Raw genomic sequence first — 72,089 nt, 5'->3', positions numbered from 1 at the left:
GTTTTTGTTTTTGTTTTTGTTTTTTGTTTTTTTGCCAAATAAGTCCATGGAGAGGCAGCAGAAGGAGAGCTTGAAGGGACAGGGTGTATGTGTGTGTGTGTGTGTGTGTGTGTGTGTGTGTGTGTGTGTGCGTGCGTATGCACTAGGAGGTGTCTACTGTAGCATTTGGACTGAACATGATGCTTGGTGGTGGCCGGGGGTCTGTTAGGGATGGTGATAGTTCCCAGGAATTGTATCTGATAGCCAGAAGGACGTTGGGTCAGATAGAGAGGTTGGCAGTAAATGGCTTTTGAAAATTACAAAGCATAACTCAAGATAACTCCGGCTCTTGATCTGCCACATTTCATCTCTCTGTAATCACCGGGCTTAGGTCAGCCATGGTTGAGCAGTTGGCAGGCCCTCCGCTGTAGCCACAGCGTCTTCCGAATGCCTTAGGTCATATCGTAACCAGCACGTGTGCCTTTCATCTTCTGAAACCAGGGTCTGCCCTTGTCTTGGTTGCTGTTAAGCAAGAGAAAGCTTGCTCGCAGAGACCCCTGCTTCCCCTGAGTGGAAGGATGCTTTCTCTCACAGAATTTGGCATTTTTTAAGGTACACCATCAAATCCCACTTACTTCAACTCACCAACGTCTTCCTCTCTCTCACAGTCAAGCTGCCAGGGAGAATAGAATATCCATTTGCAGAGGCAGTCTCCTTCTTCCAGGCCTATGCATGTGCGGACAGGAAGGAAAACACTGTTGAACTGTTCTGCAGTTTCCCTGCTGTGTTTCAGTAAGGCTTGAGACTTGTAGCAATGGCAGGAAGGGGAGGTAATTGTCAACCTTGCGACCACTTGTCTGGTAGGAGTCTGGCTTGTGCTTTGAGCCAGCCAGATGGTAACTGTTAGTCCAAAGGGAACTCCAGTTCCCCACACTCCAAAGGCACCTGGAATATCCAGAACTGAGTTCAACCTAGACTATAGGAGGATTCTGGTGGTTAGATTAAAAACCAGCATTCCTCAGGCACTTGTAAAAACCAGTTCTGGTCTGCCAAAAGGAGTCATTTCCCTTACCTCTGGCAGGAGGGACATGGCTACCAGCGATGCCTGTCAGCACATCGAAGTACACCCCGATCTCCAGGCTCCAGCACCTGTCAGTCATTTCAAAGCCCATGCTGGTGTCGCCTCTCATTTTCTCAATCCAGATGCTCTTCTCCCTCTGTTGCAGACGGCCCTAGCCATGTCCAGTCTGCTGGCCATATTTCTTATGTGGTACATGAAGAGAAAAACTCCCAAGAGGCCTGAATAAGTCAAATGGAGTCTTTATTGACTGAGGATGGGACGGTACCCAGCAGATTAGTGGGAAGCAGCCCTGACCTCCAGTTAGTTTGAGTTTTTAAAAACAAAACCACAATCTTGCTGTATACAGAAAGCAAGTGTTGTTTGTAGAAGTGGAGAGAGCGGTTATGTAGCCAGGCAGTTAACCTTTAGCCCAGGGTCTCACTATACACGAATTCCGGGCTGGTCCAGCGAGCAGCGTTACCCATGAGAGCTTTAGCTCTTAGAGTAGCCTTAGGAATGCGTTCAGGCTACTTCTTTCTCTTTCTGCTCAGGACTCTTCCAGACCTCCTGGCTGTTCTCCTTCTCACATTTACAATGAAACCTTAACTCACTATGGAGTGGTCAGGCTAGCAGTTTCTTTATGGCAGCCCCTTGCATGCAGTGACGCTGAGATTTAGGGTGGAACTTTGGTGTACAGGGCGTCAGCACAGTCTCCCCGTGGGCTGAACACTGATCATGGCTATGACAAAATATCCCATGAAATAAACATAACAGAAGAAAGGTTTGTTTCAGCTCAGGTTAAGTGGTTTAATGGTTGGTTGCCTCCACTGTCTGGGCCTGTGGGGAAGAAAAAGAATATCATTGGCAGAAGAGTGTGATAGATCAAAGCTGCAGAGAGAGGGAGAATGGAAGAGAGGGGGGAAGGGAGGGGGAGGGGGAGAGGAGTGAATGAGAGGGAGTGGGAGGGGAGAGAGAATGTGAGAGGGGGAGGGGGAGGGGAGTGAATGAGAAGGAGGGGGAGGGAGAATGTGAGAGGGGGAGCGGGAGGGGAGAGAGAATGTGAGGGGGGAAAGGGAGGGGGAGGAGAGGGAGAATGTGAGAGGGGAAGGGGGAGGGGAGTGAATGAGAGGAAGTGGGAGGGGAGAGAGAATGTGAGAGGGGGAGAGGGAGGGGCAGGGGGAGGGGAGTGAATGAGAGGGAGGGGGAGGGAGAATGTGAGAGGGGGAGAGGGAGGGGAGCAGGAGAGTGAATGAGAGGGAGGGAGAGGGAGGGAAGGGAGAATGAGAGGGATAGGGAGGGAGGGGAGGGAGAATCTGAGGGGGAGAGGGAGGGGGAGGGGAGGGGGAGGGGAGGGAGAATGAGAGGGATGGGGAGGGGAGGAGAATGTAAGAGGGTGGGAGAGGGAGGGAGGCAGGGGAGTGAATGAGAGGGAGGGAGGCGGATGGGAGAAGAGCATGAAATTGGGAGCAGGGTCCAGGCAAAGGCCATTCCTTTTATAGTATACTTCCAGTCACCTCCTTTCTCCAACTAGACCCCACTTCCTGATGGCATATCACATTCAGCTATGAAATCATCATCGGGCCAATTGATTTTTGATGATGTTTAGACCCTCCATGATAGTGCCACTAATTTCAGACCAAGCCTTCAACACATGGATTTTGGGGGGCACAATCCAGACCCAGATCCTGATAGGTAGTTAACCAGGCTTACATGGCAGGATGCCAATGCTGACTCTAGACACCAAAGCCAGAGAGGGCTTCCTTGGCTGGCAGCATTCTGAGTTTTCCTTCCTCTTTGGGAGGAAGCTGATGCCTTCACCCACCGCCTGGAAACAAGAAGCTCCATGTTTGGTTCCTCTCCTGGCCTCTGCTCGGTGTGACCTTCCCCAGGGCGGATTTTCATCTGTGCTCCTCCTTAATGAGCTGTCACCATGAGCAGCACAGCTCTGAGTGCCGTGAATCTCTCTAATGAGTTGAAGTGAGAGTGGTTCGGGGCTCTTAATGCTAATCATTGGTGTCAGAACTGAAGGCCAATTTATAGATGATTGCCCAGCTGCATCACCGAATGGCCTTTTGAAGTTCTTGGTGGCTGTCTGCTTACCCACACCATGGAGCTGTGATCAGTTATCAGAGTGTAAAGTCACCATGAGCCTTTGAAATTGTGGAGATTAGGCGTGGGAGTTTAGATGTGGCAGAAATGAAGATCTTCTAAAGATACACACGCTGACTATCAGACTACTGGAACAATGGACTCCAGCAATCACGTGCTGGGTGGCACCCGCCAGAGGGGAAACTTGAGATTTCACATGACCCACGCAACCTGGCTGACCATTTTATAGGCTGAGACTGAAGCCCATGGGTCAGTGATCTGAGAGACCACATCTGGACATGGATTGCTTAGCTGTGCACACCCTTGGGCATCCACTTAAACTCTGATCTCCTTTCAGAACCCTGGACATGGGAGCGGGTGGGCAGGGTGGCGTTCACTGGGTCTTTTTGTCTCTCTTCCAAATGTGGCCACAATGAATAAATATCCCTTTTCTGCTTTGCGTTTTTCCTTTTTTACTAAAAATAGAATTTTTCTCATAATATATCTTGATTAAGGTCTCCCTCTCTTCTCTGTTCCTTCTTCTCTCCCATCCGGATCCTTTCTGTCTCTCATTAGGAAACCAAACAAGTAGGGCTGGAGAGATGGCTCAGTGGTCAAGAGCACTGTGTTTGCTCTTCCAGAGGTCCTGAGTTCAATTCCCAGCAACTGCATGGAGGCTCACAACCGTCTGTAATGGGATCTGATGCCCTCTTCCGGCATGCAGGTGTACGCACAGATAGAGCACTCATGTACATAAAATTTTATTAAAAAAAAAAGAAAACAAACAGGCTTCTAAGAGATACTTAGAAGTATCTTAAACTTAAAGTATAGTAAGATTTTTAGAAAAAAGATCACAATGTGTTGGAGAGAGAAAAGAAGTGAAAGAGCCCAGAGAAGGCACGAGAGTCAGAGGGGCTTCCACTGTTAACGTGGCCCTTTAAACTTGTGTACTGAAGGGTGGCTGTCCCTGACTTGGGACACAAGTTGTGATTCCTCCAAGTTTTTTTTTTTTTTTTTAGATTTTTTTTTTTATTAACTTGAGTATTTCTTATATACATTTCAAGTGTTATTCCCTTTCCCGGTTTCTGGGCAAACATCCCCCTCCCCCCTCCCCTTCCTTATGGGTGTTCCCCTCCCAACCCTCCCCCCATTGCCGCCCTCCCCCCATAGTCTAGTTCACTGGGGGTTCAGTCTTAGCAGGACCCAGGGCTTCCCCTTCCACTGGTGCTCTTACTAGGATATTCATTGCTACCTATGGGGTCAGAGTCCAGGGTCAGTCCATGTATAGTATTTAGGTAGTGGCTTAGTCCCTGGAAGCTCTGGTTGCTTGGCATTGTTGTACTTTTGGGGTCTCGAGCCCCTTCAAGCTCTTCCAGTTCTTTCTCTGATTCCTTCAACGGGGGTCCTATTCTCAGTTCAGTGGTTTGATGCTGGCATTCGCCTCTGTATTTGCTGTATTCTGGCTGTGTCTCTCAGGAGCGATCTACATCCAGCTCCTGTCGGTCTGCACTTCTTTGCTTCATCCATCTTGTCTAATTGGGTGGCTGTATATGTATGGGCCACATGTGGGGCAGGCTCTGAATGGGTGTTCCTTCAGTCTCTGTTTTAATCTTTGCCTCTCCCTTCCCTGCCAAGGGTATTCTTTTTCCTCATTTAAAGAAGGAGTGAAGCATTCACATTTTGATCATCCGTCTTGAGTTTCGTTTGTTCTAGGGATCTAGGGTAATTCAAGCATTTGGGCTAATAGCCACTTATCAATGAGTGCATACCATGTATGTCTTTCTGTGATTGGGTTAGCTCACTCAGGATGATATTTTCCAGTTCCAACCATTTGCCTACGAATTTCATAAACTCGTTGTTTTTGATAGCTGAGTAATATTCCATTGTGTAGATGTACCACATTTTCTGTATCCATTCCTCTGTTAAAGGGCATCTGGGTTCTTTCCATTTTCTGGCTATTATAAATAAGGCTGCGATGAACATAGTGGAGCACGTGTCTCTTTTATATGTTGAGGCATCTTTTGGGTATATGCCCAAGAGAGGTATAGCTGGATCCTCAGGCAGTTCAATGTCCAATTTTCTGAGGAACCTCCAGACTGATTTCCAGAATGGTTTTACCAGTCTGCAATCCCACCAACAATGGAGGAGTGTTCCTCTTTCTCCACATCCTCGCCAGCATCTGCTGTCACCTGAGTTTTTGATCTTAGCCATTCTCACTGGTGTGAGGTGAAATCTCAGGGTTGTTTTGATTTGCATTTCCCTTATGACTAAAGATGTTGAACATTTCTTTAGGTGTTTCTCAGCCATTCGGCATTCCTCAGCTGTGAATTCTTTGTTTAGCTCTGAACCCCATTTTTTAATAGGGTTATTTGTTTCCCTGCGGTCTAACTTCTTGAGTTCTTTGTATATTTTGGATATAAGGCCTCTATCTGTTGTAGGATTGGTAAAGATCTTTTCCCAATCTGTTGGTTGCCGTTTTGTCCTAACCACAGTGTCCTTTGCCTTACAGAAGCTTTGCAGTTTTATGAGATCCCATTTGTCGATTCTTGATCTTAGAGCATAAGCCATTGGTGTTTTGTTCAGGAAATTTTTTCCAGTGCCCATGTGTTCCAGATGCTTCCCTAGTTTTTCTTCTATTAGTTTGAGTGTGTCTGGTTTGATGTGGAGGTCCTTGATCCACTTGGACTTAAGCTTTGTACAGGGTGATAAGGATGGATCGATCTGCATTCTTCTACATGTTGCCCTCCAGTTGAACCAGCACCATTTGCTGAAAATGCTATCTTTTTTCCATTGGATGGTTTTGGCTCCTTTGTCAAAAATCAAGTGACCATAGGTGTGTGGGTTCATTTCTGGGTCTTCAATTCTATTCCATTGGTCTATCTGTCTGTCTCTGTACCAATACCATGCAGTTTTTATCACTATTGCTCTGTAATACTGCTTGAGTTCAGGGATAGTGATTCCCCATGAAGTCCTTTTATTGTTGAGGATAGCTTTAGCTATCCTGGGTTTTTTGTTATTCCAGATGAATTTGCAAATTGTTCTGTCTAACTCTTTGAAGAAATGGATTGGTATTTTGATGGGGATTGCATTGAATCTGTAGATTGCTTTTGGTAAAATGGCCATTTTTACTATATTAATCCTGCCAATCCATGAGCATGGGAGATCTTTCCATCTTCTGAGGTCTTCTTCAATTTCTTTCCTCAGTGTCTTGAAGTTCTTATTGTACAGATCTTTTACTTGCTTGGTTAAAGTCACACCGAGGTACTTTATATTATTTGGGTCTATTATGAAGGGTGTCGTTTCCCTAATTTCTCTCTCGGCTTGTTTCTCTTTTGTATAGAGGAAGGCAACTGATTTATTTGAGTTAATTTTATACCCAGCCACTTTGCTGAAGTTGTTTATCAGCTTTAGTAGTTCACTGGTGGAACTTTTGGGATCACTTAAATATACTATCATGTCAGCTGCAAATAGTGATATTTTGACCTCTTCTTTTCCGATCTGTATCCCCTTGATCTCCTTTTGTTGTCTGATTGCTCTGGCTAGAACTTCAAGAACTATATTGAATAAGTAGGGAGAGAGTGGGCAGCCTTGTCTAGTCCCGGATTTTAGTGGGATTGCTTCAAGTTTCTCTCCATTTAGTTTAATGTTAGCAACTGGTTTGCTGTATATGGCTTTTACTATGTTTAGGTATGGGCCTTGAATTCCTATTCTTTCCAGGACTTTTATCATGAAGGGGTGTTGAATTTTGTCAAATGCTTTCTCAGCATCTAATGAAATAATCATGTGGTTCTGTTCTTTCAGTTTGTTTATATAATGGATCACATTGATGGTTTTCCGTATATTAAACCATCCCTGCATGCCTGGGATGAAGCCTACTTGATCATGGTGGATGATTGTTTTGATGTGCTCTTGAATTCGGTTTGCCAGAATTTTATTGAGTATTTTTGCGTCGATATTCATAAGGGAAATTGGTCTGAAGTTCTCTTTCTTTGTTGTGTCTTTGTGTGGTTTAGGTATAAGAGTAATTGTGGCTTCGTAGAAGGAATTCGGTAGTGCTCCATCTGTTTCAATTTTGTGGAATAGTTTGGATAATATTGGTATGAGGTCTTCTATGAAGGTTTGATAGAATTCTGCACTAAACCTGTCTGGACCTGGGCTCTTTTTGGTTGGGAGACCTTTAATGACTGCTTCTATTTCCTTAGGAGTTATGGGGTTGTTTAACTGGTTTATCTGTTCCTGATTTAACTTCGATACCTGGTATCTGTCTAGGAAATTGTCCATTTCCTGAAGATTTTCAAGTTTTGTTGAATATAGGTTTTTATAGTAAGATCTGATGATTTTTTGAATTTCCTCTGCATCTGTAGTTATGTCTCCCTTTTCATTTCTGACTTTGTTAATTTGGACGCACTCTCTGTGTCCTCTCGTTAGTCTGGCTAAGGGTTTATCTATCTTGTTGATTTTCTCAAAGAACCAACTTTTGGTTCTGTTGATTCTTTCTATGGTCCTTTTTGTTTCTACTTGGTTGATTTCAGCTCTGAGTTTGATTATTTCCTGCCTTCTACTCCTCCTGGGTGTATTTGCTTCTTTTTGTTCTAGAGCTTTTAGGTGTGCTGTCAAGCTGCTGACATATGCTCTTTCCTGTTTCTTTCTGCAGGCACTCAGCGCTATGAGTTTTCCTCTTAGCACAGCTTTCATTGTGTCCCATAAGTTTGGGTATGTTGTATCTTCATTTTCATTAAATTCTAAAAAGTTTTTAATTTCTTTCTTTATTTCTTCCTTGACCAGGTTATCACTGAGTAGAGCATTGTTCAATTTCCACGTATATGTGGGCATTCTTCCCTTATTGTTATTGAAGACCAGTTTTAGGCCGTGGTGGTCCGATAGCACGCATGGGATTATTTCTATCTTTCTGTACCTGTTGAGGCCCGTTTTTTGACCAATTATATGGTCAATTTTGGAGAAAGTACCATGAGGAGCTGAGAAGAAGGTATATCCTTTTGCTTTAGGATAGAATGTTCTATAAATATCCGTTAAGTCCATTTGGCTCATGACTTCTCTTAGTCTGTCGACATCACTGTTTAATTTCTGTTTCCATGATCTGTCCATTGATGAGAGTGGGGTGTTGAAATCTCCCACTATTATTGTGTGAGGTGCAATGTGTGTTTTGAGCTTTAGTAAGGTTTCTTTTACGTATGTAGGTGCCCTTGTATTTGGGGCATAGATATTTAGGATTGAGAGTTCATCTTGGTGGATTTTTCCTTTGATGAATATGAAGTGTCCTTCCTTATCTTTTTTGATGACTTTTAGTTGGAAATTGATTTTATTTGATATTAGAATGGCTACTCCAGCTTGCTTCTTCTGACCATTTGCTTGGAAAGTTGTTTTCCAGCCTTTCACTCTGAGGTAGTGTCTGTCTTTGTGTCTGAGGTGTGTTTCCTGTAGGCAGCAGAATGCAGGGTCCTCATTGCATATCCAGTTTGTTAATCTATGTCTTTTTATTGGGGAGTTGAGGCCATTGATATTGAGAGATATTAAGGAATAGTGATTATTGCTTCCCGTTATATTCATATTTGGATGTGAGGTTATGTTTGTGTGCTTTCATTCTCTTTGTTTTGTTGCTAAGACGATTAGTTTCTTGCTTCTTCTAGGGTATAGCTTGCCTCCTTATGTTGGGCTTTACCATTTATTATCCTTTGTAGTGCTGGATTTGTAGAAAGATATTGTGTAAATTTGGTTTTGTCATGGAATATCTTGGTTTCTCCATCAATGTTAACTGAGAGTTTTGCTGGATACAGTAACCTGGGCTGGCATTTGTGTTCTCTTAGGGTCTGTATGACATCAGTCCAGGATCTTCTGGCCTTCATAGTTTCTGGTGAGAAGTCTGGTGTGATTCTGATAGGTCTCCCTTTATATGTTACTTGACCTTTTTCCCTTACTGCTTTTAATATTCTTTCTTTATTTTGTGCGTTTGGTGTTTTGACAATTATGTGACGGGAGGTGTTTCTTTTCTGGTCCAATCTATTTGGAGTTCTGTAGGCTTCTTGTATGTCTATGGGTATCTCTTTTTTTAGGTTAGGGAAGTTTTCTTCTATGATTTTGTTGAAGATATTTACTGGTCCTTTGAGCTGGGAGTCTTCACTCTCTTCTATACCTATTATCCTTAGGTTTGATCTTCTCATTGAGTCCTGGATTTCCTGTATGTTTTGGACCAGTAGCTTTTTCCGCTTTACATTATCTTTGACAGTTGAGTCAATGATTTCTATGGAATCTTCTGCTCCTGAGATTCTCTCTTCCATCTCTTGTATTCTGTTGGTGAAGCTTGTATCTACAGCTCCTTGTCTCTTCTTTTGGTTTTCTATATCCAGGGTTGTTTCCATGTGTTCTTTCTTGATTGCTTCTATTTCCATTTTTAATTCCTTCAACTGTTTGATTGTGTTTTCCTGGAATTCTTTCAGGGATTTTTGTGTCTCCTCTCTATGGGCTTCTACTTGTTTATTTATGTTTTCCTGGAATTCTTTCAGGGATTTTTGCGATTCTTTCAGGCATTTTTGCGATTCCTCTCTGTAGGCTTCTACTTGTTCTCTAAGGGAGTTCTTCACGTCTTTCTTGAAGTCCTCCAGCATCATGATCAAAAATGATTTTGAAACTAGATCTTGCTTTTCCGGTGTGTTTGGATATTCCATGTTTGTTTTGATGGGAGAATTGGGCTCCGATGGTGCCATGTAGTCTTGGTTTCTGTTGCTTGGGTTCCTGCGCTTGCCTCTCGCCATCAGATTATCTCTAGTGTTACTTTGTTCTGCTATTTCTGACAGTGGCTAGACTGTCCTATAAGCCTGTGTGTCAGGAGTGCTGTAGACCTGTTTTCCTCTCTTTCAGTCAGTTATGGGGACAGAGTGTTCTGCTTTCGGGCGTGTAGTTTTTCCTCTCTACAGGTCTTCAGCTGTTCCTGTGGGCCTGTGTCTTGAGTTCACCAGGCAGCTTTCTTGCAGCAGAAAAGTTGGTCTTACCTGTGGTCCCGAGGCTCAAGTTCGCTCGTGGGGTGCTGCCCACGGGCTCTCTGCAGCGGCAGCAACCAGGAAGACCTGTGCCGCCGTTTCCGGGAGCTTCAGTGCACCAGGGTTCCAGATGGTCTTTGGCTTTTTCCTCTGGCGTCCGAGATGTGTGTGCAGAGAGCAGTCTCTTCTGGTTTCCCAGGCTTGTCTGCCTCTCTGAAGGTTCAGCTCTCCCTCCCACGGGATTTGGGTGCAGAGAACTGTTTATCCGGTCTGTTTCCCTCAGGTTCCGGCGGTGTCTCCCAAGTTTTAAAAACAAAAGGAAGCTGTGAGGTGGACCCTGATGTCAGGTCACATTCAGATTTTAGCTAACCCATCTGTGGCCGTTAGCCTTGCTACCATCGTAAGAGAAACGTGCCTGAACAGCACATAGCATGTCTAGCCTTTCCTTGGCCACCAGAAAGTATGAGCCAAGACTGGAGCTCAGTCCTTTCGTGCTTGTGTGGCACACACAAAACCAGAACTTCCTTTTTTTTTTCTTTTTTCTTTTTTTTTTTTTTCGGAGCTGGGGACCAATGCCCAGGGGTGGCTTGCTAGGCAAGCACTCTACCACTGAGCTAAATCCCCAATCCCAAAACCAGAACTTCTTAAACTTGCATGATTCTCTATGCCTATAACCTTGGGAGCTGGGGTCTAGAGGATTGGAAGTCCAGGTTACTTTTTTACTACACAGTGAATTTGAGGCCCTGGGATTCCATTACATCTTGTCAAAACCAAACCAGACAGAACAAAGGAATCCTAGAAAACACTGAGACCATCGGCACTGGGGGAAAGGCTTGCCTTAGTTTGTGGGCTACTGTCAGGGACTTGGCTGGAGTGACTGAGGCACTGTTACAGGGCAACCTGGAGGCGTGTCTTAGCTTACCTTCTGTTACTGTCATACAGCATGGACCAAAAGCAACCTGGGGAGGCAAGAGTTTATTTCAGCTTCTAGGGTACATTCAGTCCAGGGAGGCTGCCCAAGAAAATGAAGGAGGATCTGGAAGAATGCGACTTGCTAGCTTCCCTCCCTGTTCATAATAACCCAGGACCAACTGTGTAGGGGTGGCATTGCTCACACCGGCCGGGCCTTCCACATCAATCACCAGTCATGGCAATGCCCCACAGACAAGTCCAGAGGCCAGTCTGATGGTGGCAGCACCTCAGGTGAGGTTTCCTTTGCCTAGCTGTCTTTAGTTTGTGTAATGTTGGCAAAAAGTAATCAGAACAAAGCGTATGTTTGGATTGATCTAGGAATCACAGCTCATTAGTCAGCAACTGTAGTTAGATATCAGTGTCCAGATATAAAGAAGGTTGTCGTTTTTCAGGGACAATTAACTTAGAATATGGAAGCAGTTTATGCCAAGAAGGGAGGTTGTTGTCTTTTAATAAATGTTGCTACGGTTTGTGCTTTATTCCACAATGGGTTATATACAGGAAGCTTAGTCCTCTCAGTGATAGGCTGAGGGGGTGGGACCTTTAGGAAGTAGCACTTAATGAAGGCAATAAGGTCATGAAGCCTCTATTTCCATAGGTGGAAAACTGCTCTCTTGGAAGGGTGTTAGGTCTCTTGGGACTAGATTAGGTCCCTCAGAAGTGGGTTGTTTTAAAATGGATTTACCTTTCTCCTCTCTCTCTCTCTCTCTCTCTCTCTCTCTCTCTCTCTCTCTCTCTTCAGTTTCCTACACATGTACCTTCTAGCATGCGGTAGTGTCCTTTCTATTTCCTGTCCTGCAGTGACATAGCCAAGGAGGTTTCCACTACCAGGTTCCATTTTACTGGTCCTTTTCTGTCATCTCAAGCCCGATTTCTTCATAAAATACCCATCTTCAGGTCACCCAAAATGAGCTGAGACAAATGACCTCCATAGACATAGGTGGATGATCAGGACACTTTCCATGGATTATGCTCCTCACCCCATCATGGTAAATATGGAGATTAAGGATGGCGCTCTTCATGATGCAGCAAAGTTGAACTCTAGTAGGGGAAGCCCTGTCAGAGGTATTATTTGAGCTCGCCCAGATGATCTTACAAGGGATGTGAAGAAAATGACCGTGATTCAAAGATGAGCAACAATGGGAAAAATCAAGGTGTGTGTCCTGGTGAAGTAGAGATCTTTAAATGGTTGTTGCTAAGTGGATGGATAAAGCTGTCATTGAAACAAAAGATTAGTGTAACAAAGTAAGAAGTTGGGTTGACCAATGAGAAGCCCCAATACTAAAATTGTTTAACCAATTCTATTTCTTCTTATCTAGAGAGATTTAGAAGCATGGAGAGCAAGGATGACGAGTCATCTACCCAATGACTTGAGTCCTCTGACAAATATGTCTTCGCCCCCAAGGTGTTTGTGCCCACAATAGCAGGGTGGAGAAGTATATGTAGCTGGTATTTGCTACTTTGTGGGTTCTTCATTTTCCCATCCTTTATTCCCTTGGGTTTAGCTCCTATCATTAGAGAGAAAGAAGGATCGAGGAGAGGGAGAGGGAGGAGGGGGAGGGGAAGGGAAGGAGGGGGAGGGGAAGGGAAGGAGGGGGAGGGGAAAGGAAGGAGGGGGAGGGAGATCCCTGCATCTATTTCCTTTCTTCTTGTTTCTTCTTTGAGCCTGATTACTACCAACCTCCCTGAGTGACCAACAACCACCAAACCTTCACCTAGCAGGGCCCTAGCATTTATACACCCTCTGAAAAGTTCCCAGAATTCCAAAGGTCACACAATCGAAGAAACTACCTACAGCTGGCAAAGCCATGCCTCTGCTAGAGCACAGGCTAAATCACAGTCAGCTGCTGTGGACAATCTGAAGCAGCCCCATATCCCCACACCTGGGATTAAAATGAAAGCACATTCTTATAATATTTCTGAGTTTTTAAAGAAACCAAAATTCCAAAATTGTCACTACACGTGTAAGTAAATGTATCTATAACAATGCCTTTGTTGCACCTCACCCCAAACACTCTAAGAAAATCACTTGGGCTTTTGAGCCAGGAAAATAAAATTTAAAGTATCTATTCCCCAGGAGCCATAGAGGAACAGATTGATAAATTTGACTGTGTAAAAATTTAAAACTTCTGTTTGGCAAAAGACAAGACAGGCTGTGAAAGTGTAACTGCAGAACATATGATAGAGTGGCTAATTGCCTTGATTTGCAAAATAACCCATGCAAACGAAGGAGGAAATAAAACTCAGAGAAAACAGGCATGCTGTCAGAACACACAGTTCACAGGCATAGTACAAAAGGCCTGCAAAGTGGTGGAAATCTACCCAGTCTCACTCTTACTTTAAAACATCAGCGAGACACAATCCTTCAACTGTATATTGCCTGTTAAGAAAGAAGTAAGACAGCTTTCCCCCAAAAGCATGGGCCACATGCACTTTGAGAGGTTCTTGGAAAGGTGACTTGACAATATCTATCACATATTTAAATGTGTGAGAAATATATTCTGACACTCTTGACTTAGACATTTTACTACTGAGGCTTTGTGAATAATGCTAATATTTCCCAAAGGTTCATGTGCAAGAATACTGACAGACATATTGTTGAGTGGCAAACTATGTAAGGAATCGTTTTATTTTTATTTATGTATGTGGACGTACATGCAGGTGCCCACAAAGACCAGAGCATTGCACTGGCTGGAGTTAAAGTCGGTTGTGAGCATCTTAATGGGGTGTTGGGAACCGTACTCTCTGGAAGACCACGTGCTTTTAACCACTGAGCCCTTTCCCAGCCCCAGTAGTAGTCGCAAACGATTTAAAACACACACTGCTTGCTAGCAAAGGCCTTGAGAAGCAAACGAAGATTTATTGGTAACAAAACTTAAATAGAGTAAATAAAAACACAGTATCTGCGTAAAGGAGAGGTAGATTTGTAGAAAGGGAGATGCCCAAAGTGTATTAGGAATCATATATAAAAACAACATGACAAAAATAAATATTACATGTTCACACACACAGATCATTATTTTTTAGGGAATGTGCAACACAATTAACAGAGCAGTTGCTGTAGAAAGAGAACCTGTGGGAGAAGGGTGATTCGATACTCATTTTAAACTTCGTTCTTTTAACATTTTATTCTTCTTCTGGATGTAGAGGATCAAGTTTACGGCCTCCCTCCTCACTGACATAGTGAATGGCCTCAACTCCACTCTCCATTTACTTAAACTTTTTGTGTTATTTCTTTGAGAATTTCATAAGCACTGTGATCATACCCATCCAACTCTTTCCACATCTACCACCTCCTATACCCACTCAACTTCGTATTCCTTAAAAACAAACAAACAAACAAACAAACAAACAAACAAACGCCCACAAGAGTCAACTGGTGCTGCACACATACTCTTGGATGTGTGGCCTGTCTTCAGCAATACACTCATATCTAATATGTCAGGAAAGATATTAAACCACAGTACTTACCACTACCTTATTATTTTTACCTTGAGTCTTTCCTTTCTAGAGCTTTCTTTGTATACTCTGGTAGACAGAGATCCAATTTACTTTTTCTCTCTAGTGAAACAGTTCCCTAAAACTATTCCTAACCAATGCACTCTTCTGTTATTAAATTAGGCTGTATTATTTATTATACATTAAACAATATACGAGCATGGACGGTTTCTACGTTTTTTATTCTATAATATTTATAGTATAATTTAAAATTTTTATGCCACCATCACATACTATTTAATTTTTTATCATGAGACACAACACAGAGAGATGCATAAATCATAGAGACCACTTGAGGATTTCCACAGGGGGGAGGGAAGGACAGGGGAGGGAAAGGGATGTGGTTGGGGGAGAGGGGATCGTGATCTGGTATTGGGTGGGGAAAAGGGACTGAAGCCTGAGGGCCAGCAGAAAGAATGGAAATAGGTGAGCTTGGCAGGAAAGAGGTTGGGAAGACCCTCTAGAATGTTCCAGAGACCTGGGAAGTGAGAGACTCTCAGGACTCAAAGTGGGGGGACCCTAGATGAAAGGCCCTACAGTGGGGAGAGGGAGCTTATTGAACCCACCTCCAGCAGAAAGACGGGGCATCAAGTGAGGGATGGGGTTGCTATCCCACAGTCAAAACTCTGACCTGTAGTTCTTCCTGTCTGGAAGGAATGCAGGGATGGAAACGGAGAAGAGCCTGAGGAAAAGAAGGTCCGGCGACAGCCCAAAGTGGGATCCAGCTCAAGGGGAGGCCCCAAGACCTGACACCATTACTGAGGCTATGGGGCATTCACAATAAGGGATGTATCATGACTGCCCCCCAAAAGACCCAACACCCAGCTGAAAGAGTCAGATGCAGATGTGTGCAGTCAACCAATGAACAGAAGTTGCTGAGCCCTCAGGTTGAATTAGGGAAAAGCTGGAGGAAGTTGAGGAGGAGGGCAGCCCTATAGGAGGACCAGCAGTCTCAATTAACCTGGACCTCTGAGATCTCTCAGACACTGGATCACCAACCAGGCAGCATACAGCAGCTGAGATGAAGCTTCCAACACATGTACAGCAGAGGACTCCCGGGTCTGGGTTCAGTCAGAGAAGATGCACCTAACCCTCAAGAGACTGGAGGACCCAGGAAGTTTAGAGGTCTGGTGGGGTGGGTAGGGTGTGTAGGGTGGGTGGGGTGGGGACATCCTTGTGGAGACAGGGGGGAGGAGAAGGTATGAGATGTGGAACTGTTGGGGAGGATGGACTGGGAGGGGAATAAAATCTGGAGTGTAAAAATAAACAAACAAATAAAAGTAAAAAAAAAATAAAGTGGCCATTCTGGAAGCTGACGATGTCTCAGAAGTTAAGGACATTTACTGATTTTGCAGAGAATCTGGGTCTGATTCTCAGGACCCGCATCAGTGCTTCACGACCACCTGCAACTGTAGTTTCAGGGAATCCTATATCCTGAATCCTTCTGTTCTCCCATAGGTACCTGTACACACATGATGCACATAAATTCATTCAGGCACACATACACATAAAGAAATGAAACCTTAAAGAAATACACAATGATCATTCCATCACTACTGGCCAGGCTAAGAAATTATACACAACACAGCCAATTACCCAGAACCCCATGCTTTCTGGGTTTATAAGTCTAAAATCATTAGAGTTTTTTTTTTTTTTTACTGTATTTAAAGTAACCACCTTTGCAAAATAGTTGCATTTTGCCAATTTTGGACAGTTATTGCCTACTTAAAATACTCTATTAAATACACATCAGTAAGTCCCATATTTTGGCTTGGCCCATCTTTCACTTTCTTTAGAAAGATTGTATAGCGGGCATCCCTTATTGTCTTACTCATTTTATTCAACATTATTTTGTCATTGCTTTTTCACTCTTAGAATAGTTTTCTGTGGTAAAGATCAATCTCTGACAAATTAGCATTTTGCGGCGTGACCTTAATCTCTTCCCGTCAGGAGAAGCGCTGTTTCCTGTTCCGGAATCTGAGTTGGCCCTGTGGCTTGTGTTAGTAGAATGTAGCAAAGGAGACCATGTATCAATTGTGAGCTTAGGCTGCTGGTAGCTTTGTGTGCACTAAATATTAGGATCTTGACTCTGTCGTGTGGACAAGCCTGGGCTACACTGGTAGATAGCAACATTTATGGATCTGAGCTGAATGTATGACATTTGGCCTCGATGTCTGAGCCAAGGCCTCAAAGATGTCAGGATGTGCAAACCATTATCATGGATGTGTGAGGCAACTGTGGTTCAGTGGCGACCAGAGCACCCCAGCTGAGCTCAGTCTGAATTGCTGGTCCATAGACTTCTATCTCTTTAAAGTCACTAAGTTTGGGGTGATGTATCATGTAGAAATGTAAATCAACACATACCACAATACTTTTCATTGTGTTGTTGATAGATTTTGAGTTGGTGCCCATGAATTGTTCTGCTGTAAATGTTCTCCTGACCCTTAGTTCACAGGGGCTGGAGTTCTGCTGGGCTGGAATTTCTAGCTCATTGAATGCTAACATCGTTGGCTTTAATATTGGTGAGTGTTTTGAAGAGTTGTACTACAAGAGTATGAGAGTTCACACTGCTTTAGATTCTGTGTCAACATATGAAACTGGTGAAATGTGAAAAGGTTGGCCTTGGAGATCAGAAACAAGATAAAGATACCATAATGTTCATCTTTTCAACACTGAACTGGGGGACTGATCTGATGTTGTAAGGCAAGGGAATGATACAAGCAAGAAGAAATGCTATGGTTTGTGAATTATCTGATGATTGTATACATATGAAAATCAAATATCTATAGGCAAATCATTGACTCTAATGAGGTTGCCAAAACAACTGAACATGTAAAAATCGTTTTCAGGATAGAATATTATCATCAAGGAGGCAGGAGAAGTACTATTAACCATTCCGCAGCCCCAAACAAAATAAACCAAAATATATATGAGTCCATTGTGGCTACTTAAAATTGTTAAGAGATAACTCAGAGATATATCATATCTCTGGTCAGAGAATCAATTTTATACATTCTAAAATTGGTTTTGGACACAATGAGACCTCGACCTATGCATCTGTGAAATGGTTTCAAATGAGAAGTGCACTATAATTGTGTCTAAACCTATGCATGTAATGTTTATTTTAGCCTTGACTGCTTTCTGGATTGCATTTTTGTTTTTGATTAATAGAAGCTTGATTTTCATACATACAGAGATTCCGATGTAGCCTGAAGACCAGCAACTCCCTAGGAATTCCCTGGAACCCCAGCACCAGATTGGGACAGCTGAGACATCCAGTCTTGTGTACTGAACAACTACTGATTCTTGGCCTTTCTGTCAGGATATAGTCATTGTCCGACTACTCACAGTACAACTTGTAAGTCACTCTAACACACACACACACACACACACACACACACACACACACACACACACACCTTCACGCACACGCGCGTTATAAATATATAAAGTTCATCTTTTCAACATTGAACTGGAGGTCTGATCTGATGTTGTAAGGCAAGGGAATGAACAGAAGGTATAAATATATGTATGTATATGAATATATTCATTCTATATTCTCTCTCTCTCTCTCCCATAGCCACACTCATCCCATCAGTTCTGCTCCTTAGAGAAGCATAACTAATTCACTTTGAAAAATGATTCCTGCCTCCTTCAAATTTGCTTGTTTCCCCTAGTAATTTCTAGGCCTATACCTAGGTCATATCTAAGCATGATCCAATTGGGAGGACACTGGTCATTGAATAGAATCATTCTTTCAGTGCTTGGTTAATAATATAGAACAATGGTAGGAATTGTGAGTATTAAACAGCTAAACTATTGGGATACAAGGCTGAATTTAACAACTGCACATGAACACTTGAAGACAAATGACCCCGGAAGCCTAGAATAAAAAATAGTGGATAATAAGTAAAATGGAGATGCTAGAACATCTTGGCAGAGTGTGAACATGTGGTGAGAAGAATTACAGAGCTGGGCATGGGAGTGCTTACCTGTAAACCCAGCAGTTAGGATGTGGAGGCAGGGAGATTGTGAGTTCTGGTCCAGCTTGGGCTACATAGAAATAATAGCAAGCAGTGAGGACTGTGCTAGTGATAGAAGCCCTGGCATCACAGAGAAGACATCTGGGGTGCCATTCTTCAAGAAAAGGAGTTTCTTTGTGGTAATAGCTTCTTCTATGGAGTTGTAAGCTCAGGCATTGTAGGCCAAGCTTTATGGTTAGACTGATCGGAAAGTTATCTTCTAGCATTAATATGAATGATAATATTTCAGAGCAATGATGATGCTTAATTAGGAGAGGAAAAAGCAGAGTAGTCATAATTACCAAAAAGTGAAGCGAGAGTGCTAACCAGGCACCTAACTTAGAAGTATCTACATATGTTCAGTTTGCGGAAGCAAATCCTTGTTTATAGAAGTGAAATATGCTTTGAGTTAATTCCCTTGATGTTGTCACAGTGTAGTCTGAAATAAACTTGATTGTCTTGACATTTCACAAAAAGATCTTACCAGTCTATTATATTGCTGATGCTATGCTTTTTGGACCTGGTAGATTAGAAAGTGTTAAATACAACATATGTGTATGTGCCAGAAGGCAGGAAGTAAACACTACAGATAAGGGCACTGTGAAATTGAAGATAGCTTCAGACCTTCAGTAGTCTGAGGTGTGCCCAGATATCCCTTTTGGGGGAAAGGCAAGGACTGGTACTGTTGACCTCTGACCACTAAGAAAGGAAAAGAGCACTTGGTAGGTAGTTCTCTTAAGAGTTTGGAGAGAATGCAAATCCTGTTCAGGGGGATGAGGTGAGAGTCTGCCTGAGTCCATTTTCTGTTGTTGGAACAGTCTTTGAGTAATTCAGAAAGGAAAGTGATTTATTTTGGCTCATGCTTCTGGAGGCTGGAAGTCCAAGAGCACAGCACGCTCCTTTCACATGTGGTGGAAAGGAGAATTGCAGAGTCTTACTGAACATGCAAACAGACTTTACAACAACCTGCTCTCAGAAGGCAGCCAGTCATTTTCCTGAGCCATTGATCGCTCTGTGTGATATAATATGTACTGGTCCTATCACAGCATTGGCAAGTTGATTACACCAAAGTACACAGCATCACCTCGATCAAACCTCAACATGCATGTCAGATGGTGTGTTAGTTGCTTTTCTGTGGCTGTGATTGTATTGGTTGATCTTGGTTGTCAATGTGGCTACAACTGTAATTAACTAAAACCGAAGCAGCTGGGCACACCTGTCAGAGATTTTTCCTGATTTAATCATTTGAGGTGGAAAGATGCATTCTGCATTTAAATCTAGACCTGCCCTAAATCTGGGCCATACCTTCTGGTGACAGTCCACATAAAGGACACAAGAGGAGGAAGCTTTTGTTTTAGGTGACTTGTTCTCGCTTTCCTTGGCAGGTTCATTTATCTTGTTGCTTGGGCGTCATTCCTTTGGTGTTATGAGAACCTACTGCTTCAGGACTCCAACACAGACCAAAGATCAGTTGAGATATCTAAGGCTTGTGGACTGATCAACTACTGCATTCCTAATCTCACTTTAATTTCAAAAAGGGATGAGTTCATTGAAGCAAGGAGGCATGGCATCAAGCAGCAGGCATCGTGGCCAAAGGAGGAAGCCAACAGCTCAATTTTAACTACAAGCTCCAAACAGAGGGGAAGGTGAAAGTTGGCAAGACTTTTACCCTCAAAGCCCCTACCTACTGTCATATCTTCTTCAGCAAATCTGCACCTCTCCAAACATCAACATCAGCTGGGACCAAGTATTCAAATGCCTTAGCGTATAGGGGATAGTCCCATTCAAACCAGTATAGAATGGACTGACCATACTTAGAGCAAAGCTCTAATGCCAGTAGGTCTAAGATGAGTGACCCTAGTTCTGTTGTCTCTTCAGAACACACATTCTGGTGTTCTATCTATCATGAGACTGACATAGCTGTTATTCTATCAAATGACTGACTTTTTGTAGTAGACATCAGCATGAACTCTTAAGATGATATTAACATAGCATTGGCAAGCTAATTATACCAAAGTGCCTCTTAAAAAGGAGGCTCACTAGGATTAATGAACATTTCAGGTGTTAACTTGTCTACTTTGTCTTCAGTAGTTGACTAACACCACTATGTTAGACACAGTGTGGTGGTTTGAATAGGTTTGCCCCATAGATTCATGTGTTTGAATGCTTGGCCATAGGGGTTGGCACTATTAGGAGGTGTGATCTTATTAGAGGAGGTATGGCCTTGTTAGAGAAAGTGTGTAGGAGCTGGCCCTGACGTTCTGATCAGGAATGAATGCTGAAGGTCCTGTTCCCCAATTGGCTCTTGATCAATCAATAACAATGCTAACGGCCAATGGCTGGCAGAAGAGGCAGGACTTCCAATTTCCCTGCAGGCAGGCTAGCAGACACAGGAGGGAAAAAGAGATTCACCGTGCTGTGGAGGGAGAAAGAGCCTCCAGTTTTGTGAGATACCAGGTGGAATGTCCATTGGCTGCTTCCCTGATTGGCCCTGGGGTAGCAGCTGGGAGATTTGAAACACAACTAAGCTGAGGGCAGATTTAGGGTGTTGAGCTAGAACTAAAGGTAACTGAACAACTGAACTGAGGGCAGAAGTAGAGGTGTTAAGCTGGGGGTGGAGAGAGGGGAAGGCAAGATGTGAGAGGCTTAGAAGAGGTCATTAAGCTAAAGCATACTAAAAATAAGCTAGTGTGTGTGTGTGTGTGTGTGTGTGTGTGTATGAGAGAGAGAGAGAGAAGAGAGAGAGAGAGAAGAGAGAGAGAGAGAGAGAGAGAGAGAGAGAGAGATCCATGGATCTGAAGGAACCTGGCTGGGGCTGGTAGCAGGGTCTGCCTGAAGCTTAAAGTGGGGTTAGTAGAAACTACACACTATAAAGGTGTGTCACTGTATGGGTGGGCTTTGAGATCTACGCTCAGGCTCTGTCCAGTGAGGAAGATAGTCTCCTCCTGGCTGCTACGGGGAGAGGTGGAGTCATTCCACTCCTGCTACCGTAGATCAAGATGTAGAACTCTCAGCTCCTTCTCCAGCACCATGTCTGCCTACATGCTGCCATGCTTCCTGCCATGATGACAATGGACTAAACCTCTGAAACTATAAGTCATCCCTAATTAAATGTTTTCCTTAATAAGAGTTGCCTTGGTCATGGTGTCTTTTCACAGCAATAAAACCCAAACTAAGACACATGGGTCAGTAAAGCACATGTGAACAGAAGGACAGTGGGGAACACTGAGAGTTAAAGGATTAGCCAAGGATGGGCCAGGGGATGAGGGAGCATGGTACATAGTGGATAATTTAGCTGAAACTAAGGATGAATGAAACAGCCTCATAGAGACCACCGTTTAATAAAATAATTTGAAAGTAAAACTGAGGGGGTGGGTGGGTGAGCCTGAATGAAAGCACTCTGTGTGGGTGAATAATGTCACTCTCAGAAGACATAGGTTATTGAACGAAAGTTTGAGTACAAGGCATAGGATACCTCCCTATGAGTTCTTGGTTAGGGAGGCCTCAGTGGTCTTCAAAACATCAAAGGCCACTGCCATTTCTCTTGTTTACCATTACTACATAATAAGACCCTACTGCTAAACACATATATGTTGGCTGCACACAGAGAAATCAGTCTCAAAAAGACTGGGAACCTCTAGACTGATTTCCAGAGTGGTCGTACCAGCTTGCAATCCCAATAACAAGGAGGAGTGTTGCTCTTTCTCCACATCCTTGCCAGCATCTGTTGTCACCTGAGTTTTTGATCTTAGTTATTCTGAGTGGTGTGAGGTGGAATCTCAGAGTTGTTTTGATTTGCATTTCCCTGATGACTAAGGATGTTGAACATTTCTTTAGGTGCTTCTCAGACATTCAATATTCCTCAGTTGAGAATTCTTCGTTTAGCTCTGTACCCCATTTTTAAAAGGGTTATTTGATTCTCTGGAGTCTAACTTCTTTTTTTTTTTTTCTTTTTTTCGGAGCTGGGGACCGAACCCAGGGCCTTGCGCTCTCTAGGCAAGCGCTCTACCGCTGAGCTAAATCCCCAACCCCGGAGTCTAACTTCTTGAGTTCTTTGTATATATTAGATATTAGCTCTCTGTCAGATATAGGGTTGATGAAGATCTTTTCCCAATCTGTTGGTTGCTGGTTTGTCCTATTGACAATGTCCTTTGCCTTACAGAAGCTTTGTAATTTTTTGAGGTCCCATTTGTCCATTCTTAATCTAGATCATAAGCCATTGGTGTTGTATTCAGGAAATTTTCTCCTGTGCCCATGTGTTCAAGGCTCTTCCCCACTTTCTCTTCTATTAGTTTCAGTGTATCTGCTTTTATGTGGTGGTCCTTGATCCACTTGGACTTGAATAGTACTACCTGAGGACCCAGGTATACCACTCCTGGGCATATAACCAAAAGATGTTCCAATATATAACAAGGACACATGTTCCACTATGTTCGTAGCAGCCTTATTTATAATAGCCAGAAGCTGGAAAGAACCCAGATGTGCTTCAACAGAGGAATGGATACAGAAAATGTGGTACATTTACACAATGGAGTACTACTTAGCTATTAAAAATAATGACTTCGTGAAATTCATAGGCAAATGGATGGAACTAGAAAATATCATCCTGAGTGAGGTAACCCAATCACAAAAGAAAACACATGGTTTGTATTCACTGATAAATGACTATTAGCCCAAAATCTTGGAATATCCAAGATACAATTCACAAACCACATGAAGCTCAAAAAGAAGGAAGACCAAAATGTGGATGCTTCAGACCTTCTTAGAAGGGTGAACAAAAATATTCACAGGAGGAAATATGGAGACAAAGTGTGGAGAAGAGACTGAAGGAAAGGCAATCCAGAGATTACCCCACTTGGCGGATCCATCCCATATACAGACACCAAACCCAGACAATATTGCAGATGCTAAGAAGTGCACACTGACAGGAGCCTGATATAGCTGTCTCCTGAGAGGCTCTGCCAGAGCCTAACAAATATAGAGGCGGATGCTCACAGCCAACCATTGAGCTGAGAATGGGGTTCCCAATGGAGAAATTAGAGAAAGGATTGTAGTAGCCAAAGGACACTTTGGGTTCTTATGTAGTAACCCCATAAGAACAACAACAATATCAACCAACCAGACCCCTCAGAACTCCTAGGGATTAAACCATCATCCTAAGAGTACACAGGAATGGACCTATGGCTCCAGCCACATATGTAGCAGAGGATGGCCTTGTTGGGAGGAGAGCACCTTTGTCCTGTCAAGGCTCCATGTCCCAGTATAGGGGAATGTCAGGGCAGGGAGGTGGGAGGGAGTGGTTGTGTGAGTGATGGGACACTCTCATAGAACCAGGGGGAGAGGGGATGGGATAGTGGGTGTCTAGAGGGGAAACTGAGAAAGGAGATAGCATTTAAAATGTAAATAAAAATATCCAATAAAAGAAAAAAAAAGACTTGGAAATGTTCTCTCTGCTGGATAGCTTTCATGGTATCAGAATGAGCTATGCAGGATGCTTGGGGAGAAGACACGTGAATGGTCTGACACAATGCTGAACACTGCATGCTAGGTGAGATGTGTCTAGGGATGCAGTAGTGGCCCAGATGTTATGGGCTAACTAACCACTTCTTAATAGAATTTGAGGCCTGCTCCATAGGTGGGATTTTCATGTCTGGTTCTGTAATCCTGGTCCAAAGTCCATCATAGTGAAAGTCTAGGCTCAAGGACAGAACCTTCTACTTTTACTTTGCTAAATGGCCATGCTGTAAACCTGCCTTTTAAATATTTATGCTTATCCTTTTAGACCCCGACTGCTCTAAACCTTGGCCAGAAAAGATTTTTTTCTTTTTGCAATGTGCAGCAGTCTAATGGAGAGATATACTGCTAGTCGAAGTCCTGAGAACAGGAGACAGAGTGCTCAGCTCTAAATAGGGTATTTGTATACACGCTGTCTTAGTTAGGGTTTTACTGCTGTGAACAGACACCGTGACCAAGGCAGCTCTTGAAAAGAACATTCAATTGGGACTGGCGTATAGGTTCAGAGGTTCAGTCCATAATTATCGAGGCAGGAACATGGCGGCATCCAGGCAGGCATGGTGCAGCTGACAGTTCTACATCTTCATCTGAAGGCTGCTAGTGGAAGACTGGCTTCCAGGCAGCTAGGATGAGGGAGGGGTCTTAAGGCCAGGCTCACAATGACATACCTACTCCAACAAGGCCACACCTCCTAATAGTGCCACTACCCGGACCAAGCATATACAAACCATCACACCCCTCTACCAGCCGGGCCACCTCATCAGCCTGACTTCAAAGTTCTATGATAAATTGCTGTAGACCATAGTTATCCCGGGTGCTGTACAACACTGAAACCACCTCTCCCACCAAACTACACCTGTTGTTAGCCATCTCTTTCCTCCACTACTTTCCCAAGGCTCTAGTAATGATTGTTCTGCCTTTTACCCCCTCACCCCCCCATGGGATCAATGTTTTAGCTTCTACATGGGCGAGAACATGCACTTTCCTCTTTCTGTGTCGGGCTTATTTTGCTCGATATGATGCTTCAGTTCTGTGTATGCTTCTGAGCACTATTTTGTTATTTCTAATGGCCAAACTGTCTGATCGCGCACTCATAACCCATTCTTTTTTTTTTTTTTTCAAAGATTTATTTATTTATTTTATGCATATAAGTACACTGTAGCTGTCTTCAGACACCAGAAGAGGGCATCAGATCTCATTTACAGATGGTTGTGAGCCACCATGTGGTTGCTGGGATTTGAACTCAGGACCTCTGGAAGAGCAGTCCGTGCTCTTAACCACTGAGCCATCTCTCCAGCCTATAACCCATTCTTTATGCATTTATTCATCGATGGACACCTCAGTTGATTCCTTATCTTGGCTACTCGTCACCTATCTCATCTAAGGGTTATTTAATGTGGATCAAGTTTCTCTTGTTCTCTTGTCCTGCAGCTTGGTTCACAGAAAGTGACATCTTTGTGCTTTACTCTTTCTATTTCTAGACTTCAGAAGATATACTTCCGTTGGCGGTTTTTATTGCAACGTGAGCCTTGCCTATTTTAAAAGAATTTCCTTACGTACTGAAATTTCTTCCGCTTGTGGATGAGTCTTAGTTTGGCTGCCTCTTGGTGATAGAGTGAGCCTATAATGTCCCAGGAAGGCATCTTCAAGCCCAACTGTAGACATGGGTAGCACTGGGTTGGATTCCACTGGAGAGCGAATTCCTTGTGAGGCGTGTGAACTCATGCCAACTTCAGCCACCCAAGTTCTGTTGCTCTGATTTGACTGCATTTTCTTCATGTAAAGATAAGGCTTCTGTGATGACAAGTCTTAGTGGTCAACTTGACTGCATCTGGAATTAGAACTAAAACCCATGCTACTGGGCACTCCTAGAGGGCATTTTCTTGATCAGATTCGCTAAAGCAGGAAACTCCATCCTGAATCTGAGTGCCTGCTTGCCCTCACCCTCTCACTCTTGCTGGCAAGTTTGTCCATCCTGTTGCCTTTGCATTTCTTTCCTGTTAGAAGCCCCTCTGGGATTCTAGTGTAGACGGAAGACCAGAAGCTCTCCCCACATCCTCCCAGCTTTCTGTGTTAGCCTGCGACTGCTGAGACATCCAGGCTTGTGGTCTCTGTCTCTCCACTGTGAGATGTCCATGGTTGGACTACCTGGACTGTCTCAGGTAAATTAATATAATAAATATCTCCATAAAAAGTTGAAAAATATATTTTATATGTTATATTTTGATTACAGTTTTTTCCCGCCAATTCCTCTTCCTCCTCTCAGATTCAGCCCACCTCCTATCAATCTAGTCCCACACTTTCTCTCAAAAGAATACAAACAGGTATCTGAAATGATGATGATGATGATGATAGAAAAACAAACCAATTGATAAAATCTCTCTCTCTTTCTCTCTCTCTCTCTCTCTCTCTCTCTCTCTCTCTCTCTCTCTCTCTGTCACACACACACACACACACACACACACACACACACACACACACACACACCCCACATCTAGAAAATAAATAACAATGGCCAGCTGGGGTCAGTTAGTAAATCGAGGATACACCAGAGAAATGAGGGGCTGGAGGACAAGGCTGGTGGGTATCCCTAAGAAATCACTTCAACTGAACTCTGGCTTTTCTCATGCAGGCTCACTGAGGGCTATATTTTCAATATCATGTAAAATGTTATACATAATATAAAGATACAATTTTAGTATGAAAATTGTCTGAACTGTCAGAAACCTCAAATCTTCCTTTTGTCCTCATCTTTCCCTCTATCAATATTGGTCTTCTGGTCTGAATATGCACTCTTCAGTCCAGGAGGGATTTTCTATATCTTTATATGTTGTCTTGGTTACTGTTCTATTACCGTGAAGAGACATCATGACCAAGGCAAATTATAATGGAAAGCATTTAACTGGGGGGCTTGCTTACAGTTTCAGAGGGTTGGTCCATAATCATCACGATGGGAAGCCTGGCAGTGGGCAGGCTGGCACTGGAGTAGCAACCGGGATTCTACATTTTATGGACAAAGAAGTAAGACAGCATGAGATTGAACCTGGTGTGAGCTTTTGACACTTCAAAGGCCACCTCTAGTGATGCACCTCCTCCAATAAAGCCACACCTCTTCCAATAAAGTCACACATCCTAATTCTTCCCAAACATTCCACCAACTGGGGACCAAGTATTCAAACATGTAAGCCAATGGGGGACCATTCTCATTCAAACCACCACTTATGTATTAACATATGTTTATTCCTATGTCCATTCATGAACATGTATTTATCCTTGATACTTGGTAGGGTCAAACCCTTTATATTATTCTCAAAGTAATTTTTATTATCTTATAGTTTTGTACAAGATAGTAGGTCTTATTATGACATTTTAATACATGTGTTTAGTTCCCAGGGCTCATATTAACCCTCATTATGTATCATTCTTCTTTTGTTGTTTATTTGGTGTTTTGAGACAGGGTTTCTCTGTGTAGCAGGCCTGGCTGTCCTGGAATTCACTTTGTGCCCTCTTCCTCCTTAAAAAAATTTTTTTTGGAGCTTTCTGTTAGTCAGGATTAGTCAGGGTTCTCTAGGCAAACAGAACTGATAGAATGACCATATATAAAGGGGATTTATTAGAGTGTCTTACATACTATGGTACTGATACAGTGGCTGTCTGCCAGTGAAAATGGGAAGTTCAAGAATCCAGTAGTTATTCAGCCTAGCAGACTGGATGTCTCAGTTTGTCATCAGTATTTGCCAGAATCCTGAAGACATAGGTTGTAGTCGGTGAAGGAATAGAGACTTGGCAGCCCAGAGTGAGGGCAAGCAGGCAAAAGGAGACAGCTTCCTTCTTAAGAACCAGTGTCCTTTGTATAGGCTTTTGTCACCAGAAGGGCACCAGAAGGTGTGGCCCAGATTAAAGGTGGATCCTCCCACTTAAAATGATTTAACTAAGAATAAAAAATATTTCACATACGTGTACCTCACCTCTTAGGTTCTAGTAATTCCAGATGTAGTCAAGTTGACAACCAAGAATGGGCAATCACAAGTCCACCTCTTGGGGTTGGGGATTTAGCTCAGTGGTAGAGCACTTGCCTAGCAAGCTCAAGGCCCTGGGTTTGGTCCCCAGCTCCGAAAAAAAAAAAAAAAAGAAAAAAAACCAAACAAACAAGTCCACCTCTTGTCAACTTGACACATAATTATATCTCCTTATGTTATGCTTAACCTCCAAGTAAAAAAAACAGCCAGTTCATGATTACACCCGACATGATATAATTAACCCACACACAACCACAAACACTATATATTTAACAAGGTCATAAAATTATGCTTAATATGATATAGCTCTCCCCTTGGAACCACAAACACATTATACAATTTAGAATATGTGTCAATTATAAGTTAGAATAAGTGTCAATGTCTGTTGAGGAACTTTAGTTATCTTAAAACTTAAATATAACAATCATTGGAATTCTTTTTTTTCTTGTTTTCAGGTTTATTGAAAATATGGCAAAACAGATTAAACAGCTCCACATAGTGTTTTGAAATTCATCCCAACCACAGGCTGAGTGTCCTGGAAGTTGGAGAGACGGCCAAAGCCTGGAAGGTTCAGCATTTTCTTGGTGTCAGGATCTACCTCAATGATCTCCTGATCTAGGGCTGAGCCCTCAGGAACATAATTATCTCTCCTCTCCCTCTCTTCTTCCTGCAACTTGATGGAGATGCCTCTCACAGGACCTCTCTGAATCCGCTTCATCAGATGCGTGACATAGCTGGTTATCTTGTTCCGAAGGTTTTCGCTGGGGATGATGGCGATCTCCTCGCACACATGCTTGTTGGTGTGGAAGTCATTACCCAGGCGTGTGTAGTACTTCTCGATGATGTAGTACTTCTCGGGCCGCCTTCTACATGGTTGGTGCGAACGTGGCCCATGTTGACCGGTCTCGGTAAAAAAGGAATCACTGGAATTCTTAATTGGTGCTACATTACATGATAAAGAAATCAAGGATAGAAAACACAAATATCTGTACAAACACATTGACAGAAACCCCCATGCCAATTATAATCCTCATTTCTGCAAGTGGTCATGTGATCTTAGCCTGTATTTATAACTACTTTCTTCTACTACCCATCCTGTATTTCCTCCACTCTCAGAAAGCACCTTAGTGGTCTTGGCTCTTTTCCTGGAGGAGGGATCCATACCTTCATTCCTCAAGGGTTTGTGATATCCTGCCTGGATTAGGCTGTTGTAGTTTTCCATTGACTTTAGTCACAGGACATGGCAGCATCAAGAGACATCCTAAAAGATCTCCTACTTTCCAAGGCATAATCCTTATTGCCTTCATTGTGGAGAAACTTTCCATTGGTAGTCTGGATCAATCACCTCTCTTAACAGTTAATCCTTTCTTAGCCTGTTGATTTAAAGGCAACAGAAGCCTAAAGTGTCCAGGGGGAAGTCTGAGCTTCTGGATCAATGGGATGTTTGTTGTGGCTCCTGGCAGGAATGCTCCTCCTTCTGGAACCAAAACTTCTAGGCCAAGAGAACTTAAGGTGGCAGAACAGGAAGCAAATATTTTCCTAGTGGGTTACAAGGGAAGATAGTGAGTGAAACCACTCCCTTTTCCACCCCTTGATTCCTGGATCCAGGAATCCTGGCTATGGGAGAAACTATACAATATATCGGACATTGATTTGAAGTATATTCTTTCTGCCTCCTGGAGAACCTTGTCCCAGCCTTCCATGCTGCTGCCACCTAATTGGTGCTGTAACTGTTTCTTCCAAAAGGTGTTCCATGTTTCTATCAGGTCAATCGCTTTAGGGCGATGAGGAGCATGGGATGCTGTAGCTGTCCATTTCTGGGTGGTGCCTTCATAATGTGCAGAACCATCAGCAAACCATTCCCGGGACTCCTTTTACTCAGTCAACTGATTATGGGGCACACCCTGTGAGGTGCCTGAGTGGAGCAGGTGATATTGTAGAAACTGAAGGCATGTGGGCAACTTCTTCATGTAACCTGCTTTTGCCTTCAGGACTTGCTCAGGCCTGATCATGTACCTACCACCTCTATTTGACAATAAATTGCTGTGCACATTGTACATCATGACTTGACAGGCCAGATAACGCTCGGTTCACGACGGGCAGCTCAGGTTGCACGGTAACCTGATGTCCCAATGCGAAATGTTTCGTTTCTGCGACTCAAGAGCAGGCCAAGAGATGATTGGTTGATTGATTGATTGATTATTGGATATTTTATTTATTTACATTTCAAATGTCATCCACTTTCCTGGTTTCCCAGAAACCCCCTACCCCATCCTTAAAAGGACAATAGTTATCTGCAGATGATGTTAGAGTCTTGCTCCAAATCCCAAAGATCTCTTATGTGATAGACCAGTCTGGACCTGTTGGAGAGCCTTCTCCTGTCCCTGGCCCCATGCAGAGCAAGCAGCTTCGAAAGTCACTTGGTGTATGGGCTGGAGTAACACATCCAAGTGAGGAATGTGTTGTCTCTAAAATCCAAGTAGACCCAATAAACATTGTGTTTTCTTGGTGGTGGGAGGGGCCGATGATTTATCCTTTACCTTAGAAGGGACATCTCAGCATTTTCCACATCACTGGACTTCCAAAAATCTCCCTGATGCAAACAGTTCTTGAATTTTGGTTGGTGGCTGCTCCCTCCTGCTCACTTGGTCGAATCAGCATAATGTCATCAATATGGTTGACGGAAGTAATCTTCTGTGGAAGAGACAGACGGTAAAGGTGCCTTTAAACTAAGTTGTGACACAGGACCAGAGAGACAGTAAATCCTTAAGGTAAAACTGTAAAGGTTGAAATTGCTGGCCTCGCCAACTGAAATTACTTCTGGTGGTCCTTATGGACAGAAACCAAGAAAAGGGCATGTGCTAGACCAATATCTGCATACCATGTACCAGGAGACATGCTGATCTGCTTAAGTAAGGACACCACATCTGGTACAACAGCTGCAAGTCGAGACATTAATTGATTGAGTTTTCATTCTCCATGACCCATCTTGTCTCCGGCACTGGTCAGATAGGAAAGTTAAAAGGACATGTGATGGTAACCACCATTCCCATCTTTGAAGTCCTTGATGGTGACACTAACTTCTGTGATTCCTCCAGGACTGTTTGTTGAAACACAGTCCAAGAATGGAGTCGTGCGAGGAGAATTCTGAGTGCTTGTGAGAAAACTCCAAGAAAACAAAGAGTCTTGTGAGCTCATGTTTCTTAAAAAAGAAATGCATGGATTTGTCCTTGGGTTATGCTTTCGTGCCCCTCCCAGGTGCAGCAGGTAGGAGTGAGTTTACTTCAGATTATTCATTACAACTGGCCATTGTTAGTTGTTTATGTGCCTCTATGGGGAGACATGTTTCTGCACAGAGCGGTTTGCCTACCACATACAGCTTGCCCTTGTGCATTTCACTCATGTGACTCCTCTTAACCTTCAGAGTATACATTGTGTGATGCTCAGAGTAAAGTCGGCTATTGTGTGGGAGTCTACCAGCTCCGTTCTCCCAGGTTCCATCATCTCTAGAGCAGTAAACACTTCCCGATTTACTCTTTTCCCTTGTAATGGTAACTCTACACTTCCATCTGGCCTTTCCAAACATAAGAGTCCTCATGCTACAGGGCAGGGAATCCTACAGGTGAGAGTTCTGCCAATGTCTAGGTATATCTATCCCAATCGTACATTCCAGGACTGGGGATACAATCACAGAATAAATTTGAGGACTCAGTGGACACACCGAGAGTTGGACTTTAGTCAAAACTCCATTACTCACCTGACCTCTATAAGCCCCTACTTTAACTGGAGGGTCATGTTCTTTGAGGGCTCCTGGATTCAGGTCTATTCAGAACCAGTATTCAGTAGACCCCGGAAAGTCTGATTGTTTCCTTTCCCTCAGTCACCCTTATAAAATGTCGAAGGTTTCTCTGGGGAAGGACTGGAGAGAGGCTAACAGTAAAATTTTTAGGTATTTTATAAAGGTCTTTCCTCAATGGAATCTGGTTGTCCTTTCATTCAAGGGGATTTGGGTCTCCAAACTGGTTCAAGTCTGGAAATCAGTTCATGGGCTAAGATTCCCCTTTGCCTTTCTTTCATTTATTTGTATTTTTGTTCTTATAGAGAGCAGACAAAAATTCAGTAGACCTATTATCTACTGTACATAGACACGTAACGATTAGAAATCCACTTAATTACAATTTATCTTTAAAACACTAATAGAGCCTCTGAAGAGTAGGGGACGGGCAGTTCTAGTCCATTTAGTGCAAACGAGACCCCTCACAGTCACACCACATTAAAGCTGACAAACCTTTCCAGTTCAGCTGCCATTCCCAACATGGCCCAGTGTGTTTGAGAGGTGATTTCCCTTTGATGGCTCCTCTCTCCTCAGATCCTTGGACCCTGTCCTATCGCCTCTGTCTTCTTTACATACAGAGGTTGGCATGGGCTTGAGGAGTGCTGGGCACTACACTGCACTATCTCTCAGGCCCGGGGACTTGGGAGCATTCTGAGTCGGTCTGACTATGCAATTTGGTGTGGTCTCCAAACACTCATGTTTTAGATCTAGCTCTCTTCAGACCTTTCTCTCACTCACTCCATTCCGTATTATCTGAGAATGTTTGGACTCTGGAGGGCCCTGGAATTGAGTTTTCAGAACGAAAATGTTGACCGTCCTTCTGTGTGTGTTAGCTAGCTTTCCACAACTGTGAGAATCTACTGAGGTAATAAGTATACAAAGGGAAAAGACTTATCCCACTAACACCCTGAGGTGGCTGTGTGCAGGGATGCAGCAGACCAGCTCAGGGCTTTCAAGGTAGGAATCTGAAGGGAGACTAGGAACCCTCCGGGATGCTGTTCCCTCAGGCATGAGCGCCATGCTGTTCCCTCTCCGTTGTAGAAACAAAGTAGGGTTCAGCTCCCACTCAGGACCACATGAGTCTTCTCAGAACATCGACTTTAAGTCTCAATGAGTGTCCTTAGCTGCAGAAGTAGATAGGAAGAGGCCAGCTCACAGAAATGTTTAGGAAATACTCCACATGCTCGGAAAGCCAATCTTTGCTTCTAGCACTTCCCCTGTTCAACTCTGTCTGAGGCACTCAAGCCCCACATTCTGTTTTCTGGCAACTGACATTGTTTTTTGTTCCTTTTAACGATAGTTCTGTATTGCTATTTTTCTAATGAGGTCTTATTCACCTGTTAAAAGCTTTGAACAGAACAGTACACATTTAGAACACAGGCTTATTTTTAAAAATACTGCAGCCTATGCTCTAGGGTCACACGGAGCTCCTATGTGGAGAGGTGAGCCTGAGCTCTGGCCTTAGATGTGGGGGGACCAGTCAGCTACAGTGATGGTCTCGCCATTGATATAGCTGGCCTCTGGGGAGCTCAAGAAAGACATGAATCCTGCACTATCCTCAGGCTGACCCAGTCTGCATGGAGAGAGGAGAAACGCTAAGGCAGGGGCCCCTACCACACCAGCCACAAGCGTTTGTGTAAGACTGTAGAATCAAGAGCCTGGGAGGATGAACAAAGGACCCTGACTGAAGACTTGTGAGCTCTGAAAGGAACTACAGAGGCTTTGGGGGTCTTCAGATCCTAGAAAGGGGAATGGCCAGTGACCTGTGGAACACTAGGCTATGATGTTTCCTCTTTCATGTAGGTTCTGAGGTCATTTTAATTCAGATCTACAAGGGAATCTGCTTCACTCTAACCCATCTCTGCATTCCACAGAAAGACTTCAAATGTTCCTCAAGGGCTGAGTCTTCAGTGGGCTAAAGGCAAGGTCAAAAGTTAAAGGACTGTTCATGCCAGATATGGTCACGGGGTCTACGTGATGTGTGCTGTGTTAGTGAAAGGGCTTCAGTGGGACACTCTGGGATGGCCCTGATGTTGATTCTAATGTGGACCCCAAGAGCTGTGGACCAGAGTATCTGAGCAAAAGGAGGTCTAAGCCTAAGAGTGCTGATCCCACCAGGAGAACATGGCCCACAGAGTCAGCTAAGCAGGGCCCATAGGGGCTCACAGAGACTGAAGCAGGAGATGGAAGTCTGGGAGCCCTCATGGGTCTGTGCCAAGGCCTCTGTACATATGTTATGGTCGTTAGCTTGGTGTTTTCGTGGGACTCTTAACTGGGATTAGGGCTGTCTCTGACTCGTTCGCCTGCCCCTGGGACACTTTTCTTTCTACTGGGGTAGCCTCGTCCTATATAATATGGGGGGATGCACCTAGCTAGTCTTATTGTGTCTTGTTATGCTGTGTTCAGTTGTTATCCCTGGGAGCCCTGTTCTTTTCTGAAGAGAAATGGAGGAGGAGTGGGTTTGGGAGGGAGGTGTATGTGGGGGAACTGGGAGGAGTGGAGGGAGAATCAGAAACAAAAAGAGGGCAGGCTCCTGTGGGGCATAGCTGGGAAGTGGCAGGCACCCTATACTTAGTGGGTAGAAGGGCTTCCGGCCCTTGGTCCTCACCACTTGCCCGAAGTCTATGTTGATGACTCCTGGTGCTAGGCTGTTCACAAGGAACTTATTTCTCCTACCTCCACTGCCAGAATCTTTGTTAGTCCCTGCAGGGCTGTTTCACTGACACTGTAGACCCCCAGCCTCTGAGGACAGAAAGAGAAGCAGATGGAGAGTCTGGGATTGGAGATGAGACCCTTGGGTTTCCTGCCTTCTGCTCAGGGAATTGAGCCAAGTAACATCCTGATCATCAGGTTTAGGGGACAATGCCCAGAAGACATGGCACTATGTTAAGTGCCTGTATATATGATGAAATATATCTTTGCATGTGAGTAGTTCTGAGGAAGCCATTGTTAAATGTCATTTCCTTACCCAATTTTCTGGATGAAAAGGGGGAATTTTCTCTTGCCTGACTGGAGCTTACAGGAAGTGGTACATAGGCTGCATCTGTGGACATCAGGACTACAGAACCTTGTCCGGCAAGATAAAGAGGGACAGAATGTGTTGTGTTGGAACGGTGGCTCATCCAGACAGATCATGCCAAGCCAGCACAGTTCCCCAGATGGGAGGTTTAATGGGGGAGGGGAAAAAGGGGGCAAAGAAGAAGAGGAAGGAGAGAGAGTGGAGATCAGGGGGGCTCTGCTTCTTATTTGGGCTGTGATATAACTGCACACACCTGTAAAGGCGGGCAGGTGGACCAGGTGGATGCTGGGAGTGTATAGTGATTGCCATGGCAACAGATGCACGGGAGAACAGCTGCCGACTGGTAGGAGGATTCATCTTCATTTTCCTTAGGTCCTTAACAATGCTTATCAGATTATATTAACAGAGAGGCCTTCTGTGTGTGAATTTTGCTTTTAGAAAAAAAAATCCGTGACTGTAGATTAATATTGTTATGCTAAGTGGACATAGTATAAAAACAACTCTTTTGTTTTAATTTTTGAGACAGGGTCTTCCTATTATGTAGCCCTCACTGTCCTGGAACTTGCTTTATAGACCAAGCTGGTCTTGAACTCCTAGATATCTGCCCTTCCCTTCCTTCTGAGTGTTGAGATTTAAGACCTATGCCACCATGCCAAGCGACCTTACTCTCAATAAATTATCTTTATTCCCATAGCTCTCTCAACCTTTGGCAGACAAGATTCTTTTTGTAGTAGATGGGGCTTGACGCAGAGACCCACATTGATCAGGGTGAAGAGAATATGAGATTTGAGAAGGCTTTGTCCCAACATGGGACATCTATAGTATACCTCCACCTCCCAGGGCCCAGGGATCACTCCAGAAGAGGATGCTGAAAGTGTTTAAGAACCAGAGTTTTGGATGAGTACCATGATACTGTGTTTTCCAGACATAGCAGGAGAGTTGTACACGTGAACAGTTGTGACAGCAAGCATAAGACCTGCACAAGCACAAGCCAGACCAAATCCCCACACCAGGGGGGAGGTGGCCATGAAGAGGCACCTGAGTTGAGGAGGTATTGGCAGTTGATGGCTGCTGGGAGAGGAAGTGTTAGTTCCTTCCAAGAGTGTAGCCTTCAGGAGGTCAACCATGCTCCCGCGGAAGGTCAAACATCCAAGTGTGTATGAGAACGCCAATTGGACATGAAAGATTTTAAAAAAAGGCAGGAACTTGGCTGTGCGGAAGGGAGGATCTGGGAGGAGTTGGGGGAAGGGTAACTGTGATCAAAAAACATTATATGAAATTCTCAAACGCTAATAAAAGACTAGACACATTTCCTATGTACTCTTGGATTGATTTTGGTAGGGTATTACAATTTTTTTTTTCGGAGCTGGGGACCGAACCCAGGGCCTTGCGCTTGCTAGGCAAGCACTCTACCACTGAGCTAAATCCCCAACCCAGGGTATTATAATTTTAAAAATTGTGTTTCAATACAATTTCAGCATGTCTGGTTGGCTTGATCACTTGCTTAGTATCTTTTTATTGTCTTCAATTTCTCTGGGGCTGCTTCTGTCTTTATTCCTGGTATTACTTGTTTCTCATTGATTTTACTAGAAATTCATCAAAAGCATTTATTTTTGTTTTGTTTTTAATAAATTCTTGGTTTTATTTATTTACATATTGTATTACTCCTCTTTTTCTTCTTTCTCACCTCCTCCCCTCTTTTCTTCCCTTTCTTCCTTCAAAGTGCCAGGGATCAAGCCCAGGGCCTTACACAGGCTAAGCAAGCGTTATCCCTCTGGGTCATGTCCTGGCCTCTTCTCCAGTGATGCCCGCCTTGTTACTTCCTTCTGCTTGTGTGGTGTCCCTGCACCTTCCAGCTTTATTTAACGTAAGTACCATGTTAGCACTGTTGTCAGACAAGGAAAGATGATGCCTGCGTCTGAGAAAAGAGATTTTAAAATGGGAACTCTAAGTTCATTGGCTGAGCTGTCTTTGTGTTCTGTGTCATACTTTGCTTGCCCTACTTTGAATAATTCTGATCCTTATCTTTCCCCAGAGCTCTGACTGCCCTGGAATGATTCCTTCTTAGCTTAAAGGCCAATCCACAGCAGTAAAACATGCTCTTGGGCTGAATTAAAATTAATTAATAAATCCCATTGGCAGTTTTGCTACCTGCCCCAATGGTTTATGTTCCCAATGAAAGACACACACACACACACACACACACACACACACACACACACACCCTTTATATTTTAATATGCCTTATACAGCACAATAGTTGGGTCACTGCCTAACCTCCACTACCTCCCGCTGATAATTTCGAGTTACTTCTTACTAAATTCCATGTTCTAACTTGGCCGCTCTAGTCCCAGTTGGGCAGCCCTCTGGGCCGTGCTCTTCCGGCTCCTTCACATGGCGGATATGGGCGGATATGTCTTTCTGTCTTCCACTCTTAGGCGTGGCATCTCTCCTCTCCTCCACACTTTCCTGACGTGGCAGATCTCCTCCTTCTTCCCCTCCTTCCGGTCCCAAGCCCAGGAATCCTAAAATCCCACCTCTGTCTGTCCTCCCCAGCTATTGGTTGTTGGCATCTTTATTTACCAATCAGGGGGCTGGTTCCCTGAAGCTACGTGCAGAAACTCTGCCTTAAGCAGTTTGTTTATTTATTTATTTATTTTTGGTGGGGTGGGGGGGACATAATTAGCATTTGTAGTAGAGCAGCTACACTCTTGTCGCACAGATTAAAGCTAATTAGGAGGTAAGGACAGGAGATGAGAAACAGCAGGTGGCCTTTGCCTTTCTGGGTCTGCGTTACTTCATTCAATACAGTCTTCCAGTTCCACACTTTTACCTGTAGATTTCATGATTTTGGTTTTCTTTGTAGCCGAATCGTGTTCCATTGTGGGTATGCACCATTACTGTCCATTCGTCTGCTGAAGGACGTTTAGCTTGTTTCCATCTCCTGACTGTTGTGAATAGGCTGTGACCATAGATGAACAAGTGTCTATGGAACAGGATGGCGAGTATGGGATTGTGCCAAGGAGTGGCATAGCTAGGTCATATGGTAGCTCTCGTTTTAGCTCTTTGAGGATTCTCCACACGCATTTCCCAAGTTAGCCGCATGAGTTTGCATTCCCACCCATAGTGAATGTTCTGTCTTCCCCACAAATTTAGCAGCATGTGCTGTTGTTTGGTTTGTTGGTCTCAGCCACTCTGGCTGGGGTGAAATAAAGTCTTGAAGTTGTTTTAATTTACATTGCCGTATTTAAGGATGATGAACACTCTTGAGGTATTACTAGCTCTAAACCCTTAGACGCACCATCTGAAGTAAACACAGAAGCCGCGGCACCAATCGTGGGGGAGGGGCTTGAGAAGCAATACAGGAGAGAATACAGGATACAGGGGAGAGGAGGGGGGGGGGATGGAAGAATGGAGAGGGAGCTCCAACTGGGGAGGAGGGAGGGACCGCAACACAAAAGGAGAAGGAGGGACGGACACATGTAGCTTGTTTCATAAACCTTAAGGTTTCATAAAACCTTAAGGAATCATATTATTTTATTTTTACCTAAAATTATACACACTGTATGTTTAAGATAGATATCTTAAATATATATTTAAGTGTATTTGTATTTATCAATAATAATAAAAGAAAAAAGATTATCAATTTAAAAGTGGAGAGCCATGGGAAGGGTTAGAGAGAGAGGGTGTCTGGAAGGGGCTGGACAGAGGAAAGGGAAGAGGGAGAGTGATGCAATTCTATTTAATTACAAAGTACAAAACCCCAATTTGACTAAAGGTTTTAGACTAATGGTTTTTCTTTTTTCCTTCTGTGTGTGTGTGTGTGTGTGTGTTCAGGTGTTCATGCATCTGTGTGTGTAGACGTCAGGGGACAAGCTTGGGTATCATTCCTCAGATGTGCACTGTCTCTGAGAAGGGATATCTCACAGGTCTGGGCTTTTCCTCCCAGGTCAGGCTGGGCAGCGAGGGCCTTCAGCCCCTCAGAGGTGAAACGTCTGGCTTTCTTGTGTGGGCCCGGTGGAGCAAGCTCAAGTTCTCATCCATTTAAAAGTGTATCTTGTCCTCTCTGGACACTGTTGGAGCTGTTAGCCCAGAAAGTAAAATGGAGCTGTGTAGCTAACTGAGATCTAAGATTCTTGCCCTCTCTAAACAGCACAAGAATCCCAACGACAGAATTCCATTTCTCTCTTTCTGATGTGGAAATTATTTTGGTACGTTTTTATTTCTTTGAAACTTCCAAGACATCTTTGTTTTGGGTCGTAGATGGCTTGCTTCGTTCATGTTGTGATTTCCCTGCCTTCCCTCCCTTTTTTTGCCTCAGGTTTTACAGACTGGCTGCCTCAGCGGCGTGAAGCATATGGATTAGAACCTACTTTAGTGACTGAGTCCTGTCAGCCTCAGAGTGCTGGAACGCCACCCTCGTTCCTGAAAGGTGTATTTGTCACGTATAGAATTTCATGCTGAGAGTACCTTTGCTCCAGCGTACAGGAAGCTCCATTTAAACTGGGTCATGAAGGATAATTAGGATTTTAGCAAGAGATAAGAATGAATGGAAACAGCTTAAATGGATTTCATAAAAACCTGCCTTCTTTAAAAGAGCGAGGCAATTTTGCTTGCTTAGATCCCAGAATAATAGCAATAAAATTAATATTTTTGTAAATGATAAACCGAGTTTAATTATTAAATTGTATTTGTACTACCTATGTGATAGACTAGACTGCAGGTTATTTTATTTTCAAACGATACTTATTATCATACTAAATATATAGAGATGAATTTTTTTTAACTCCTGGTAGTCGACATGTTTTATCAAGTCAGTAAGGCTCACAGGCTGCTAATCAGCGGAGTTCTTGCTGGACAGGTAAAGGGAGAGCTGGAGAATGCAAAGGGCAGGAGTGCCCAGCAGTGCTGAGCTGGTATCTAAAGGAAGGCCTCCGACTCCAGAGGCCATGCTGTCTTCTCGTTAGCCCTTTACTGCCGGCTTCTCGAAGCTAGGGTCTACAGGTCAGGTACCAGGAAACAGAAAAACCCACATTTCAGCCTGGGCATCGTCTGCTTTTGTCTGTTTGTTTTGGGCTCCCCCAAAGGGCACCGTCTGATAGAAGGGATCATGCTGCTAAAACCAAAACCAAACTAAAACAAAACTAAAACCATCATGGCCTTGAGTTGCACCCTATGATACTATTTGGTCATTTTTAATCTCTAAAAGTGGCATTTTTGAAAATATGGTTTAATCTAATCCCACAACTTTGCCTGTGTTGGAACTGAAGGGAATGTCGCAGTCATAATTACTTAGAAGCGCTGGTTGTATTTCACAGGTGAGCACTTTAGTCTAGAGAAGAAACAGCCCTGGCCGGGGTGCTCGGCCTGCCTGTGCCTGCTGGACTCACATGGGTGTTGGGGGAGCCGGGGAAACAGTCCAGTCAGAAGGATTTGCTGTCCGTTCTCCCTGGGGACTTTATGCGAGCTGAGAATGCACTCTGCCACCGACTGACATGAGCAGCCCTGGAACAGGACTTTTAAAGCAATATCTGCAAAGCACTCGGCCCAGAAACCACCTCTGCTGGCCAGGCTGAGTTGTAGAGGGAGACTGGCTCTATAGACTGTGCTGGCCGGGAAGACTGCTGATGCTGGTCTTGAAAGGAGGAGCTGTTAGGCAAGGGAAGAGACCCCCCCCCCACAGATTTTATAAAATCTCAGGAGGATGAGGCTGGACCAGGTTAGCAGACTGGAATGGGATTGGATTGTAGCTGGCTAAAACACCATAGGGGAGGGGAGCCTGAGATTCTAGACTAGCTGGCATAGGAAAGCTGATTTTGTGGTGTGTGTGTGTGTGTGTGTGTGTGTGTGTGTGTGTGTGTGTGTGTACACATATATGTCATGGAAGGAAAGAAAATGTATATTATATAATTAATATGCAATATAAACAATTATGGGAGGGGAAAGAAGAGGAGGAGGAGGAAGAAGAAGAGGAGGAAGAGAAGGAGGAGGAGGAGGAGGAGAGAGAGAGAGAGAGAGAGAGAGAGAGAGAGAGAGAGAGAGAGAGAGAGAGAGAGAGAGAGTTGGGAGGAAGGAGTTGAGATAGGATCTAAAGCAAACCTCATTAAGTAGCCGAGGTCGTCCTTGGCCTCCCATCTACCACCACACTCAGCAGACAAGGGGGAGCATCTAACAGTGAGATTAGTCTGCAATGCAGTGAGAACGAGCTCTTGGCGATACAGCTAGCTACAGGGCTCCTGCCCAAGACACACACTGAACTCCTGGAGAATACAGTTCTAGAAACGTCTCAGCTCACTAAGATCAGTGGGGCATCAAATCAGTGAAAGTCAGTGTAAGGCTCCCTCCTAGGTGCAGTGGAGCGGGTCAGGCAGGCCTCTGTCCCAGCCTGTGAGGAGAAGGCTGAGAGGCAGACGACGACAGCGATGCCACTCGTACCTCAGAGTCACCAGTCCTCATGACCTAAGTGACTGCACACTGAAAGAAGTCACTTTCATTTCTTGATTCCAGGACAGCTGTGAGAACCTCTGCCTTTCTTTATCAGGATCCCCTCCCCCATTCTTCTTCCAGAAGATTCTGCGACAAAGTCCCTGGTCACTGCGTTCTCTGGATACAATGATGGACAGGGCTCAAAGGTTTCAAAGTTTGAAAGACAAACTCCTACTGTCCTTGTGTTATTGCCACTCCTGCTTCCTTGCTCCCTCTCTGATACCAAGTATCTCCCCCTTGTTCCCTTCCCCACCCTCACCCCCTATTTTCCACACGGGGCAGAAGCTGACTCAGTAACAGGTCTGGGGCCTTCACATTCGTACTCAGGATCTGAAATCAGAGCAAACGAGGGCCAGGGGAGAAGAGATATAACCATTTAGTTTTCTCTCACATCAGGAGACACACAAGGTAGAATGTGTACATGATGCTTCTGCCAAGGGGAGGTTACTGAGGCCTTTGTGAGGTAAGTGGGACATCTTGAAGGTTTAGTACTAAAGGGATCAGGTTGAAGATGCTGTGTCTGGGATTCCTTTCCTTGTCTCTAAAGGGACTAGTTCCATCCGGACCACAGCAAAACTATCAGGGGACCTGGGGAAGGCCGGGTCTCAGGATTATAGCCCACAGGTGCCAGTGAAGTCCCAGCGATGTGGAATAACCACCATCCCTGGGCAAGGAAGGACATTCACTTCTTTAGATGACCAGAACGCAACGTAGACATTCTTTCTTCCATCTTTTTTAGTTACTTATTATTATTATTATTATCCATTTATTATTTTATTTATTTATTTCCCGTGTCCCAGTCCCTCCTCAGAGTTCTTTCTCCCCATCTCCCATACCCTTCACATCTGGCGAAGTCGAGGCGCAGGGAGTCTGCCCCATGTCAATGAGCTGATGACAGGAAGGTAGCTGTGTGGAAGCTGAGGAGTACAGGGGCGTGCACGCTTAGGAGGGGAGAAGGTCATCCGAATGTTGAGGGTAAAGTTCTACCAACCTCTCATTGGTTCCTCAGATCTTACCTTGTCCCTGACCTGTTTACTGCTCCTAAGACGCTTCCCACCGAAGGATTAACCCCAGCAATGCACATCAGGAAATCTACACCCACACAGTGTTGCAGGGCCTGTGGGTGAGGAGGAGACATGGAAGTTTTTGATGTAGTGGGGCAGCATGCTTACTGGTCTGGGACTATACCTGGACCCAGTCCTACAGAAGAACAATTGTAAGCAAGTTGGAGAACAACGGGTTCTCTTTTCAGGAGCTAACACACATGTGTGTACGCATGCACACATATGCACACACACATACACATGCATGCACACAAAGGCTGACACTGGACAAAGTTGGGGTTTCAGCTTTACTTGCCTTTTATGTCCTCCAACCCTGGGCACTCTGGGCTGCCATTTTCCCCACCCACCTCTCATCTAAATCTTTCCTGAACACTGTAGCTCTGGCTAAGAACCAACCTCTCTGTCTCTGATCAGATCTTGCCCCAGGGTCTTCCAGGAGGGTCTGGTGGATAGCCGCCCTTTCTTTGCTTCCAGAGAGCTCCCCATCTCCCTCCTGCCCTGTCTGAGTTCTGCTCAGTTCTGCTCAGGGGTAATCACCAAGTGACACAGGTGACTCAGGTCAGTAGTGGAGCCCATAACTGTTACTCTGGTGTGGATCACCGAAGAGGAATCCCTGTGTTTTATCTCCTATATCCCTCACCATGGCCACCAGCTGCTCCCGATCTTCTGCTTTCCCTACACAACACACACAGTCCTTTCTCCTTCAGCATGACCACTGCATGGTCCACATTCTGCTGCTTGCAGCTGCTGATGACCACTCGGGCCCCATCCTCCTCCACCAGACTTCAGGCGATGGCAAAGCCAATCCCACGGGCAAGGATGAAGAGGGTGTGACAGCTCAGACTTGGGTTGACCTCTTTCTAGCTTGCTATAGTTTTTGCCCTGAGGTATCGAATTAATTCTACTAATTCAGAGCAGTCAGCTTCATGCCCTACTTCTTGGATGGTTAGGAAGGCCAGAGTGGGAGAGAGAGGACACACAAGTCCTGGCTGTATTGAACCTCTTGTTTCCCTCATCAGAACTCGACTTCATCTTCTATTGGAACCTTAACTGACTGTCCATACCCAGTCTCTCAAGGGCAGATGTGACTGTAGAGCTCCTTGTCTCGGGTATCTGAGTATTGCTGAGTGCCCAGAGCTTGGAAGGATACAGTTATCAACCCACGAGGCACTACCACTCTTGAGTAGCAGACATTTGTAGCAGTGGTTAATTCCCTCTGCCGTCCTCTGATGGATTCCTTTGCAATACACTCATGTTTCCCACTGAACTGGTGGCCCATGGCCCAACAGCCTGTATTGGGCCATGCTGGTAACACATCTGACATTGGCTTTGTCTCCTGTCCCTTGAGGTTTCAAAGTAGCATGTTCTCCAGACTCTTAAGCCTCCTGTGCTTTGCTTTGTGAAACCGAGGTTAAGACAGAGATCGGCAAAATCCAGAGACACCCACAAGTTCCCAAGTTCCCAAAGGCTTGCTTGCGCCCATTTGTGGATCCTGTAACCACAGCAACTTTGTTGGCCTCTCTGAGTCTGCAGTTTGCTCCACTGCTTGTGCTTCTCACAGAATGCAGCAAGAGTCTCTTCTAACCCTGGATCAGAGGCTGAGACATTGGGTTTGTTTGTTCTTCCTTCTGGTGAGCTTGGTCCAGGGAGGGTGAACTCTAGAAACAAAAGGCAAGCACAGTTACAACATCAGTTTCCATGAGGAGGGGGTGGATTTTGATACTCTGGTGGGCAAGAACTGGGATGGTCCAGTAATCTCTAGTGGAAGTTCAGTCAGGCAGAGGCATCCAGCATATTTCCACTTAGCACTGACTGCTACATGCTCTCTCAGTGTTCTAGGGTCAACAGTGAGGAGGAGGCAGGCAGGGCCAGGATCGGGTAGGGAGGGGAAATCTTTGTTGCAGTGGGACAACATTCTTGTTTGGAGTCCCTGGAGGAATGTCTGGATCAAATCCAAGAGAGACATTTATGAATGTGCTGGGTTGCAGTTAGCATTTATAGCTGTTATGGGTTGCTGGTTGAGCATGTCTGGGTCAACTGGAGAACCCATGGCTCTATCCTGTCCCAGTGTTCACCAACACAAGATTTCGCACAGCCAGTCCTTTTTTAAAATTACTAATTGATTATTTTATTTATTTACATACCAAATGTTGCCCCCCTTCCAGTCCCCCCCTCACAGAGTTCTTCCCCCTTTGCCCCCTCAAGCCCTGGATACACTACATACCCTGCTTCACTGATAGGCAGTTTTCAAGTCTTCTAGACCGTTTGTCACTTTTATCCTTGGGGTGGGGGTTAGGGGGGTTGGGGGTGGCTTTCTGAGTCCCAGAGCTCATACTGTCTCTGCCACATGACCATGTGACTCTTGTGCTTGCTGTTCTTGAAAACTTCAGCTCCCTGAGTGATGGTGCCGTACTGACCAGTTTTAGCAGGTGCTGGGTGCTGGCTAGCGCTGGTCGGCATTTGCTGGAATGAATGAATGAATGAATGAATGAGGATTTGGCTGCTGTGATATAATGTTTGTTAGGGGCCTTACTGGACCCAGGGGTCAAATTTCCTAGAGTTGTCAGATTGGACTCCCTCTCCCTAAACTGTGAGTTGTGTCAACTCAACTCCAAGTAGCCTTTCTGGACATTTCAGTACTCAGGTGTTGGGGAGAACCAGGCTTTGTGTACAAAGTAACTTGCGTGTTCCTCATATTTCTTCTGTTCAAACCTCCGCCAATCCTGAGCTGTGAATGTAGCTAAGGAAGCAAGGCTCTTATTAAAGCATTTTGACTTAGTAAGTCCTGGGTAAATGTCAAGGCATACAAGTGCTTCTGAAGAAGCTTTAAAGACAAATCTGGAGTCAATGTCCTTGGGATTTAACTCCTACAGTTCCCATTCATTACAGGCCTTTACTTCCTGGGTGGCTGAAGATTCAAAGGAGCGTGTATGTCCTTTCTCTTCCTACATCAATGCCTGTGAGTGTCACCGAGGCCATTTATTCTCAGATCTATGAGGCTTCATATGTCTAAGGCCATAGTTAATCTGTGTCCTTTCCAGCTGCCTGGGGAAAGCAAGAACCAAGTCTCTCTTTCCCTCTCTCCCTCCTTCTCCCCCTCCCCCTCCCCCTTCCTCTCTCTGATCCGTTGTCATTTTCTGCTATTTGTATCGGCTGTTTTCTCCAATCCACACCCCACCACCATTTTTCCTCCCCAGAAAAAAGTATCTGGGTGTTGCACTATTTTTCTTTAAATTTATTCAACAAGAAATGTGTGTCGTGCATGTGTTCTTTGTGTGTGTACTTATTCTGGGCTGGGTAATCAAGATGGCTCTCACAATTTTGTAAACGCTTTTGTGAAAATGCTGAGCCTGAGCTGAGCAACAAAGGAAGACACTTAACCTGGGTGACAGCAATTGGAACACTTAAAACAGCACTTCTCGGGGCTGGGGATTTAGCTCAGTGGTAGAGCGCTTACCTAGGAAGCACAAGGCCCTGGGTTTGGTCCCCAGCTCCGAAAAAAAAGAACCAAAAAAAAAAAAACAAAAAAAAAAACCAGCACTTCTCAACCCGGGGGTTGCTACTCCTTTGGGGTCAAATGACCCTTTCAGAGAGGTCACATAGCAGATATCCTGCATATCAGATATTTATAGTATGATTCATAACAGTAGCAAATTTATTGATGAATAACAAGATGCATTTGTGGTTGGGGGTCACCATGACATGAGGAACCATATTAAAGGGTTGCATCGTTAGGAAGGTTGACAGCCCACTGGCCTTGAAGAAGATGATACCTGAACTCACAAGAAAGAACACTTCTAAGGTTGTGGGTATAAGGGCAAGGGTTCATGCTTATAAAACATGAACTTTTCGTAAAATTTGAAAAGATTTTTGGAAATTTTTATAAGAAAGTTTAGGGAAAACTTGCAAAAGACAAAAAAAGCACTTGGCTTTGGAATGGGTTACCGTGTGTGTGTGTGTGTGTGTGTGTGTGTGTGTGTGTGTGTGTGTGTGTGAGCATGCACGGGGAATGACACCATGCTTTGCTCAATGGTGTCTTTTAGGAGACAAGAGTCTGGGGTGGGGGGTGTCTCTGTATCTTCTTTGTCTTGAAAATTAGTTACAAATTAGTGAGCTTTAAGTACCGGTGAGCAAGGCCAATGGTGCCCATCCAGGGTGCAGACAAATGTCACCTGAGGAAGAGTCAAGTGATTTGCCTCATCCAGAGTGGAAAATCAGCCTTGTGTCTAATGAGCAAACTTATTTTAGTATATCTTTGACATAAATGAGACTTTCTCAATTCATTTTCGAATAAATTGTCATGTCTTAGTGCCTCCCTCATTAATCAATGCATTAATAAACATTTCAGCACTTGCTCATTGTATATTTGTGTGAATCATGATTTTCACCTTGAAAATAAATTATCTCTCATAGAAGAAAATGAAAATAAGACATGTCATTAAGTTAACTGCCATCATTTAGAATATTTTTAGCTTGAGTCAAGTCGACATAAAACTATTCAGGACAACTGTGTTCCTGGCATAAAGCCCCGGGGCAGACTTTGAACCTGTTTATCCCTCTCACCTGGATATCAGAGTCACCAGAGAAACAGGATTTTTAAAGCGTTGGCTGGAATAAAACTTCACCTTAGTAGAGAAAGATGGGGTGCAGTCATTTCAATAGCATACATCAGTTACTCCTACAATTTGATACATATGGTATCCACCTAGAAGCCAGTATCAGTCAACTACTGTGCCCCTCTCATATGACTGTAAAAGGTCCTGATGCTTCCTAGGAGAGACGGAAAATATCTAAGTGGCCTTGGTGAGGTGCCATGTGATACAGGTACAGGAAGCAGCATTGTCTCTTGGAAGGAAGTGTTTCCTCCTATTCAAGGCTTGTCCTTACAGGGCTGAGAGGAGGAAAGACTGGAAGCAGGAGATGGCCGCTCCCAATGCCCTGCACTCCCAGCTCATCAGCTCTCAGGACCCCTGCTTCATTCATTCTTGTTATTTTCTATGTTAACACACAAGACTCTCAATTCTGTTGTCCAAACCAGAAACCTCCAGGTCACTCGAAATCTGTCTTCTGTCTTGTTTGACGTGCGGGGTTGGGACTCTCCCTGTCAACACTGCATCTTCTGTTTCTGTGACGAGACTCTTGGTATGCTCCTGCTGCGTTTCCTTGGCATGGGCCTTGCCTTGGCCGCCCTGCGGCCCTAGCTTCTTTCCTGCCCGCTTTCACTTCTGAGTCAAGCCATAGTGATTTTTGCCAAGGTGAAGAGCTGATCAAGTTCACAACCATGGTTAAGATTCAACAAAGGTTCTGTTAGATATTGATCCGTTCCTTGGCTTCTTGTCTTGGGATTTTTGCAGATCTGCCTCTGACCAATTCCCTAGCTTCCTCTCCCTTTGCTTTGACCTTCGCCGGATTGTTCCTCCTCTTTCTTCAAGTCTTTGGAAGTCTCCTGAAAGGCAGCCTTATTACACAGGCCTATCTTGTTCTCCATGTCTGCCTCTCCAGCCACATTCCACGTTTCGTCTCTTCCCCATCTCTCATTCCCAAGCAGGAGAGTACGGTAAGGGCAAGGCTGATGTTTTAGACTTCTCTAGAGTCAACTTGGCACATGACAGTCACTTCTTAGAGTTTCTCTGTCCTGTCTTAAAAGTCACATTTGTGTCTTAACATCTCTTTGGTGGACATGTCTTGGATCTCTTATGGGTCTGTGAGGATTGCCTATTGAGATCCAAGGTGTCAAGCAAAGGTGAAATTTGGCTGAAGTAGAGGAGCAGGTCACACAGACGTTTATTCTTTGGAAAAGTAAACTTCGTTCCTTTTAGGAGATTTCTAGAGCAGCTTGTTTCTATTACTAATGTGTGTGTGTGTGTGTGGGTGTGTGTGTGTGTATGTGTGTGTGTATGTAGGTGTGTGCATAAGTGCATCTGCATGGAGGCCAGAGGCCAATGGTGATCCTTTACCTTATTTTTGGAGACAGGGTCTCACATTGAACTAGCTGTTCACTAAATCCCAGGGGTCCTCCTTTCTCTGTCCCTCACTGTCAAAGTGCTGGTGTCTTCATGCTTACAGAGCTGATACTTTGCTTACCAAGCCATAACCCCACTACCTACTTCTTAGTTTTGAGACAGGTCTCACAGAGTTAACCAGGCTGGCCTCGAACTTGTGATACTCTAGCCTCAGCCCCCTAAGATTCTGAGATTGCAGGCTTATGTCAGAAGGCTCAAGTTTCATCATTATAAAACTCATTGAGTTGCTGATAGTATTTCCATTTTATGCACATGGAAACTGAGTCATAGAGGAATTAAATATCCTGTCTAATTAATATAATTACAAATTAATACTGAGGTTTGTCTCCAATGCTATGCTTTCTACTTCTGACCCATATTTTTATTTTTTAAAGGGTCAGTCGTGATGCAGATAAATGTTATAAACTTAAAGTCAAATGCTGCAGACCCTATAGTGGCTATTCCTGGTTGTCAACTTGACTCTATCTGGAATGAACTACAACCCAGAACTGGAAGGCTCACCTTTGATCCTGATCTTGAGTTTCTGACCTGGATCTTGGCATGGAGATCTTGAGGCAAAGTGGCTATGAATCCCAGGAGCTTAAGGCAAGGAGATCTCTGAGTTCAAGGTCAACTGGGACAAAGCAAGTCCCAGACCCAGGCATGGTGGCACACACCTTTAATCTGGGCCACACCTTCTGCTGGAGACCTACATAAGAACATTGGAAGAAGGAAGACTCTCTTTTTTTCCTGTCTGCCTGCCTTGTGGGACTGAGCCACTGCTAGATCCTTGGACTTCCATTCACAGCTGCTGCTGACCATTGTTGGGGAGTCCCTTACTGTACAGAGACTACCCATAAGTTCTGTGACTCTAGAGAACCCTGACTAAGATAAACCCCAAGCTAAATATGGAGACCTTGGTCTGCTCCCTCCTTCAGGAAGGCTTCTCTACTTTCTCCTTGCACACTCTGTAAGGGCACTGTTCTTGGCTACCATTTTCCTGGTCTCCATTTCAAAGTCAATGGTTTGTGGCAACCTATTTCTCTCTTAAGTATTATGTGCCTAAAACTTGCTGGAAAGACACAAGGTTTCATTGCCCATCTTAGAGGCAGACTTAAATATGGGAGAACGATTCCTCCCTTACGCAAGGCAGTTTCTCTCAGCTCACATTTATTGCAGCTGTAAATCCCTATGTATGTTTTTTCATGAGAAGTGGTTTTCACCTTTGACAAATTACCTGGCTCCAGAATCTAGTCATACAACTATTTATTATTATTACCGTATTCCAAACACTATGATTCAATTCTGAAAGGTAAAACTCATTTTTCTAGTTTTAGGAAACAATTAGTTTTTCTTCTGTCTTCCAGCAGAAAATTTATTCATGCATACTTATACACTCAATATGTTCATATGCAAACGTTTTGATAACTACTGATGCCGGGTATGTTACTCGATTCATCGTGACATTTTGTGTACAGTGGCTCTCATTACTGTATTTATTGTTTTTTTCCTTAAAATGAACATTGTAATCGTCTTTAATGAGGCAACCGTTTCCTTCCCATTCTCTTTCTGTTCCCCTCCACCTCCAGAACAAATGGTTTTCTCCACTCCACATTCTTCCAGAACTTCTCTTCCTATACAACCCACTCTCCTATTCTTTGAACACTAATACGATTTCCCAGGATTCCACACCAACACTATTCAGGAATTAACATAGGCCCTGAAGTTTCAGGGTTCAGGCCCATAAGACAGACATGTTAGTTCTTTGAGAGTTTTATCCACTGTGCTTTGACAATATTCATCCCTTCCCCCAGTTCCTCTCAGGTTCATTCCTCCTTGCCTATCAACTCAACTTGGTGTCCTTTTTTTTTTTTCTTAAAAAAAATCTGTGAGGTAAAATTTGTTTGGTCCATGCTCTTGGATATATGGAAGGCACAGGACCATGGTCAACATGCCAGGGGTCACACCCTTCGGGAAAGTTCATTTTCCCTCTCCCAGCAGCCACCAATTGTCAATATCTCTATTGATCCACTTTAGATACAATGGCAAGTAGGGGACACCCACATTCCCCACACATCTATCTGCCTTGAGGATCTCCACAACTCCTATTTTAAGAGTCTGTAGTCCTTAAAGTGTTTAGGGAAGCACATTTACCAGCTTACCATCAAGGCTGTGGTAAAGGACAAGGGAGGCCAGGTGGATGCAGAGGTGCATACGATGGGGTCCTCATCGCCCAGGTGTAGGAGCTCTGTCTCTACAGGGTTAGAGTGGACTGCTTTCCCGGTGCATGGCTGTGTTCAAACCTTGGAAATCTTCTGGAGCCTACATCCATTGTGTAGGCAGAACTGGTTAACTCAGTCTGCAGCTCTCCCTGCTGCCAGAGAAGGGGAGATGGGACTGAACATCATGAACTCCCACACATGGCTTGTGTTCTTATGAGTCATCCTCACAGCCAGGAGCTCGGAGAAGCTGTCTGCAGTAAAACATGCTCCTTGACCTTTCACCAGTTAGGACATTAGACAGAATCTCCATCCAAAAGCTGGAAAGAAGGCAAAGATTTAATCCATCAAAATCTACAGTTCTGGGAATTTCCCCCAATGTACCAACCTTACTTTTTTGGCTTCTGTGGTCCCTGCTTCTGCTAACTGTTCTTGCTAACTAAGGCGTGTCAACTCAGGATATGGTTTATGGGCTGAAAGCTCACACTCAGAAAGGCACAGGGCTGCTTTCGGTCCTGAACGCACAGGGTAGTCTCAGGCTTGCTATTTAAAGACTCTTTTCGGCTGGCTTGAATCCATGTCCGAGTAGTCCTACCCGGTGCCTCACGACAATTCTTTTTAAGAGTTTAATTTAATGTAATTGCTCCAGTATTTTTTATTAAAGGCTGCATTGGTCTTTCTAATTTCTACAGCTACTCACCGAGACCAGGGATTTTCAAATAGCTATGACTTAGCCCGTGCTCTATCAGCTGCTCAAAACACTGTGCTGAGGAGTCCAGCTGGTGAAATCCTCTCCTTGGATGTGTTTGGTTTTTGTGTAGAGGGCTAGGTATTTCTCCATTTCTTACTTCCTTCTTTTCTTTCTTTCCTTTTTTAAAATAATGTTTTTATCGATTCTTTGAGAATTACACGTAATGCAGAAGGATCACACTAACTTCCCAGTCATTTTCCATGTCTGCCCCGCTTGCCCTCTCCCTTGTGACCTCCTTCTGAACAATACCTACAAACATACATACATACATACAAACGTACATACATATATACATGTCCATATACTCACTAGAGCATTTCAAACTCCCTGTAGTCAGTCCCCTAAACAAAATTGAGTTCATCCTCATACAATTGTTAAGAGTTCTCTTTGATGGCTTCCCTTTTAGGCTGTGGTTACAGTTTGGCGGTGGGCTCAGGTGAGAGTAGGGGTTATTACAGAAGCCTTCCACATCCCTCTTTCTCAGCTGTGTGTCTTTAGTTTCCAACACCACTTCCAAAGTAGCTTCCTTACCCTTTCAGTCAGTTTCTGGCAACAGCACAGACCATGAACATGCCCCTCCTCTTTCCTCCTCCAACTGCAGTAGGACCACAGACCCAGACAAGGCCCTTGAAGGTAGCCTGGACCATGGACATTAACATGGACTCAAGCTGCAGCATAGAACATGGACATCCTCAAGGCCGTCAGTGGTTAACACAGGCCATGGACATCAACACAGACCCTAGCTGCAGTAGGACCTTGGACCCAGCCATGGCCCTTGGTGGCAGCATGGACCACACATCATCATGGCCTCAGGTGGCATCAGAAGCCAATCACATCAATATGGCCCCAGGGGCAGCACATCCCACAGACATCGACATAAAACACCCATAAAACATCGACCATGGACACCCCCTCCCCCAACCCTGCCCCAGATGCATCAGTACCACTTACTCTCATGGTCCTCAGTGACATCACTGACCACGGTGGTCCTTTGAGGAGGTCCAATCCAGAAGGTGAACCGTTTCTTATCTTGGGCTTCCATCATTGCCGAGAGCCAGGACCATCCTGAGGCCAGCTGTGTGTTGTAGGGGGTGGGGTGGGGGATGAGTCTGCATCTGTGTAAGCTCCAGGTTGCTGCACGCTATCCTGTTGACCACGCGGGGCAATGACCACGGGTTCCACTATCGATCTCACTCACACCTATCACCTCCCTCTTGTCTCCAGTTCCACCTCTCGCCCCAGCTGAAGCCCTGCTCCGCCCTTCCATCTTAACCACCTCTCCAGAGCACATTCACTCGTTCATTGTAGTGGCACCTGCAGGATGGCGCCGGAGGGAAGCGGAAGTGGGCCAGCCTTCCACCCATCCGGCTTCCGGCTGCCGGGGCCTCACAACAATTCCAGCGCAAACCGCAAGCCGTATTAACCTATTTCTGCACACATAATTAGTCAGAGACTGATAGAACCATCTACCGCGTGTTTACATAAAGGTATTTACACATCAAAAACTTCAGTGTAACTTGGTTATTCCGTGTAGCTGTGTCTCAGGGATCTTCTGAACAGCACAGAATGTACTTTACTTAACTGCTGTTTGGGATTAAAGGAACTCATGAAAATGTAACGATTCTCCCAACTATAGTTCATCTTGCAGTAAAACTGATGTCCATGCGGTCTTTGGAGCTCAAGTTGTGGGAGACGATTTCATAACAGATCTTGCCATTTGAATGCCCTGGCTGAGTTTGTTTTTCCAAATCCCTGGGGCTCAGTGAACGGAGAAGAAAGCACAGAAACGCTGTCATACTGAGGCGACAGCAGCTGCTGTGAAGGCCACTCTCAGTCTTTCTATCCTAAAGACGTGAAAGGAGTTTTAGGTCTCAGTGAATCCATGCACAACCACTGTCACATGAAGCCTTGGTCACCCAGTAAGGTGTGGGTGCCGCGGACCAACACCAGTGAACTTTTGGTTAGGGAATGACACCTTTCTGGGGGTTTGTGGCTAACTTAGTCTATTCCTTTTGTGCGGTTTCCCATCCCCAAAGGGTAGGTCTTCTTCTGCATGGGAGTCAGTGAAGGGATTTCAGGTTTTTTTTCTTTTATAAATACCAGCTGCTTTTCAAAAATTTTTATGTGAGCTCCAATCTTTGATCATACATTCTAACTCCAGGCATGGTAATGAGGCACGGTACATGGTACATGCTCTATGCAGGAATAATGGCTTCTCCTGCTGAAAGCTAACAGCACTGGCTGTTTCAGATAATCTATCTCGAATAAACCCAATTAGCTAAAGGTTAGGTAATCTTTTTTGAAATTAGTCTTCTTTTCTTCCTCTTCATAAATCTCAAAAAAAAAAGAAAGAAAGAAAGAAAGAAAGAAAGAAAGAAAAACTCCTTAAGCCAAGCATCATACACTTCCCTTAAGTACTTGCTTAAGCCAAATTTTTTTTGAAAGGTCAGCTTAGTAGATTTATTTAAATAAAAGTGATAACTGATGTTATTTATTATGTGAAGAAATTGTCACTATTTAAAGCAAATCAATTGATGAACAAAAGTAAGACATGAACAATTTTATTGAATGACATGAGAGGGATTTATCAAAGATAAAACCTGAAGTTATTTAAATACGTGAATGGGTTTTGTCTGTGATTCTAGAATTGGGCAACAAATCATTCCATAAGATATAGTTAAGTGTTCCAATGAGGAGGAGAGATGTATTTATAAAAGGGCGTGTGTGTGTGCATGTGTGCATGTGTGTGTGTGTGTGTGCGGGATCACCAGTGTGCAGGTGTGCTTATGTCCAGCTTTTTATGTGTCTGCTGGGGGTTTTGAACTCAGGTCCTTGTACTTGGGCAGCAAGCACTTGTACCCACTGAGCCAACTTCCTGCCTTCTGTTTTCCAGTAAGACTTGAGAATTACTGGACTGTAAGGAAAGATGTCCCCAAAGAGGTCTAGGACCTATTGTCATCTTTGGAAAGTATTCTACAGACCTTGGGATGCTTTGTCTGGTAGGAGTGTTTTTGTGCACCTTGGTCTTTGGCCCAGTCAAATGGTAACACTGTTTTAGGTTCAGGTATTTGAGCCACACTAAGAAGGTGACTGAGTAGGGGGCCTTGCCTCACAGGATATCAGCCCAGCTTTCTGGTGTGCTGGACACTGAGGTCAACCTTGTAGGTATACCTGTGCCTCTCTGATAGTGCCTCAAAGATCTAGACAGCAGAGATTGAGTGAATTCCCTGTGTTGACAGTGCTCTGTATATTTCTGCATCCGTATCAGGAAAGGGAAGCTGTCTCCATCCACTGTAGATAGTGAGACATTCTGCATTTGCTTCCTTTCCTGGGCTCTGCCCTCTGTGTGCTTTCCATGGCTGGTTTGATTCAGTGTCCTCTGTCAGTATAATAGCTCTCACCGACTTCTGTGCATCCTTCTAATGAGTTGTTCTTTGAAAGTGAGTGTGGCTTAGGTATCTCCATTCTCCAAACCTGCAGTTGAAGCCATAAGTGAGGCCCATCTGATGAACTAGTTTAGTTGACATATATAACAGGACTCACTAGATCAACCCTGATCTAAAATGTGAGATTCGGGAGGAGAAAGAATGGAAGGGCAAGTATTGATAAACTTTGGTTCTTGGCTGGGTCCCTGGTTATTCCTGCTGCTCACTGTGTCTGGATCAACTACTAAACCAAGTTACTATGGAGTTTAGAAGTGGTGGACTCAACCCCCACAGAGGTGGTTCATTGGGTACATAAGAAATTCAATCTAACAAAAGTAAACTAGATATAAAATTCCCCGGTTATCATCTGTAATAATGAGAGTCAAATTGTTGAAAAAAGTTGGGTGGACCAGCAGTACCAACTGCTTGCAGTACCAATGGGGCTTATGTGATTTTTCTCTTATTTGGAAGAATTTAGCAACTTGGGGGGCAAAAGTAATGTGACCCCTGAGTTTGGAATGACTGTGGCAATACTCTCCCAAGTTAATCAAGGTAGGGATGCTGATGAAGTGGAGGGTGAGGTAAAATAGAGTAGTGATAACCACAGCATCGATAATTTCTGATATTGCTCATTAATACACTTACAGCAGGCTAGTCAAACCGATACTCAGTGATTTAGCCAGATAATACTGAGTTGTTTTGCTTTTTTTTCTGTCTTGGTTTTGGAAAACAGCCAATGAGAGATTGATTTTATTTGGGAAGAATTCCAACTTAGCATTATTAAATTGCTGTAGGGTTATTTGAATTCGGCATCCATTGTTATAATTTGATGGAATTATATTTGGACACATTCAAGTTCTTGGTTCTATATTGATAATATGATAGTATCTGAAAGTAAAGAAGACTATGAGAGCTGACCTACCTGCAGAGTGACACATGTGACCAACAAAAGCTGGTTTACAAATCCTTCGAAGGTCCAAGAACTTATCCAAGTGGTCAAATTCTTGGGAATAAGCTGGGTCGAAGTTATCCATGACATTTTATAGATGGCCAAAAAGAAACTTAGTATCACAGCCTGGTTGTTAGTCTGTTTGGATTTGGGGAGGACACATCGACCATATCTAGGGATATCAATTGCTGCCACCCATAAAACTGCCCTAGAGAATGTCAAATCTGAACAAGAAGTCAGAGCAATGAGGGCTATGAACCAAGATGGAGGGTCCTTCTTCAGAAAGTGAGAAAACCCTGCTGACAGCTTTCTGACTTCCCAAGACCTCATCCGGTCTTGACCTGCTGATCTTCCCCATTGTGCTTTGCACCAAGGACTTGACCCCTCCGATCATAACAGGAATCTCAGTCCCCCACAATCCTCCAGGGCCTGCAAAGGAGAAGCCCCTGATTCACTGCAGTCTTGGTTCTGAGTACACAACATTCAGTGCATTACTACACTAAGCCAGGACCAACCGACGCTCGCTCAAACATCAGCTCAGACTCGAGTCTATTTTAAGTTCTGAATTACAGTGTTGTAAGTGTCCACACAGAGTTTTCTGCTCTTTCTATGTAAAACAAGGACTTAATAGTCTTCTACCATCGTTTCTCGGCATGTATCAAATTAGTATGTCCTTGGGTTGTATTGTTAGGATGTTGGATTTTAAAAACTGCTGTTCGGGCTGCTGACTTGAGCATCATAAAAAAAGTCATTAAATGAATTTTAGTTTGATATCAGGGCATGATTTTCCACAATTCCTGAAATAATCCGAAGCATTCATGCTTCTACCATTCTGCACAACACACACACACACACACACACACACACACACACACACACACATATGAAGTGACATGCTCAGTACCCATGCCTATGACACTGTTCTGTCTCTCACCAGCAGCCTGGACTTCGCTTGCCTTCTCTGCCCCACCTGATGCCATCTGACCTTCAGTTCTGCTGCTCTGCCCTCAGGGAAAAGTTAGGATGTAAGCTTCGCCTTGCATTCTGATTTCTAAGGAACCCAACCACCACCGGATACCACAACTGGGGGTTGTGTCTCAGTGTCAGCATGACAGAGTAGACTTGCAGCCCTCTGATTCCATCCCATTCTGCTCTATTCTTTTTACTGGGACCTTTAGATCCCAGGAGAGGGTCTGTGCCCTTCATCCAATGCCCGGGCTGGAAGCAGGAGCTCAGCCTAGCCAGGCTGCGTCGAGCTGGGGTACAGAAGTTGTTCTTGCTTCAGTAGAGACAAGGATCAGCAAGAAACTTTTCTTGGTTGTAAACAGGGATGAAACCTCAAGCTCATACCCCAGGTACAACCTCTTAATCAAATTAAAAGGGAAGATGGAGGCAGTTATTAGCAGAGTGGGTGGGAATGCTGGGAAGGGAGTGGTCTCCTGCTAGTAGTCATTCTTGCCAGGATGCTTCTCACCGAGTCACTTCAGGTAGCTGGCAGATTAGGACTGTTTTTGTTGTTGTTGATGATGATGGTGGTGTTTTTGTTTTTTTGTTTTTGTTTTTGTTTTATCAAGGATTAGGATATGAAAGGACACATAAGAAATTGGAAGGCTCAGAGTCAGGACCTCAGGAATAGCTAGTAGATTTTGCTTTTTGGTTTAGGCTGGACTCCTCGGATTCTCCTTAAGTCTGATCCAGAAACAGCCAGATGCATAATAATTTAAGCAAATTTACCCTTTCCCCTCAGTTTAATTCAGTTCAGTGCAATCAATATTTATTAGGAGATTGCTCTGTGATGACCAAGTTCTCATAGGTCTGGTAAGCAGGTGTGGCTGATACGGTGAGAGGAATGGGAGGGGGGCAGACTGTAGGGTCCCCTCGGGGTGGAGCTTCAGCTGCAGCATTGCTCTCAGGGTGTGAAAATCCTCCAGGAAAGGGGTGCTCTGAGGAGGGCGGAGCTGACAGTGAGTTGACTTCATTGTGAACTGTCATCAAAAGGAGCGCACAGGATCCTGGGCACAGGCCTCTTGGCTGCCTCCAGCTGGCTCTCCTGAGAAGGGCTTACACCTCAGCCAGTCTGAACACATTCCTCTCTTCTCTAAGTATCTCTCCCTTATCTGTTTCACTATCATCTCCCAGTCTCCTCACTTAGTCACCTGGTAGGGTAACAATGTAGTTCCCAATACCATGAATGGTGGTCAAATAAGTGTCGTCTTTGCCTGGGGTGTAGCATTTTGCTTGCACAGTGGCGTGATTGTCCCGTGAGGCCTTAGGTGCAGGCCCGCAGCTCTCTGGTGAAAATATGAACAGAACTCAGTGGATTTTTGTATCATTTACCAGGGAGGATCTGGGTCCTAACAAGAGCTACCCCGGGGAGGACTTAGACATTGGAGAGAGGAAGCTACTGCTGTCTCGTGGACTTTGCATTTCTGAATTTGAGCTTTGAAAAGTCTAAGCGCTTGAGGGCATCACCAAAAGACAAACTATGCTGCGTGGGAATTGTGAGTGCGTCAGATTTACATTTGCGTCTTCTAAGCAGCTTGACATTTGAGAAGGAAGGAAAAGCTGGCTGAACTACTCAGCCATAACATCTGCTTGGGCTTAATTTCCCTAAGGTTTCTGTGTGTCTGTGGGATTCTTCCCTAACGCACGGCTCAGTGAGGCACAGGGCTCTGATGGTCTACGCGTGATTTCTACCCTTGATCTAGGCATTTGGTTCAACCTGTTTTGACCAGATTGCCATTGTCGGCCAGGCATCTTCCCGTCCCTGTCCCTGCATTACAGGAGAGTCCTGAGCGTCATCTGCCAATGTCACTTTTGTATATGGCTCTGGATTGGAGTCTGCTAATTAGGGGTGCTCCCAGGACAAGGGATGCAGGAGTGGAGTCAGCATCCCTGTTGGCAGCTGTGAACAGCTGCTTGGGCATCTGATACGCACGCAGTTCGCTTCAGCTTCTGGGCAACCTCCTGAGAATCACCTGTTTAGCAATTGCAAGCATCTGGGACTGTCAGCAACTTTCCTGACTTCGTGGAAGAGGCAACAGTTTCTACTGTCCCCTCAGCCATTGTTTAAACTTCCGAATACCCATATTAAAACCCTTTCCACGGGCATACAGAAGCACCTCCTTGAGGCCTGACTGGGCCGACCACACAGTCTTCTCTCCTCTCCTGTGGTGATGGTCATAGTCATGTTGTGGGTGACCACGGGTGAGAGCTCCTAGCAAATGCATTAACAGAGGGCACCAGCAGCTTCCGGCTAAGTCCTCCATCTCTGTGACCAGAGACCCTTGCTGGACTATAACATCTATTCCTGGTGGGCAGGACAAAGATGGCTACTTTTTATGTCCAGTGACCTTCCATTTGCTAGAGCTGTGTATGATCGAGGCATTTAAGAACACCACCCCAACATCTGAGACTCAGGGAACATAGTGGAAGAGGAGGCAGAAAGAGTGTAAGACCCAGAGGGCCAGGACATGTTCTGTGAGAGGGAACTGCACCCAGGGCATCTTAACAATATGGTCTCATAAGACTTGTATAAGGACAGTACCGACATGGATGGGGGAAATGTCACAGGGCCCGTTCTTAGATGGAGAGTTGCAGGCGATCAATGGTTGCTGGGAGAGGCAGAATCAGTGTTCTCCAGGAATGAGCCCCCTGATAGGTTACTGAACCCCAAAGGATCAGCTCTAAACACACGAGCAACACTACATGGGCTCAGCAGGCTGCATTCATACATACATGTCTGTGCGTGCATGCGTATGTGCTCTGTATGTGTGATGATAATAACTAAAGACGAGGGGGTCATGGATGAGAGAGAGTGCAGATGTTGGAGGAGTCCGAACAAGAAGAGAGGCTGGAAATGAGGAAATACAGTGCTCAGGTATGAAATACAGAATGGCTGTCTAGCTGAGAGTGGGGGAGGCTCACCAACTGTGGGGAGCCATTGATAGTTGATGGTTTCAGGGGAAGGGAGAGTGAATGGAAAAAAGAAATAAGAAGGAAAGAGCATGGCTCGCCCCAGGTGTGGAGGAGGAGGAAGTTCATTATAGAGATGTGGGAGAACATAGCCAGAGACAGAGACATTTGGGAGAGTCCAGAGTGGATGTGACCAGACTGAGCTGGACCATGTGCAGAGGGGGAAAGGGAGAGGGAGAACTGGGGAAACAGCAGCAGCCAGGGAAGCCAAAGGTACAAAGGGAGTGGGTAACCAAAATGGTTGGATTATATCCGGAAATGCATCTAGGGGAAGGGCAGCCTAGGGGAAGTCTAAAGTATGGGGTAAGGTATGCTAGGTATACCCTATAATAGGGAGGGACCAAGGGATGCTGGGATGTCTTGGTGGCCAGGTCTGCTTTACTATCTTAAAAAAGGTACCTCAGCCATTTGTCCCAGGTTTGAAACCTAAACAGGGTAACTTTTCTTTAAGGGTGTGGTCCTTGGCAAATCTACCACTATCTACTTGATGGCTTCACACCAATGAGTATATGGGCAACATCTCTGTGTGGTTTATATAAAAAAATGAGAACATGAAATTAGGAGGAGTGGGCCGGAAGCTGCATCTGGGGGAGTTAAGGAAGGGGTGTGTATGTGGAGGGAGTTGAAACTGAGAAATATATTATATGCATGTATAAAATTCTCAAATAATAAAAATATATAAAATTCTAAATGTTCATCTTTGTAATCACAGGTAAGTGTAGTCCTCAAGCCTCATCAAGAAAACTCTTTGCAAGAGATGGAGACCACCACAGAAAACCAAAACCAGTCAAGATGCGGAGTGGTGAAGTCCAGGCCTAATGGATACATCTATAAAATACTCTTGGATCTGAGCCTCAGGAAACATGGAAGAAGGATGGTCAGAGCTGTGAGATCATGGAGTTTACTGTGAGATCCTGTGTCCGAGTAATATCAAAAGTTATAAAGTCTCACCAAAATGGCTTGCAAAACATGAGCTGACCAAGGACACCAACAACAGACCCACGAAGCCTCAACTTTAGACAAAGAGCTACAGGCTAAGGAATGCTGTGAGTGGGAGAAACAGTCTTCGCTGGGGCAAAGAGCACATGAATTAGTTGTCAAATACCAAATGATCAGCCCCAAGAACATACATACAAGTGCCATTATACAGATGTGTAAATACATGTAAAGATCCTCATATAACAACAATTAATGAAAAAGGCCAGGAACTTAAAGGAGAGCAGGGGAAGGATGTGGGGGAGTTTGGAGGAAAGAAAGGGAAGGGGGAAAGGATTTAATTGTATTATAATCTCAGACATGAAATCAGTAATTAAGAAACATGAAAAGGGATGGCTGGTTAAATGCATGGTCTGGCTGCCGATGAAGGTTGATTCTAATTGGTGCAAGTGTCCCTGACTGACACTAAGTGAGAGCGACAGACGTCCTTCTGTCTCTGGGCCATCTGGGGACAGCTTCCTAGAGCATAGAAGAGAGCATATGCGTCACACAAGGGACTCTTGTCCATCTCTGCATACTCCTATTTCTCCAGCATTTAGCAGAATATTGAGAGAATAGTGACTTAAGGAAGTTGGCTGTTTGGACCAAAGAGAACTAAGGACAACATGGATGTCGGAATGCATACAAATCTGTGATGGGGAGCATTGGAGCCGACAGTGCTGGTTCTCGGTGTATTTCCCTTCAGTGTTCAACGTTTCTGCAAACAGTAGTTTGTGGTAAGCGCCTGCTAGGGGCTTTGTCTGGCCAGAGGACACTCATTTCCAGAGGACAGAAGCCAAAGGGTTTCTTCAATAAGTGAACAGTGTGAGTGTATGAAGACCTCCATGTAGAAAAGCATTGCGGTTCCACAAAGATTTAAAAACAGAATTATCATATAGTAATTCATTCTACTGGACCACAGTCCATCTCTGAAGGAAGTCAGGGCAGGGAATGCAAGGCAGTAGCTGCAGGAGCTGATGCAGAGGCTGTGGAGAAGTGCTGCTCACTAGCTCTCTCCTGAGGTATGGCTCAGCCTGCTTTCACACAGACAGACAGACATATACATATACATATACATATACATATACATATACATATACATATACATATACATATACATATACATATACATATACATATACATATACATATACATATGAAATCCCATGGACATTTTCTCAGTTCAGATCCCCTCTTCCCACATATGTCTAGGCTTGTGTTCAGTTGACAAAAACCAACATAGATATGTCCTATTTCTGAGGCATAGCCATGAGAAATTCTCAGAGGGCACGGAAGTTACAATTATCATATTTAGCAAATACAGAACCCCCAGCGAAATTCAAATTTCAGGTGAACGATAAGTGTTTCCTATTTTATCCCACCTCCCCTCCCCCAGAGAGGAAAAGAAACTGTTTGTAATACGTGTCTATTTGATAAAGATTTATATATACACTATTCAAAGGATTCTTAAAACTTAGATGTACGAAAACAATCAGATTAAAAATGTACTCGAGATCGGAACAGACGCCTCACCAAAGGAGATAAATGAGCATATTTAAATGTGCTTCGGTCTCTCCTCACCAGGGAGATTCAAACTCAAAGGACAAAGGGACACCACAACACACCTATGGGAATGGCCGAATCCACAATTCCTGGCTGCAGCTAATGCTGGTAGGCTGTGGAGCAAGAACAGGAATGGCTGCTCGCTGCTGGCGAGAATGCCCAGTGCACGGCATCCTGAAAGACAATTTGACTACTCTTTGCAAAACCAAACATGTTCTTTCCATACAACTGGGCAGCGAGCATCCACCCTCACTCGTGACTGTTTAACTGGGTAGTGGAATAAACTGTGGTGTGTGCAGACAATGGAATGATATTATTTTCTTAAAGGAGCTCGATAGTAGTATTTATGTGTTTGCTTATCAGTGGTGGGGATTGAACCCAGGGCTTGCACATCACAGAGTGCCTAGGTCGTGAAACAGGATTCCTCCAAGTGAAACCTCGCCTAGTCATCCCACAAAGGAATATCAGCTGAGAACCTGTCTTGCCTTAAGCAAAGAACTTCTGGAAGGAGAGACTTCGGGAGAGAAACTTGAACAATTCCCTCACTTCTAAGCCCTCCACTCCACCCCTAAAAAAGGGTCACAGTCAGCTTTTCCCCTTAGCAGACCCCTCAATTTCCCACGGGAGAAAGGCTGACCCTTGCTTGTTATGTGTGCTAATAAACACAGTCCCATCTGTTGACGGTCAGACTCGTGTCTCTTTCTGCCTTGTCTCTACATTGCCTCAGAAATCGAGTGCTCAAACACTGGGCTGCACCACCTTCTTAGACAAAGGAATATTATTTACTGCTTAAAAAACTTTTGTTATTCAACCAGGAAAATTCAACAGAGAAAGATTGAAGGTATATGATTGAGTGAAGGAAGCCCATCTGAAAAATGATACTCTATGGTTCTAATGCTGTCATATTCTGGAACAGCAAGGCTCAGGTGACAGTGAAGCCTGCCAGTGGGTGGGTATGGAATGCTGTGGTAAGGGGGGGGGTGGGCAAGGCAAAGAGGCTTTTAGGGCAACGAAATCGCTCTGTCCGATAGTTTAAACAAAGACATGACATTCATTATATTACAGCTATTCAAATGGCAGAACTCTCGGTACTGTTGTTGCTGTAAAATTATTAAAAAAAAAATGCTGTCTTTTACCCCGCACTAGGTCCTGCACTGTAGTGTCCTAAGACATCTGGTAGACATCTTCATCTCAGTTAGCAAAGTGTCTCACCCGCCTTCCTCCATCCCACATCACACTGCCGATGGCTTCTCTCTGAGCCTGGCAACAATCTCTCCACCCATCCAGTTCCCAAGGCAGGCTTTACCATGTCAGAAACACACATCCCAACTTCGTGGCGGCCCAGTGTCTCTAGCCACCACACATTCTCTTAAACTTAAATTGCCTCGTGAAAGAACACACAACACAATAACCTCTGATCCAATTGATAAGCTATAATTTCCCACCTAAACATACAAAACCCTGTACACATCCATCCCTTAAGAATATTCATGGGGTTGGGGATTTAGCTCAGTGGTAGAGCGCTTGCCTAGGAAGCGCAAGGCCCTGGGTTCGGTCCCCAGCTCCGAAAAAAAGAACCAAAAAAAAAAAAAAGAATATTCATAACAACCTGCAAATACACAGAATGGAATCTTAACATCTGCCTCCATGTTCTCTCTGCAGCTTCCTCGGCTCTTTCTGTTTTAGTCTCCTCCTCTTCCCTCAAACGTTTCTCCCGCCATTCCTTCTCATCCAACAACAGGCCTCGTTCTGTCTTGTACCTGCCTTCACCTGTATGACATCATCCTACATACCGTGGGCCCTGCTGTAAACTACGGGCATCCAGGATTATGCTTTAATCCCACAAGATGAAAATAAGACCATTACCATATTTTTTTGAGCCAAATTTGAAGCAGTATCAAATACTGACCAGAACAGTGGATACTGGCTAGGTCTGTACCCAAGACTCAAGATTCCCAGAGAATGGTCACAAATTAAATTAGTTGGGTGTTTATAAGGCAAACCTCACAAGGCTACATACTTCCTACCTTTGTCCAGTAGGGGAGACAAGCACACATCCTGATGTACTTCCTGCCTACGTACCTCCCACCAACATGGGATCAAGCACACTCTGAGCAGTTGGGACAACCAACCTTATTTACAGAAGTGAAAACACTTGACTTGTGGTCTCACATGAACAGCAGCCCCCAGCATTCCACAGGTTATCTGTCCTTGGGCAAATGGGGCTTACAGGTTAGAGGCATTCCTGGTTTATGGATCTCTTAGGCACAGTAATTAAAACATAAGACAGAACTTTAGCTCTCACATGTGTCCTGTCAGCGTAGGCTCCTCAGCTGAGATGACTTTCCTGCTCTGACAGGAATGTTGATGGGAGGGTCTAGAGCATGTGGGAATTTCTGCACTCTTCTCAGAGTTGTAGTGAACTTAAAATGGCCCCTTAAAACTTGAAGTCTCTTTTTGAAACTAATTTATTTAAACATTTGTGTGTGTGTGTGTGCGCGTGTGTGTTGGAGAGAGTACATAGAGAGTACAGCTCTCTATGGAGGGGCCAGATGCCCTGGAGCTGAGTTACAGGCAATCGTGAACCACCTGATATGGATCCCGAGAGAACCAAACTGGGGTCCTCTGCAAGAGTGCTATGCACTCTTAACTATTAGGCAGTCTCTCGAGCCCCCAAGTGGTGCCTGTGTTGTGTTTTGTTTGTACAAAACACAGTAAAATGAAAACCTAAAGTGAGACTCACTACATTACTTTTGTAGCCCATTAGCTGGACTTCCAATCTCAGTCCCTACTGTTATGGGGAGATCATCAGAGATGATGCTTTCAATTGGCTTTGCACTCAGATAACGCCAATCAAAAGTCTTTATTCCAGACAACCAGTTGTTTGTGGACCTAGGTGTGGCCCCCAGTATCCCTAACATGGAGTTTTAAGGGCAGAAACCACATCCTGGCAGCTTTCTCAGCAGCCATAGGAGGGCTTTGCAAAAGCAAACAGTTTGAAGCAAGGGGCTTTTCCTTTGTTTGTTTGTTTGGTTTTCAAGAAAGGGTTTTTCTGTGTGGCCTTGGCTGTACTGGAACCCACTCAGTATATCTGGCTGGTCTCAAGGCCTCAAGGTTGGGATTAAAGGCATGGGCCACTAATGGCTGGTGAAGCAAGCAATTTTAACAGAAGCTAAGATAAGCACTTAGCTGGAGAAGGTTCAGTTCAAGCAGGTAGTGTAACAGAAGATATGTTAGCTAAGACATCCTGACCTTTGGGTCCTAGACTAGAGCTGGGCAGTTCTCCGTGGGATTCACCATCAAGGAGGTCGAATTCTAGTTAAACCAGAAATGGCCTCAGCAAGAAAAAAGATGGAGGAACCTTTGCACTGTCTTCCCATCCCACCATTACAAACTCCTTTTTTCTTTTTTTAAAGTATATGAATACACTGTTGTGATAAAATTAAAGTCTCACCTAAAATTTCCCTTTGTCACTGTTGTGCCTCTGTAATTGCAGTGACATCTTAAAACTGTTTCCACTGTGGTGTACTTCTGGGCCTTCCTGAAGGAAGGCATATGAGTTGAGCACAGATGGCCATGAGCACATGAGAGCATTTACCAACAAGACTAGTGTTGGAATGGGCATTTTGTTGCTTTTTATAAACAACAAACCACAGAGCTTTGTTTGCAGCAGTGTGTGAAGAGTCTCACTCTTTTGAGTCTAATGATTGGCACCGTCATCTCTCGTAAAACAGATCAGCTTAGTTCTCTTAGAGTTCTTTCGGCTACCAGGAACGTAAGGCTGTCTTTATCTCACCCACATTTCTGAGGGCTTGGTTTACAGAGCTTTAAATTGACAGGTCTTTTCTTTCAGCACTCGGGCACTGTGTGTCCCTTCCTCAGGCTACAGAGTTTCTGATGAGAAAAGGAACTGCGTGACTTGTCCTCTGGAGGTGACAATTGTCTGCTTCCGTTGCTCTCAAGAAGTCTTTGTCTTTTAGTTTATAGGAATTGATCATGATATGCCTGGGTGTAGTTTACCCTGTCTCTCCACCCTTCCTCTCCCCTCCTTCCCCTTCTCCTCTCCCTTTTTTCCCCTTCCTTTCCTTCTTACCCTACTCCTCTCACCCCTCCCCTCTCTTCCCCTCCCTCCCTTCCCCTCCCCTCCCCTCCCCTCCCCTCTCCTCTCCTCTCCTTCTCTCCCTTTTAGCCCAGGCTGGCCTCAAACTGATAGCAGTCCTCCCAAGTGCTGAGATTGTAGGCCTGAACTACTATGCCCAGCTAGCTGATTTACTTTATTATTTGCTTTGTTCGCTCTCTCTCTCTCTCTCTCTCTCTCTCTCTCTCTCTCTCCCCTCCCTCCCTTCCTTCTTTCCTTCCTTCATTTCTTTCCTCCTCCTCCTCCTCCTTCTCCTCCTCCTCTTCTTCTTCCTCCCCTTCCTTCCTTTTGTTTTGTTTCAAGACAGGGTCTCCCTATGTAGCTCTGGCTGTCCCAATGTAGTTGAACTCACCACGGTCTGAACTCACAGAAATCTACTTGTCTTTGTCTTCTGAGTGTTGAGATTGAAGACCTGTGGCAATATGCCTGGCTGCTTTGTTAGGTTTCATATTTACTCTATAGGTTCACATCTCTGGTAAAATGTGAGTAGATTTTAATCACTCCTTTTAGTCTTACATTTTTTCTCTCTTTTAGCACTGCATCCTTAGTCCTTTTGTTCTGGGACTGTCTTCCAGCTCCCTCTTTCCTTGGCCCTTATCAAATACCAGTGAGGCCATGAAGAGAGTTTTCCAGTTCCCTTGCTCAGCACTGATAGGGTTCCCACAGCCATTTTGTGATCTCTTTTCCAACGCTCTAAAGAGATTAGGGTATGTGCATTTTGCAGTTGCCATTTTAAAATTATTTCATCACATATCTTGAAAGTTCTGCTGGCACTTCAGCTGGGAGTGTTCTGAAACCCTGGCCTAGCGCACTGCATGGCTGACGTCTTGGCCATGTTAAGCTCCCATCCCCAGGTACACAGCGGTCTCTGCACATCACATTTTGTCCTGCATCCATCGAGAAAGTTAAAAACACATCTGTATAAGGACTTTATCATATGTCATAAAGTTTATTTGTAAATATTTTATGTGTGCTTGTTGATTTATGATTGTCTGGTAGTCTCCAAAGACGATGTTAGCACACCTATGGACTTGCCTTTATTTCTCTTTAATTCTATGTACTTTTTATTTCTATATAACACGATGCCAATTTGAAAATTTTGATAAAGACACTATACATGCAAAAAGTCTCAAAGCCATATCACTATGTGCGTGGTTAAGAATCTGTTCTATGGGGTTGGGGATTTAGCTCAGTGGTAGAGCACTTGCCTAGCAAGCACAAGGCCCTGGGTTCGGTCCCCAGCTCAAAAAAAAAAAGGAGTTTTTTTCTATGACTTTAAGGACCTCTCCATCCAGTGTAAGGGCATTAAGAACCAGGGAGCAGAGAAGAACACAGTTTTGTAGAGGCTTCTATGGAGAGAGAGAGATATTCCTACCCATTTTGAACTCGTGTGTGTGTGTGTGTGTGTGTGTGTGTGTGTGTGTGTGTGTGCGCACATCTATGCCTGTTTGGATGCACGTATGTGTCCAGGCAAGCATGAACACAGATGGATGTATGTGTAGAGGCCAGAAGTCAACCCTACATGGTTTTCTTCAGGAGCCATTTGCCTTGTGTTCTGAGGTAAAACCTCTCACTGTCCTGGAGCTGGCTGAGTGGGCTGGCTCTCCAGAGAGTCCAGAGTCACTATCTCCACCTTTCCAGTGCCGAGATTGCAAGCACGCGTCACCATGAGCAGCTTTCAAAGATGGGTCCCGGGGACTGACAAACCTATGTAGGCCATGCCTCACCAACTGAGCCCTCACTCCAGCATTGAGCCTCTGACTTTCAACCTCCCATCTCATGCCCTGAGAAGTCTGAGGAGAAGACTTTAAAAATATTTCCAACCAATAACTGAAGTAAAAAATCACAGGATCATAGCTTCACTCCCAAAGCCTTATTCAGAAATCAGGATTAGAACAAAGTTTGATTTTTATTGTTGTGAAGAGACACCATAACCACGGACAGCAACTCCTATGAGGAAAAGAAAACATTTAATTGGGGGTGGCTTACAGTTCAGAGGTTTAGTCCACTACTTTCCTGGCAGGAAGCATGGCGGCATACAGGCAGACACGGTGCTGGGGAAGTAGCTGAGAGCTCTACGTGTGGATCGGCAGGCAGTAGGAAAAGCCACTGCACTCGGTTTGAGATTCTGAGACCTCAAAGCCCACCCCCCCAGTGGCACACTTCTTCCTCCAACAAAACTAAGCTTACTCCAACAAGGCCACACCTCCTAAAAGTGTCACTCCCTGTGTGTCTATGGGGCCATTTCACTCAAGCCAACACAGGAACCAAACCCAGGACCTCAAGAATGGAAGGCAAATGCCTACTCAGTCACAAAGAAATTCTTTTTGTTTTTTGTTTGTTTTTGTTTTGTTTTTGTCTCTCACAATTTCCTCATCACTGAAACAAGACAGTTGAAAGCATAGATGTGACAGGTTCTCATTGAAAGAGTGATTGGAAAGATGTGTGAATATGCCACTGACTTGATTTAGGACAAAATCCATCAGAACATCAACTCCTTGTACTTGGTTAGGATTAAGAGACATTTAAATGCTTTGCCATTTGAGCCAGGCAGAAATAAAATTTAAAGAGGATGTGTTTTCCTTGTACTTTTGACAAACAAGGACTCTGAATTCCACAGTGACATAATAACTAGGGTGGGAGATTTGCTTTTGCTCCTACAGCAGAAGCTTTTATGGAGTCTGTGAGAAACAGTATCAGGAATTCTGGTTTTTTTTTTCCTCCCCAGAAACCACATTTTGCTGAAGCTCCTCTTCAGGCTGAGAAAATGGACTTCCAAACCAAAGGTAGGATGTCCTTCATATTCTGCAACCACTGGGGTCCACTAGAACCTGCAGCCAAAGTATGAAACCAAATGTAAGGCTTTCCATATCATTAAGGTTTGGTGAGATGGAAGTTTTCTGGATATGTCAGATGGTGTTTTGCTGATACAGATTCATGTGTTGTTCTGCTGAGGCAAGACCCATGAGAGGACACGTGATAGAACTCAACAGACAGTGATGGTGTGCTTGCATAGCTAGCTTTGCAATGCTTCATTGTCTCGAGTCTTTATCACTGATGACCTTTGATTTGTTGGGAGAGGCGTGGCAGAGAACCTCTCTTGGATGGTCTTAGTTGCCCACTGACTCATCACTGGAGGCCTGGAGGTTTCTGGTAGATCGTGCTACCACTGCGGATGCATGTTTGATATCCTTACTGAACTGGTATCCCAACAAAAGGAGATTGCAATTGCCCCCAAAGAACTACTTCTAGACGGTCCACATCCCCTTGTCCTATTTACCACCTTTTCTCCCCTACCTTTGGATAGTGGGCTAGAAGGGGTGTCGAAGCATTTCAGAACCCTTATTAAAAGTAGATTTTGAAAAATCTAAACCTACAGTTTGGATGAACAGAAGGTATAAGAAGAAATATAAGACAGGAAGCGGGGGACAAGCTTTAATAAATCAATAGATTTCTAGAACACTTCACTTCCCATTTAACTGAGGTCATTTGGCACTTGTCTATTAGTATTGATTAGATGATGACTTACCGAAGAATCAACTGCAAATAATGAATTTGACATTTAAACCCTCATGTTTAAATCCACTGTTAACTGTGGGAAGGATATGGAGACTGGAGAACTGGTAGGTTGGAAGAGACATTGAGATCTGAGAGTGTGAACTCACAAAAGTGATAAGCACATTTAAGAGTCTTTCCTCTCTTCCGTTTGAAGGTTGATGTGGTTTTAGAGATGCTTTTGGGCAATATAGTTAAGCAAGTCTTCAGAAAGCCTTGTGAAAACTCAAAGAAAAGGAAGAGAACGACTCCTAGTTATTGTGATGTTTTAGCAGGAGTGACAAGAGAATTTTTGCTCTCGTGGACTCCAGCACAATTGGAAAGTAGTTAATTGTATGAAAAATTTGTCAGAGTCAGGAGCCCAAATGTCAGGAGAACTTTACATAGTAGGGTCTCTGGGGAAGAGGAAGAGGGCAGATGAAACTAGGCCACTGCTTAAATTGAAGATGCTCCCTTCTGGCTTATCTCTGTCTCATGCATTGTCCCTTAAACTCAGTGAATTTTAAGACCGTATTTCTGTGAAGAATGACATGGGGATTTTGATTGGGATTGTCCTGAATTTCTGAATTTCTTCTGGTAATTTGGCCATTTTGAAAGTAATAATTTTGAAAACAATTCTACCTGTGCACGAGCATAGGAGGTCTTACCATCTTCTACTGTCTTCTTCACTTCCTTGGTTAGGTTCATGCTAAGCTAGTTTTTGAGGCTATTTGGAATGGAACTCCCCCCCTGATTTCTTTCCCTGTAGATTTATCATTAGCGAAGAGAGAAAAAGACTGACTGTTGTATGTTAACTTTGTATCCTACCACTTTACTGAAAGTATGAATCAGTTCTAGGAGTTTTCTGGTGGAGTCCTTAGGATCTTTATTGTATCATATAATTTGTGTGGTGGTTTGAATGAGGATGATCCCCATAGGCTCATATATTTGTATGCTTGTTTCTCACTTGGTGGAACTGTTTGGGAAGGATTAGAAGGTGTGGCCTTGAAGGAGGTGTGTCACTGGGGGTAGGCCTTGAGGTTTCAAAAGCTCATGCCATTCGCCATGCCTCTTTCTATTTGCCTCATATTTGGTGGATCAGATATTAATTCTCAGGTACTGTTCCACCAAAACTTCACCTGCCTGCCTGCTGCCTGCTCCCCTACCATGATTTTCATGGACTCACTTTCTGAAACTATAAGTCCTAAATAAACTCTTTCTTTTATGTTGCCTTGATCATGGTGTTTCATCATAGTAAGAGAAAAGTAACTAGGACAGAAGCCCAGAGAATGGGCTATTTCTGTCATAGACCCAACCGTACTGTGTTTTGGATTTTTTTGCTTTGGAGAAATGTAGAATATTTTGGACCAAGAAAGCAGCTGAATGCTGTAAGGGCGTTTTAATGGGCTACTCCAATAGGAACTTAGGAGACTGAGAGTGAGGTGCTGAAAGCAGAAACCTCAGAGGCTCTCAAAACAACACAGGTGCCTGCCATCCCTTTTGGTTGCCCAATGGAACTAGTTCAAAAGACCCTATTGCTGAACACACTACACATCTTTATTGTGAGATATAAATTAATCAAGTAGGAAGTGAGCTGGGTACTTCTTCTCTGCTGGCTAGATCTCACAGTCCCAGGACAGGAGGGCAGGTGTGATGGCTTCTATAGGCTTGGCCCAGTGAGTGGCACTATTAGAAGGTGTGGCTCTGTTGAAGTGGGTGTGGCCTTGTTGGAGTAGGTGTGTCACTGTGGGCGTGGGCTTTTAAGTCCTTATTCTAGCTGCCCGGATGTGTCTATTCTGCTAGCAGCTTTCAGTTGAAGATGTAGAACTCTCAGCTCTGTTTGTACCATGCCTTCCTGTATGCTGCCATGCTCCTGCCTTGATGGTAATGGACTGAACCTCTGAACATGTAAGCCAGCCCCAATTAAATATTGTCCTTATAAGAGTTGCCTGGGGGTTGGGGATTTAGCTCAGTGGTAGAGCGCTTGCCTAGGAAGCGCAAGGCCCT

General features: G+C 44.3%; 2 long non-coding RNA genes and 1 pseudogene across 2 annotated transcripts; 1 reads left to right on the top strand and 2 right to left on the bottom strand.

The window, feature by feature from the left end:
- Positions 1–28,628: 28,628 nt before the first annotated feature.
- Rps17-ps8 (ribosomal protein S17, pseudogene 8) lies at positions 28,629–29,041 on the bottom strand (annotated as a pseudogene).
- A 13,783-nt stretch (positions 29,042–42,824) lies between these two features.
- On the bottom strand, positions 42,825–52,862 carry LOC102551831 (uncharacterized). Its single transcript, XR_015638795.1, has 3 exons — positions 52,475–52,862; positions 50,716–51,092; positions 42,825–44,209 (listed from the first exon to the last, which is right to left on the bottom strand). It is a non-coding gene; the product is annotated as an uncharacterized LOC102551831 (long non-coding RNA).
- A 62-nt stretch (positions 52,863–52,924) lies between these two features.
- LOC134482121 (uncharacterized) lies at positions 52,925–63,097 on the top strand. The gene is made up of 2 exons (XR_015638797.1): positions 52,925–53,010; positions 60,585–63,097. It is a non-coding gene; the product is annotated as an uncharacterized LOC134482121 (long non-coding RNA).
- The last annotated feature ends 8,992 nt before the right edge of the window (positions 63,098–72,089 follow it).

Source organism: Rattus norvegicus, chromosome 15 (genome assembly GCF_021556685.1).
Source record: "Rattus norvegicus strain SHRSP/BbbUtx chromosome 15, alternate assembly SHRSP_T2T, whole genome shotgun sequence".
NCBI lineage: Eukaryota > Metazoa > Chordata > Mammalia > Rodentia > Muridae > Rattus > Rattus norvegicus.
Note: the sequence above shows the minus strand (reverse complement) of the source record. Positions and strands in the feature narration are given on the sequence as shown.